Source organism: Lipophrys pholis, assembly GCF_963383615.2.
Source record: "Lipophrys pholis genome assembly, chromosome: 17".
NCBI lineage: Eukaryota > Metazoa > Chordata > Actinopteri > Blenniiformes > Blenniidae > Lipophrys > Lipophrys pholis.
This window is the reverse complement of record NC_137643.1, coordinates 6790976-6858927: the sequence shown is the minus strand read 5'-3', so window position 1 is coordinate 6858927 and position 67952 is coordinate 6790976. Positions and strand designations below refer to the sequence as shown.

Here is a 67952-nt window from a genome sequence, read left to right as displayed (position 1 = left end):
CTGCACAGCGATAACGCACCACTGCATTGGTCTCATATCTCTGTCGAAGTTTCCCAAATATGGAGGCGTTTCGGACCTTTGGCGGTGGACCACATGAGGCTGTGGGAAAAAAAGATTGGCGACAATTAAAGGGACTGCCCAAGATTATAAAACCTGATTTCTGGTTGATAAGAGGTCAGTTTCATTAAAGTTACCCACTTGTGCCTTTCTTGCATGTGTACGCCAGGTGGTAGTTGCAGGGTACGTCACTCCAGCGGCCCTCGTCATGCCACACCATCACCACGCAGTCCTCTCCTGACAGGAAGTAGCTGTCCGGCTGGCCTTTGTACCAGTTCTCATACAGCTGTGCACATGGAGAGAAAACGTACAGTCTGTATGGATATGTTTGGAATGTAATAGCCCAAGTTTGGTTAGTTTTTGAACCTTAGTCCTTGGATAAATCCGGCTTTTGGCATATTACTCCATCTGTAATTTGTGCTTCTAATCACACTCATGTATCTGTATTGGTAACAATCCTCACCAGTGGGTTTCCATCAGACCAGCGGAAATCATCTTCAATAGTCTTATCATTCAAACCGGTCCACTGGTACTCTTTGTAGTTGTCTGTTGAAGAGGAAGTTATATATGAAGCCCTTCGATGATTGAATGAAGTGAAGCTAGACGTAAGGATCCCTTCAGGATAGATGTACCATTGATAAAACTCTGTTCCTCTGGGGTCATGATGGACACCAGGTGAGCTCCCAGCATGCGGCAGTGCTGCTCCGCGACCTCCCAGCCCTGACGCTGGCCAAAGTGACGATAGCAGAAGCCATGGAACTTATCCCAGCCTGGTTCACATTGCTCCAGGTCTGAAAACATCATAAACGAGGAGAGAGAAGAACCAAACCATGAGCATGCAGATGTCACAGTAGATTTTTTTTTTTCCTGCTGCAACATATTTGCGATGTTTCATTCTGAAATTCTACATAAAAACCACTAATTTGAAATGTGGTTTTACAGTCTTTAAAGTAAAAGAAAAAGAGCTCACCAATCTCACACAAGTCACCTCCATATGTTGGCAGACAGAGACATTGAACTTGTCCTCCTCCATCGGTGCAAGTGCCTCCATTGAGGCAGGGATCCTTCACACAGGCATCTAAAAAAAAAACAGCAGAGGGCCCATTTCACTTTTAATGCAGCTAAAACATCCCTACAGACCGCTGAGAAAAACCTCAAGAAAAGAATGTTGCTGAAAATTAGTACACTGATTATATTAAAAATAATATATATTTAAAAAAAAAAAAAAAAAAGAATGTACGCAACAATCCATATGAGCCAGCAGATGGCAGCAGAGGAGACACTTCAGCGTCATAAGCAGGAGAAAAAAAACACTCCTGAGATCCTCTTCTCTTTTCGGTGCATCTCTGATTTGTTTCCTTCTTTTTCTTTTATAATAATCATCTTTTATGACTGTTTTGCGAAGTGGAGTTGTGATACAGTCATGCAATGACAGATTTGGTGGTGAATTGTAAAAAAAAAACTAAAAAACTTCTATAGATGGACAGTCCCATCACTGGAGGGCCTCCGTCCTGCATGGTTTATGTCCCTACCTCAACATACCCAATTCTACAGAGTGGCTTGTTATCTACCTTCCTGCAAAGATTTATTATGACACGGTCAAGTTTATTTCTCACATGCAGCTCTTATTTAACATCTTGACATTTAATCTTTAGTTATTTTCAGGATTTGGTTGCCTCTGGTCATTATCTGAAATCTGTCCTTCACATTATAACAGCTCAGTTTACTGGTAATTTACCGTAAATTGTCCTATTTAGAAGTTTATTTGCACGATTCCTTGTAAAGAGTAACAATGTTTGCGGCTTCTGGCTCCGTCTCACCCTCAGATAACAGCTCAGGTGCTCCTGATTGACAGAAATGAGCGTTTGGCATTTCACTTTTAATTTTCTAAATTTGTAAAATGACGGTAAAATGAAGGCATGCGAGTCCAAGCTGAAATTACACATTTTACAAGTGGACTTGTTTATTTGCTTCTTTTGGCACCTTGTAAACAAGACGTAGGTCTCGTCTGTCATTACACACACACACACACACACACACACACACACACACACACACACACACACACACACACACACACACACACACACACACACACACACACACACACACACTGAGCTGGAGTGAGCTTCAAGTAAAGACCAGTGTGTGTGTGTGTGTGTGTGTGTGTGTGTGTGTGTGTGTGTGTGTGTACTGTTCTGGACAAATAGAAAATCATATAAACTAAACGTCAAACCAGCATTTTTCTACAATCTTTGGCTGTGGGAAATTTTTATTCCTAAAAAACAAACTAAATTGTTTTGTAGTTGATAACTTGACATTGGCCATTCCAGTGATCAATGACTTGTGAGCTTCTAGTTGTGTTTTCCTTCCATCTGTTTTATAAGCGGTCGAGTCTATATTGTTCTGAGACGACACACTGTATGTTGTGGCTGCAATATTCACAGGAAGTTGCAGTTCTGCTGTGCAGCTAATGAATGGTTTCACATTATCATGAAATATGTTAAAAACAAACTGGGGGTCAAGGCGACAACATGACTTTTCACATTAAATCTTTGGAAGACATAATACAAATAAAGAAATAGATTCTACAGCTATTATTCACTAAGGAAAGTTGTTGTGTATTGATCTAATCAACTATATTATCTTTTTATGTGAGGAATTTTGGCATCCAACTGACATTTATTAATGTCATTACACACTACATGTGTTCAGTTCCCATGCATAATTTTACCCACGTGACCAAAAAGAAGTCTGGGTTTTATTTGGTCTTTTTTGTAAATACAAATTAAATTAACAAGTGTTGTCTAATTGAGCTCAATCTATAATTACATTTCTATTAATTGCAGTATTTTCATTTTTTCTTTTTTCTTCTTGACAGAAATGAGCTGCTATTTGACTGAACAACTAAGTTGAAGAAAATTATATTAGCTAAGTATATTCTAGTATTATTCTCAAATAAAAACTGAAGTCAAAAGTCAAAAGAACACATTCATCAAGTGATGGTGAGACAGAAAAACACTTGGATCATTTGACTTTATCAGTATTAGACCTAAAAACAATACAAATAGTGAACAATCATGAATAAACTACAGCAGACTGTGCATGAGTAAACATTAATGACATTTCAAAACATGTCGCTCAATGCTGCGTTAAATCAGCACTAAACACAGTTTGTGCTTGTAATGATAATAACTATGTGTGCTTCTCAGACCATATTAAAAAGCAGCAGAAGGCAAAAAACCTAAAAGGAGAGAAACGCTAACACTTAAATATAAAGCAATAGTGCGGCTGCATTGATAAGTGCTGGTACATTCAACACAATCGCTGTTACATTCATGAGAAAATAAAAGTCCCATATTAGGTTGTTTTTCTTCTACTTTCATGGAAAATACTTTGTGAGCTTTGACTGCTGAAACACTGCAGTGAGAATCGTTTGCGTGAGGAGATGGATTATTTTCAAATTAAATGTGATGATCAATAAACTCAGATAGGATTGTCACTCTGAGACGATCGCAGTACTAAAACGCTCGTTCAGACACACTAGTGTATTGCAGTACTTCACAGAAGTCAATCTTTGGAAGACAAGAAAAAAAACAAAAAAAAACAACAACATCATCATCATCATGCACAACAACACTGGACTGTTGACAAATGTCACATGGGAGGTGTCCAAGTGTGAGTATCTCGAGTGGGGGGGGTAGAGTGGGGAGCCACGAGGGGAGCAGTGAGGAGTGTTTGAAGGTGAAGCAGGAGGAGTCAGAAGGGTGAGGAGTGGACTTGTTGAGACAACAAGTGAAACAAACGGGGGAGTGGAAGTCGTTTAAAAAGCAGGAGGGGTGTTTCACAGGGAAGTAAATGGAGCAGAGGCAGGTTGGGGCAGAGGACAGACCAGGGGTTTTAGTGCATCACTGCGTCGAGTAGGAAGAGGGCGGTTAGGCTGAGGAGAGTGGCTTTAACATTACCTGAAGATTTCCCTGCACCGCCTACAGCCGCCCTTTCATTGGGCAAGATAAGTAGGGTGGGAGGCTGCGTGAGACTAATCTCAAAGTCCGCCAGACCGTGATCCACTGGCGATGTGACATGCGTCACCTTCTGCGTCGTGGTTGCCGGGCTCCAGGAGCGTCTGGACCAGTGCGTGGTGGTCCTGATGGGGCCGGCGGTGGTCGTCTTTGCTGACGCTGCAGTTGACTTCGTACTCAGGAAGGAGTCCGATGCTGAGGTGGAGGTTTTTCGGCTGTACTCGAGACCGTTCTGTGACTCCTGGGGTCCGGCGGTGGTGGTCAGGGGAGCCCAGTTTGACGTGTGAGAGTCCAGAGAAGAGACAGTGAAGTCTGTGAGGGCGAGGTCGATGTTAGAATCCTCCTCAAGTTGTGGAGTCACACTGGTTTCATTCTCAAGGTTCGGGTCAACGTCAATGTCTTCAAGGTTGGGAGCGACATTAACGCCGTCCTCCAGGGTGGGAGTGACATTAATATCTTCTTCGAGGGTTGGAGTTGCTGTAACTTTGTCTTCAAGATTTGGGTCAACATTGACGGCTTCGTCAGAAGTTTGAGTCACGTTAAGGTCATCTTCAAATGTAGCACTAATGTTACTGCCTTCATTGATAGCTGGAGTAATTGTAGCTTTGTCTTCTAGATGTAGGTCAACTTTAACCACTTCTTCAAAGGTTTGAGTAACATTAACATCAAGTGTTGGATTGATGTTCATATCCTCGTCAGTAGATGTAGTAACATTAACTTGTTCTTTAAGGATTTCTCCAGCATTTTCTTCTTCAAGAGTTGAGGAAACATTACCTTCTTCCTCAAAGACGATGGTTGGAACAACAGTTGCTTGTTCAGCGACATGGGTTGGGGCAACATTACCATCTTCTTCACGGACAAGGGTTGAGGTTTCATCAGACTTGTCTTCAAGGACTGAGGAAACGTTGATTTCCTCTCCAAGGACAAAGGTTGGAGTGACTCTTACTTCATTTTCCGACGACAAAGAATTGTTGGTTACATCTTCATGAGCCGGGGAACCTGTAATTCCCTCGTCAGCAGTTGGAAAAACTTTGACGACTTCTCCAAATGTATCAGCATCATGTCCACTCGCCTCTTCATAAATACTGGTTCCGGCATCCAAACCCATTTGGTATCCCGATGTTTGTTGTTGCACTGCGGTGGGATCAGTGGACGAGCGCTGAGAGGTGTCCAAGCTCTCTGGAGACTCGGTGGTCGACAAAGTCCCTCCAGAAGCAACGGGGTCCTCTGGGTTTTGCTCACTTTCCATGTGGTGTGCGTCTTCGGTTTCCAAGCTTGTGCTTCCCTCTTGTCTGGAAATGGAGGACTCCCACAGCTTTGTCGGAGCGGAGTGGATATCCAAACCCAGAGCGTCAGTCGACCCGGTTGGATGTGAAAGAGGCGTCCGGGGTTCAGCGCTGGTGGTTGAAGCCAGAGGAGGTGGAATAGTGGTGGAGCTGATGGCAGGAGCAGACGGGTCTGATGGGAAGAAGACGCCGACCACGTCCGCATCAAGGACTCTCTCTGGAAAATAACAAAGGATTTGGGGAGTTGTCAAAACATCTGTGAGAACATCTGTTCAGAAGCCGAAACACAAACAGACATACTTGACTTACCTTGAGAAGTGTCACCAGATCCGTCCATATTGTCCCACGGGGGGGTTTGTGCCTCCATCAGAACTGTGGTGGTTTGTGCCGGTTGTGTGAGGAGCACTCCTTCTTGTTTCGAGGCCTCAGTTGGAAGCGACGTCTGCACAAGATCTTCTTCTGCTGCCTCATCGGGTTTCACCTGCAGCACGGCCTCGGTCGTCAGAGAAGCAACGTCCCAAGGAGTCTCCTGTTGCGACCGTTTGTTGTCTGTCCCTGTGTAATTGACCCATGAGCCGTTGAAGGTTCTGTCTGGTGTTTCTTTAGACGACTCTAGCATCTCGATGCTCTCCTCTTGGTTTGTTTCTGCAACGGTCTGGTTCTCCACCTCAAGTTCGTATGACGTTCCTTCGAGCTCAGATTGGTGGAGGGTGAAGCTCCGGTTCTGGTGGGAGTCTGTCTCGTTGTGAACTTCAGGCAGTAACGAAGCGTTTTGGGTTGAACTGGATGTTTCGCTGCTGCTTGTGCCGTTCATTTGCGGTGAGTCGTAGCTTCTTTCTGTAGGAGACGGAGCTCCATCGAATGACCCAACAGGATCTTGTGCAGATGTGGTGTCGAGGGGAGAATAGGTTGTGTCTGTTGAAACCGTTGTGTGTGCATCGACCAGGCGCTCTTCGGTAAAAGGGCCGGCCCCGAAAAATGGCAGCGATTCAAGCACACTCTGGGCTTCTCGCTCCACCTGCTCTGCTTGTTGCAGATGAAGCTCTTGATCATTTTCCACCAGAATAACAATGTCTTGTCCCGCGTCTTCAGCTTCTGCGGTGAAGTGGTTCGTTGGCGAGTCGGTGGAAGAGTTTCCATTTTCTGTGGAGGAAATTAAGATGTGTGAGGTATGAGACTTTAATAGAAAAAAATAAAAAATGCATTGATCCATAATGCAAATATCATGTATTTACTTGGATTTCTTTTGTGAAGATAGATTCCTCAGACACAAGAAACTCACCTCTGAAACAATAAGCGTCATGGAGGCTTGTGGGCTCTGGGAAACCAGTCTGGTTGCTGAAGCGGTAGAGAGTTTTCACGCCTGCCTGCGGCCCGCCGCAGCGGTCCCTCGGGGTTATGATGGGGTAGCGGACGCTGCCGTCGGACAGCCAGCCGGGACTGCATCGGTCCAGGCCTTCACTCCATGCCCAGTACAACTGTGCAGTCGTGGCCAGCTCGGCCCCGGCGGCTCTGCAGTATGACTGTGCTTCGGCGAATGAAAAGTGCTGCGGGATGGAGTCGTGGAAAACCTCCCCTGTGAAGAAAACATTGTTTCAGTTCATTTTAGGTGCCAAAACCTCTGAGCAGCTATGCTCATTCAGATAGAGCAAATTTCTTTGTAGCAACAATATTTGGGGTTTTAGAAACTACAAATCATTATCTGAAGTGAGCTAACAAATAGGTTTACTTAAAATAGAATGAAGTACCCAAATATGTAACATGGCTGACTTTAAAAAAAAGATTTAATCGATGATATGGAGCTTTAAAGAAGCACTTCCACCTTAAAAATAAACTCCAAAGGGGAAATTGCTATTATCCCATTGTGCTTTGTACTTATTATTTTTTCAAATCTAAAGCTATGTCATAGTTGTGGTGTCAGTTAACCATTTAATATCCAAAAACATTATACCACTCTATAACACCCTATTGGGTTTTTTTCTCAACAAATGAGTTGAACTTAATAATTTAGAACAATTTCAGATTCAAAAGAGATTCATACCATCAATTTGTTCTACATAGCAGTAAACATCAAACAGGTCGTCTGGCTCCATCGTCCCGTAATTCCTCACTCCAGGCTGCCCATCCATGTCGCCATAGCAACCTTCACGGGGCACTTGGATTGGATACCTGCAGTGGTTATTAAAAAATAAAGAAAAAAACTGTCAACTCACCTGCACAAACATTTAAAGTAAGTGATACATTCATGTCAAGAGGTCGCGAGGAAAACCAACAACTTCTGTTTGTTTCCAAAGAAAACCGGCTGATCAGACTTCATCAGTTTCATCACACTTGAAGATGGAAATATTTAACTAACAAAAAACAGCCAGAGGACGTGTAAGACCCTTATGATAGGTACGACACAGAGAGGGCGAAGTACCTGACAGACTGGTCTGCCAGCCAACCGGCGTCACACTGCTCGTATCCGTCATAATAAGCTGCCAGCAGCTGGTCAGCGGCGGCAATTTGTGCCCCAATGGCCTCACAAGCTCTCTTAGCCTGAGGGAAGGTAAAGGAATAGCGGCCCAGAGCATCTCTGTAGTGGAAGACAACACCTAAACAAACAGAGAAAAAGCATTCACATACAATGAAATACTTATGATGATGTGCACGAACTCTTGGAATGAAGAATATTAAAAATACTGAACAAAAATATTAATATGTTAATGAGTGATTTAATGAGCTTTAAAATTGAAGGGATGAAATAAAAGTAACACCTGTACATCAGGTGATCATTGTCAGATTACTTTGCTAATTTCTCCTTGAGATCAGATAAGAGGTGCCTTAATAACTGAAAATGAATTGGCAATTTCACTTTTAATATCCGTTAAGTCCAGACCGTTTCAGTCTTTCTGCTGATAACCAGCAACAATCTTTTTGTCACTTTTTTACACTCTCATTATCATTTAGGCATTTTTCATCTCAACTAATTCAAGTTCAGTGAGGAAACAATTTAAAATACCCAGAACGTGTCAGAAGGTGACAAAGGTCCTGTTTTTAAGACCATAAAGGTTTTTATTTAGTCTTGTTTGTGCTGAAATGTTCATAAACTCAAAAGACAAGAACTTCACCCTTTGCAGTGTTTACATTTTGAACAGGCTGGGTAGAAGACGTCGACACAAGTATGATGACATCGTGTTGTTTTCTTTAATCAAACTACTTTTAATATTTTTAATTGAATTTCTTTTAAGAAACATTCTAAAACCCTATGTAGACCTGAGAAACTGCCATTTCTTTTTATTTTCAAGGTTGACGCTTTTTTTTCGAGTATGTGATTCCATCAATGTTTGCGTCACTGTAGAGATTTAGTAAATTAGAGATTTTATATAGGCTCTGCGGTCTTGCTTGGACGTAATCTCTGGCATCTCCACGAATCTAAACTGATCTAAACGTTGCCTTTAATTCGTCCCAGTCTCAGTCTAATGATAGTGATCCATGTCTTTCGTCTTTGTACCTTTGACCTTGAGTTGGACAAGGTCGCTGGCGTCCTCCAGGCCCTGCTGCACCTCGCAGCGATAATGAGCCGAGTCGCTGGACCGCAGATCTCCCAGCCACAGTGACAGGTCATCGGGGGACGACGTGTAGTTGAGCAATGCGGCGCGGTCTCTGTACGCCTCGTTGACCTTCACCCTCTGGCCCCGCGCCACCAAGATCTGGGTCTCCACCCCGCCAGACACCACCGTCCACTTCACCCGCGGAGTAATGGGGGCGGAGGAGGCGGAGGCGGACGTGGAGGACAGGGACACCGAGCATGGGAGGGAGATGGCGCTGCCCAGTGGGACAATGAGTGGACCTGAGTGGGGGATTTTCACCTGGAGCTGCTGAACCTCATCTGCAAACAGAAAACAGGTACAGGAGAGCAAAGGAGACTGTGACTCTGCTGAGAGGACCGACTCATGCCCTTCATTTTAATCATACTGTGTGACTATGCACTTATTTAAAGTATTTTTTTAACTTATTTATATAATGACAAAGACAAAGAAAAGCAAAATGTGGACATACCAGAAGTAGGTGGAATTTGTGTGGGAAAAGCCCAAGTGAGATGACAGGCGGCACAAAGAAGAAGTGTCTGTACATGTCTGTGGAGGCAACAACATAGAAACAGGAAAACACTTTTCAATACAGCAGGAGGCTAAGGCATACAAGAAAGTTGTGCGAATAATTGTGAAAAATATTGCACGTGTAACATTTTCTGAAATGTGCATGGTGCTATTGCTCTACAGTTCTAATTACATTAACATCGATGTGTTGTGGCCTTTTGCTTTGAAAATACCTTAAGGAAGTGCGGATGTGTTCATCACGTAAATAATAGGGGACTCTGTGACAACACAGTAGGTTAGTTGCACTGTACCAATAACATTTGTACAAGACATAGTATGTCCAATTCCAAACATTTCCCTGATGTGTGAAGTAATTCATGATGAGTGTTACTTGTATTTTTTTCCCTCAATATTGGAAAAGGATCCAGAATTGAAATAAACTTTTTTTTTTTACATTTAAAGTATAAACTGAAATAACTGTGATTTTGGTCATTTTAGTCGACCTTATAAATAAATGACATTTAATAGTATTAATTTATCTGAGCTTAAAAGGCAAAAAAATAACAAAATCCTCTAATATGTTTGAATTTTTTTCATGAATGCCAAAAAAATTTGTTAATTTGAGCTGTAAATCGAGTTGAACGTGTAGATGAATGGAGACATTAAAGTACGTTCAATGAACAAAGATGTAATAGGAGGTGAATAAATCAATATATAAAGCATTTTAAAATGGATGAAGATTGATCTAAGAATCCTGAGCTGAACTCTTGGAGGGAAGCATTAAAAATTTTCAATTTCACACACATTTAACATTGAATAGGCAGAGTGATTTCCAGCGGTGGTGGTCATGTATTGTGATTGCTCAGCGAGAACACGCTCCAGTGATTGCACAAAGCTGATTTATTGTAAAGTTAAAGGTCACTGCCTGCATACCCTCATGCTACTTTCAGAACCACATCCTCCAACCATGTCTCTGTCCTGCAAGTCGGTAGACAGTCCGAAGGTTATACTATTGGATACTTGTAGTAATTTGTATTTTTGCATTTAAATTACATAGTTTAAATGTGGAAAAATTTTAAATTGAAATTAAAATTTCATTGAGAATACTTTTCTTGGATGCAGTGACAAAACAATGAAAATAGGAAAGACATTGAAAAGCACATTGAACAGGGAAATGTAAATAAAAAGACAAAGAAAACAAACACAAACTGAAACACAAAATTAAAACGGAGCCATAAAGCACTTGGGAAACAGCAGGGATTCGTGTCTCAGTGGGAAAAATTTCAAATGTCATTAAAGAGGGGAAACATGTTCGCCGCAAAACCAGGAGATTTTATTTAAAAACTCCAGTCTAGATCTATGTGAGTCAGACTTTTACTATTCAGTGAAAGCTTAATGGTAGCAGTTCATCAAATCTCCTGGCGGTTCATCCAAGATATTCAAGTTGGTGAGAAAGTTATGACTCAAAAAGGAGACTTCATGCCTACACTTTTCAGAATATTTACTTTGCCTATCATTTTTGTTTTCAGTGTTTATCACTTGTAAATAACATCCATGTATGAGGAGAATCGGAGCTGAGCATGTGGATTGGGGTCATTACTTTTTGTGCTAAGGTCAAGTTAAATCAGCTTTTCTCTGTAGCTCTTTCAACAATAACTTAATAACACAATAGCCTGCATTAGGTTTATTATTTACTGCACAGTCGTTGCTTTCAGACAGTAATTGTTGTTGCTGCCACGTGTACCCAATAAACTTTACAAACCCAATAAATTTAATGCTAAATCACAGTAACCTGCTGATTCTTCCCAGACGGATTCTTGCCTTTCAACGTCATTTTGGAACAGAATCCTCGAGCTCAACACACAAGTCCCACAAGCCCGTAAAAAGAAACGCATCTCTGAGCTCGACCACGAAATACCAACTGCTCTGGTTTTCAAAGGGAAGCTAGAGGCACAGGCTACCGACCACAGGCCATTCATCACCTCCGGGAGCTAATGACACAGCGTCTCAGCCCAGCGGCATCCAGCCAGCACGCCGTCACCAGGCCTGGCCCTGTCATTAACCCAGCAGGCATGGCAGGACGTCCACAGCGACCTCACACAACCTCCAGAGGATGCCGTGATGAAGCCGCAAATGTTCATTCATTCAGGGCTCAGCCTTTTTCTTTTTTTCAGGCTCAATGCAGAGAAAAGTGCCTTTACAGCTCCAGCATGGGGTGTAGTTTTAATTACACTAATGCGTTTCTGCTCGTCTTTGTTTAAATCAATTTCTGCCCCTATTAGTGGCACATTTGAGCAATATTTACTGCACTTATAACATTAAACTCTGCAGTGTGCAACCTTATTTTGTAGTGAAATATTCAAAAGTACTGGAAGGTTTAAGGCATCTTTATAGTTGACTGGATCTACCCGAAACACTTATGCAATTATGATTCATAAGCAGTGCAGCCTAGGGTTTTAAACAGTGTTAAGTCTTAAGTCTATGACATTTACTACACAGTGTAAATCAGGAGTGCTTGAACGATAGTGAGGCTGAGTCTCCCTTTGAGTCTTCTTGAACCATCTGTATTATCGTATATTTAATGGCAATATAAGGTAATAAAACACAATAGTTTTTCTCGCGATATTCTTAATTTTAACTATCTGGTATTAGATCAAGCTTTTAACTGTCATAAGTGTTCACTTTGTGGTTTTGCACTGTGATGTTCTATCAATTTAATTTGTCTCCATTTCTATTGGAATAAATCTGGTGAAAAAATAAATAAATAAATCTGCATATTATAAAGTGTCATGGTGGGAAAAGGTTCCCCCCCCCGAATGCATTTGCTCCTCCAGAGGGAACAGCTTGCCCCGCACTTTAAAGCACGGTTCCAGACAGAAACAGCACGCGCTCCTCAGATCTTTTTCAAACTGCACTTCTAAAAGCTCTTTAACCTAAACACAGATTTTTTTGATTTTGTTGATTTCTGGTGAGTTCTTGAAACAGTTTCAATTTGTTTTTTTTACAAATTCTGCTGTACACTGCAGGACAGTCTTTTTGTTTTAGAGAATAGTTGGAACACTTAGTAAAGTATGTAACTGAAACAGGATGATATGTCTGATGAAACATTATCTTTGTGCTTTCGACACAAATACTGTGAGTCTTTGGGTGCTTGATTGTTGCTGATGCCAAAAACAGGAAAACACTCAAAAAACAAAGACTGAGAACACATTGATTTAATCTACAATGTAGGACAAAAGCAGAACTCCGTGTCTGTATAGTTTAGATTCAAGAGTGTAGTGGTGAACAAGCTACAATGAAGTACAAGACTCATTGATGTTCAACTACATATTAATTTTCCTCTGAGGTTTTAAAGTGTACATGACCTTTTCTTTATGGCCGGAGGATTTCTGTGTGGAGTTCCAATGTGCTTGCTCTTCTCCTACAGTCAGTGTAGGAGCACAGTGAGTCTAAAATTGCCTCATAAACTTTCCCATGACTGTAATGGCTCGACACCCTGTCCAGTGCCCTTGCCCATGGTCAGCCAGTATCTGCTGCAATGCCCTCCAACTTGAAGTTGGACAACATGGTATAAGATGGATGGAAAGACGTGTTGACTAGGCTGCAACCTGTGTGACAGGGGTTGCCCCTGCAAGTCGTTCCAACTTGCATTGTAGGCGTAACTATCAGATAAACCCTCTGCTGTAAACACCAGGATAGACCATAAATATAGATTTAATAAAACGATTAGTATGGGACATTCCCGAGAGGAATCCTTCTCCACTCCTTAAACTCTAGCAAATTACTTCTATTGCTTTTTGAGTGAATGTTATGTCACCAGAGAACCAAACAAAACATGGAATAAAATGTCATTTTAGGTGGAAGCAAAGACTTCCACTTGAGGAATACTTTAAAAACAATGGGTTATCATTCATATGTCAGAAATTACTCCATGATGATCCGGATTCCACTGTTTTAGATCCATATGTGCCTTATTGAAATATTACCAAACACCAAAACTCTGTTACAGGATTAAAAACGCAAGTCCTTTTTCCATTTGCATGCTCTCTGTCCATCTTGAACAACCTATGTGGAGGTTGTATACCACTAAGCATGGGCAGGATTAATGTACTCACTGTAAGTGGGTAGTTAAAACTATGGGATGCGATATACTATATGAATGCTTCGGCAAATGCATATCTTTTTTTTTTTTTTACAAATTGTATTATATTTTTGATTATTTGTACTTGTGTTTTTGTTGCTCCGTGTTTTGTAATTAAGATCCAACTAGAGTCAGGCAATGTAAATTAGCTCAGGCGATAAATGCTGTCATATGTGGCACTGATTGATGCTACATACTTGTCCCTGCATAAATAAACATTAAAAAAATTGCCCCCCTTGCACAGGGTGATGACATGCACTGAGCTTTGTTGACACGTAAAATCTAATTATGAGCCTCTGCAACCATGAGTCAACACATTTCACCAAATAAATAGAGGAGTTCCTGTCTTTAACACCGAAGCTTATAGGAAATATTACCATAAACTGGGCCTCTTGAGTGAAGCAGAAAAGCCCCATAAAGTTGCATCTGTTTATCGAATGCACCCTTCATAAGGGGTTTGCACAAACAGTTCACTAACTCGTGTCAATTTAAATGGCTTCCTTTGATGGCAGAATAACTGTTGTCTGTTTTCTGGCCAGCTGGGTGGGCTCCACAGAGTCGGTATCACTATTAGTATTCTTGAGAAGAAAACCTCTCACAAAAAGCGAGCAGTGGGCCAAGAGGACAGCTGCACACTGTGCTTTCATTTCATACCGACTCCCTCACAAAAGCCTTCAGGGAAAATTAAAGGACGGGGCACTGGCACACTTGCTTGGTTTTTCTCTTTCCTTTCTCTCGCTCTTTTCAGGGATGGAAAAGGAAGTTTTAGAGCACCAAGAATCACTCTGGGGCAGGCTTTTGTACAAAAGAGACTGCCACATTTAGGACCTGCACCCTGATTCAAATGGTGTAACTGTTGTGATAGTGAGCTTAAATATCAGTTTGTGCATTCAGAGCAATGACGGAGGAGAAAATTCTGGCCGTTTCTGTCCTCTTTAGATCACATTTTCTCACAGAGGCCTTTGGCCTCGCTGTCACCAGGCGCTCTGCAGCTCTGCTCATCTTAATGAGAGTTACAATGAAGACAAGTCAAGCTGAAATCAATGCCACACACTGCATTTACAGGTCCACAAACTGCAGCCAGTGCATTATCCACACAAGGGACTAATCCAGTCTCCTCCTGCAGACACGGGCGAGTGCAGAAAGCAGCCACAGAACGACATTTTGGATCTGATAGACAAGGAAATGGAAAAATCTGAGATAAAATGCCAAAGTAGATAGTGGTCAGAGTGCAGCAGGAGATGTTAGGATCTCTCTCGGTGCTGCGCTGACAACAAAAATACAGCCACACAATCTCGTGGGTGGCCTCTGCAGTGCTCTGCATCAAGGTCAATAGAAGCAAACCCCGTCTCCACCAACAAACCAGAAAATGACTCCCTGGTCCCAGTTTAGCCAGTTCAAACATGGCTGCTTGACTGATGGGCTCTGTGGTCTGAAGACTGCCGAGGTGGAAATGACTTCAGGAGAAAGAAATCCACAATGAGGCACAGTAAAAAGCTTTGAAAATCCCCAGTAATTGAGCTTTTATAGCAGACAAATAAATCCTGACTTGATATGTTTCCCATTATCTAGAAACATTTAAAATTTAAGGCTCATTGATATAAAAGAAAACAGCACACAACTCTAATTAGTGCAAAATTATGTGTGCAAACAAAAGTACAACACTGAAATTGAGGGTGTATAAATTCTTCATGAATCCTATTGCAACTGAGCACAGTGTTGATACTCCATCTTACCACCAATATCAATATCTCATTTTGTTTTCAGTGTCTTTGTTAAATTATTGTTTGTCATTTGATAAATACCTACTAAATCCAGGTTTGGCTTCTTGCCCTCACTGCTGTAGTATCTGAGTGGATCCCCAGTCGTATAAATAATTGATGGACTATGTTTGCCGTGTGCAGGAGTTTTGCAACTTATCTGCCTAAAATTGCATTACACTTTCAACCAAATTCTCCCATAAAAACTCAGCAAGATAACATGATCACAAGCCATTTCAGTCAAGCTGTAGTTTAAGTCAGGGCTGTGGTAATTCATTTTCCTGATGAACATTGAAAAGCAAAGATTACTGTGATAAGTCAAAGTATAAAATCAACTTAAGTTTGCTGAAACGTATCATAGATGTGTTTTTCTTTGTTTTGTTTGTTAATGTTGATTTAAATAACCGAATAGTGATTTGTTCTCCACAACGTAAACGCACAGCTTTGCTTTAGTAATTTGAACTTCAATTCCTGTTTAAAACTTTACAATTGAGTTGACATTTTTGCAAGAATAACTCGTATGTTCTGCTATCTTAAACAGGGAAATTGATCATGTCCATTGACTGAAGAGCATTAACTGCCCAGATCTGATCTCATCCAAGGATGATTTGAAATGTGTATACATCGATGTTGGTATCGACCTGCTTGACCACTGCGGTCAGAGGACAGACCACACAGACAACAACCTTGGACAGATTCAAAGTGGGTAAAGAGAACAGTAAAACTCTGACTGACCTCCACATAAATGCTTACATACAGTGCAGTGGAGAACGTCCGCTATTAATTCCACTCACATCAGAAACAAATAAACATAACGAGAGAAGATGAAGACAAACTAGATTGAATTTCACAACTGACTGAACTAATTTCAGTCTAGATATCAGTAGTTACTGGTTGGTTCAGGATTCAGAGCAGTGGGCTGGCCTCGTCTGAACTCACTCAGTCTCTTCACTGTGCTGCTCGGGCTGCCCGCCACACTCTCCCATCCACACATCTGAAATGAAGCTGCACAATGAAGACATCTCCAAATGTCTGTCTCTCACCAAGATGGCTACTTTGGAAAAGCCGCCCACCAGATGATTCCCCACCCACAGTGTCTGGGGAAACTGTGGAAGGACAATTCAAACAGGAGTCTGATCTCAGAGCTGACTCAACAAATCCACAGATGGAAACCATGACCAAACATGAGACACTTTTTCAACCCTACCCATTAGATTTTCTTATTTCGGGTGAACTTTTTAGTCTCAGATCACTTAATTTTCGCTGACTAACCGGTGAGGTAACTTAACTTTCAGTTATAGAATTATAGAGTTCAACCTTTATCCTCTTTAACATTGATAAAGACTTAAAATAATATACATGAGTCAAAAGAGATATCTATTATCTTAAGAAACACAACACACACAATCCACTGGTTATACCGGAATTATAATGTTTTAATGCAAATTTCCATAAACACACTGTGCTGCCCTGCTTTATATTTACAAGCCTTCCAACCAGGCTGGATTACAATGGCAGATTTAATTCATTATTCATTGTTATACATCTAAGAGCAACTCATCCTCCAGAGGAATCAGCCTCACTACCTGCTCATCACCAGCCAAGTTCAACATGATACCTGCCTCTCCATTTTCAACAGGCTGCCTCACACTTTCCACAGGTTCAAGTTAACGTCGGCACTGAGGGAATGACCCGAGATTAGGTCGGGGCTGGAGAAAGCTTTTTTGGCCATAACACGAGCTCTCAGGTTCTTCTGCTTGACAGGGTCATATCAGGGCAAAGAGCCTCTGGACCTTCACTGTCCATTACTGAGATCGACCTGAGACCTGAGGTGACCCGTAGAGAGTGAAGAGTCTCGGTATACATTTAACACTAAAAGCAGTTTCTTGTGTCTGCAGGCCACTGAGAGCATACGAGCATGAGACACGCCGGTCTCAAACAGCCTCAACCACATGGCTTCCCCCAAAAATGAGAGCCTTTGTCAATGTCAAATATGCTGAGATTTCTAACTGTCTCGGCTTCTAATGGTGAAGTCGAAACACAAATTGTTAAAGTTATTTCATCCATTTCCACATGCATCTTTTAAACCCTTTTAATTATTTATTAATTTCTTGACTATCACATTAACCAGTGTAATTCATTCATCCATAATGAGGCAGTTCATCACAGGACAAACACGGAGACGCAGACAATACATATTCACACTCAAAGCTATGTTTTTGGACTGTGAGAGGAAATCGGACCGGGAATGTTTTCTCTGTGAGGCAAGAACGCAAACCACTACAGGTTAATATAAATTTCTTTTACTTTGTCTTGTAGGAGTTCTCTCAGTTGGCCAAATACACTGTATCAACCATAAATCCCTTCAAATACAGGCACTGCTTGGTCAATATTCTCATTCTACATCAGTGGATCTCAGAAAAACAAGGGCGGAATACATATCTACAGTATGTATCTGACTATCTGTTGGTCAACATTGAGCACTTAAAGTCTTTATTAGGAGAAGTAGGCTACTATTTTGGGGGCTAAAGTAAATATTTTAATGGTGCAAATGGAGTGCAAATGTCAGCATAACATAATTTCATGTAATGCATAAAAAGAACATTTAGGCATTATGAAGTTTCCTTTTAGTTTTAGATCATTAATAATAACTAGTAGAGACAAAACATAGCTGCTAAGATCAAAAGATTATACATGTAGGCTATTTTTAATAGTTAGATGTGTTTTTTGTGGGGAGACTGCATTCCTTTCGATGTCAGCATGTCAGAAAAACATCAACTTTTCCAACGCAATTAAGTGGCAATGAGCCTAAAATAACTTTAAAATGAGTAGGACGCATTAACTGGGCATCACCGACACATCAGGGCGGATCAGATCCTACCGGCTTCTTGTCAGCAGCATGTCAGCGGTGCAGGATGGACGGGGGGGACTTCTTCACTGTGTTCTCCGTCAGCTCCTCTCCGTGCTGCAGTGCGTCTGTCCTTCCAGGCTGTGGATGCTGCTCAGCGCAGGTGAAGCTGCTGCTGCTGCTGCTGCTGCTGCTCGGAGGCTCGCAGAGGAAAGTAAAAGGAGGGAGTCCGGAGAGAGAGACGCCACATATGAAGTCCTGAACTGCCCACTTTTTCACCCAACACTCAGGATGGAGATGACGCATGCCTGTCAAGAAGAGCTGGGAGGGATGGTAACGAAAGTAAAGGATGTAATAGGCTGCAAAATGAAACCTGGACTAGTAAGTTCTTTTTTTTTTTTTTTTTTACCCTGCGGAGACAAATAGACCGTGCGTCATTTGGATGGAGCAGAGCGCGTCGAGTCAGCGCAGCAGCAGCAGCAGCAGCAGCAGTAACAGTAGCAGCCCGGAGAGCTGCTGATGCTGCTGCAGGTTCTGATGGTGCAGCAGTCACAGGAAAGGCACATAAGGAAGCTGCCCTCTTACTGGCAAATACATTATGACTTCTGTCTCACTTTGAATCATCCTGAAGTTTACACGCTCTAACTCTAATGCGCACTTTTCCTCACAGATCCACTGAGGGTCACGAAGCAGCTGCAGCTACTTTTACTCCTCAGACTCCTCGAGTGTGGAACAAGCACCCTGTTGGAATAACGGGGGCTATCACACTCTTGAAGTTATCATATTTTCAAAAGCTTACAGGCTGATTAAAGACACCCTGAACCTTTTTCTAGTGAAGCTGCTGTAAGTTTAGATCTTGTCTCCCTTTTTCAACATTACACGTCATTAATATTTTCTCTGTCTCCGTCCTTTTCTCTCTTTCTATCCCCTTCTTCTTTTTATTTTCACCTGTGGTTGCTCATTTGAAATTCTTGTTTATTACTCTGTAAAAGGCCTTGAGATAAATATGGCGCTGCAGTGTTGAGCTCTTATGAGGAATTACAAAGACCTTTTTATCAAATCAAATCTGTCAGGAAGTTGCAAAATTGCACTTTTTTTTTGTAATTAGTTTAAAAATATTACTAAATAGTATAAGCACCTTTATAAAGTCTTCCAACATTCTGCTGACATATTTAATAGATTACCAAGTCATACAACCCTATAATAACATGTGTATTTAAAAAAAAAAGGACAGTTAATACGATTTACTGAAAAGACTGTTTAGCACATATTAGCTTTGATTCTGTAATTTGTCATAGATGTATTATTGTTGTTCGGAAAAACTGTAAGTTACTAATTATAATTAAAGGGTTAAACTAAAAGTAGCATGTCACAAAGTGAACCATTAGGTGCAGCTCGTCCAGAAATAGCCCAAACAGGCTGATGACACGGGCTTCAAAGTAGCATAAAAATAGAAATGTAGTCTTCTAAAAAAAACAGTGATGGAACTGAAGAAACACAACGAGCTAAAAATGCTGATATCACTGCTGCTGTGCAGAAACAAAGGATATATTTGTGTTCCAGTTCTGGAATCCATCAAGCTTCTTTTGCATTTAGTCCACATTGGGTCACAGAGTGCAGTCTGAGAGGAAACATCAGGCCTCCTCTCAGTGAGGCGTGACTGGTTGGACGACCTCTAATGGGTGTGATCCTAATCTAGCTGCATCCTCATCAAACGCTCGAGCCACCACAACTGGTTTCCCTCCTTGTGGAGGATCTGCCTCTCGATTTTGAGTCTCTGGATGTTTAAGCTCCTCTTATGGAGAAAACTAATTTAAGCCACTTCTATCTGTGATCACGTTCATTGATTTGATTCATGACCATTAGTGAGGGTTGGGATGGTGATAGACGTGAGAGAAACAGAGATTTGCTTCACAGTTCAGCTGCCTCTTCATCTTAAAGGTGCCAAATAATCCACTTATCAATGAAACGAGCGTGAATTTGAACGGTGGAACCTCAAGCCGCTCTGAGACCAACTGAGAAATAGAATCTGTCCACCCAGTCTGGGGCCGACGTCCCCCCAGTCAGAAATGCCTTTAAAACTCTAATAGGAGGTGATGGAGGCCTCCCGATGCCAAGCCACCTCTTGATTCCTCTTGAGGAGTAATGACTATACTTTGAGGCTCCTGCAAATGGTTGACTTCCTCCGTCGTGAAGCGTGAGGTCCACAACCTTCATTTAGGAGAAAACAACAAGATTTCTGGTCAAAAGTGAACTTGAGAGCTCCAAATGGAGTCTTCCATTTTTGCATTCTTTACAATCTGTTGCAGGAACTGGGGCTGGTGCTTACTGTTGCTGTTTGGATGTGTGACAGTCAATAACGCAGTGGCCCGCTGTTTTCATGTACATCTCCTATGACCACCTGGGATTCCTGGCCCGCTGGACTGATGCTGCAAGTCTTACAACACAGTTTCCTGTAGTTTGTATCTCTTCTGTTGATATCAATAAAAATAAATTCAATGAGAATACACAGACTCCATACTTTATTCCAGGCCTAACATTTATTAAAATTGATAATATAGCTTTAATAAAGCTTCGTGTATTTTCAGGGATCCGGTTGGATATCTGCTGCATCCTCTCCTGTTTGACAGACCCACACAGGGTGGATGGGTCAAGGTGAGTGAGTGGCTGTGCCCTAGGCAGGCGGAGTGAATGGTGCTTTGTGGTGCTCATCCTGTGACTCGGTGCTGCACATCCGAGGAATTTCACACCCAAATACCAGCAGGGCTGTCTGGGAGGGAAATGTCAAAGCTCAGAGGGCAGATGGAGATCAGAGGTCTGCGCCCAGCAAACCTCCACTGCCAGAGTGAGTAGAGCCCAGCTCAGCTGATCACCAGGACCAGCCTCCACAAACCTGCAGGACATTTACATGAGGTGATGCAGGTTGAGGGCTGTGGAGATCCTGCAACAACCATCACAGGAACCATCGTTTCTTTTTGCTCTTACTGGACAGTTGAAGAGTGAATGGATGAGGCGTAATTTGTTCCCTCAGGTCATCCGGCTGATAAATTCTGGGCGACGAAACAAAATAAAAAACAAAGAACGTGAACTACAACCTGCGTACATGCAACGTTTTATTACTGTATACATTTTATATTATAAATTTCTTCCTTTTGATCTTCTGTACAAACTGTGGGTCCATTTTAGTGTTACTCTCAATAACAGCACTTGATAATCTGCATGCGACAGCAAAGTGTCCCCTTTTCAAATTGATGAAAATGATCAAGTCATCCCAGGAGAGCCAACAGAGGCGTGAACCGATGTGACACTGAAGGATTTAAACATCGTCTGTTGAAATGAAACAGCTGTTTAAATTGTAAAAGCGAACATCAATCAACTTTCTCTGCCATGGATGGAAGTTAGAATTTGTCAGATCTGGACCACCACACCATGCCTCTTTCCATCATTAGGAATAAATTACAATTCACTGCAGTCCTGGTGGTAGTCTGGCTCGAGTTGTTGGACCGGGCGCAGGGTGCAATTACCTATTTTACAACTGACATCATCAACATGTCTTTACCAAACTGGTTAATGATAACAGAAGCCTAATAAGGTTCTAGTCAACAGAGCCGGCTGTGTTTGACTCAGCTCTGAGGGCCTAATGCCAACTTCCTCTGTTAACTAAATGTCCTCATTGACATCCAGTCTCTAAAAAGTCCATAGAGTCCATAATAAAAGAGTACAAACATCATTTCAGAGTTTCTAACTGTACATAATTGCACCATATTGAGGTCCTATACGAAAGCCTACCAAGAGCTGACTAAATTAGACCTAACATAGTAAAACGTGCACGCAAGCCATGCCTCAGACCTGCATACGAGCTAATGTTTCATTTTCCAGCAGCCTTCAAAGCACCAGCCTATAATTAGACGCTACCATCACATTGTAGCTGCACTCAGATCATCAAGAGTCGAGAGCAGCGTTCCAGTTTAGCCCTAAAGTGTCCTCAGATGTTGAGAAGATGTTTGAACTCCCACAAATCTTTGAAATCATGTTTTATTGTTTGTTTGAGACGGGCAAAATTTACCATCGCTTCATCAGAGATTAGTTGCATTCATCTTAACATGAATTGGGACACTTTTGATGTGTTTGACTTGCTGGACCCCCCCCCCCCCCCCCCCCCCCCCCCCCCCCCCCCCCAGCCCCAGAGACGTACGGCCCACTCCACCAGGTGGGACTCATTACTTCGCGTGGCTCAGGGATCACGTGTGACTCAGCTAAAAACGGAGAGCGCAGCAAGCAGTTTATTTTTTATGCTTTTCTTAATCCTGCTTGAGTAACGTCAGTGGTTTCATTTAACTGTTGTTACCAGAATGGCTGTCAAATCACCACAGAGTGGTAATTACAAGAGGAGCTCTGCTAAAAGTCATTCTCCCCTGTGGATGTTAAGATCCCTGTAAATCGGTGTGTGAATGGAAATAATTCAGAGACGCGAAGCAACACAAAGACTCCACTTCACCACTGCTACTCTCCACCTTGCTGCAGTCCAAGACTGGAATCCGCACAACACCCATGCAATGACAGGAAAGACGACCAGCTTTTGAATCATTTTTCCCTCCCATAAAAGAAAAACCTCAGAGCCCTGTTTCCGCTGACTGGCTGATTTTAGTCCCTCTTGGACGCAGACGAGCAGAGGCAGAGGCAGAAGTGGATCAGGAGGGAAGAGTCTGGGAAAACCGCCGCACTCATCCAGGCAACAGCCAAACCATCGACTCACCATGCCTTCTGCATGATGTTACTGCACTGACCAGAAATGAGGGAATGGGGAGCCACCGTGAAACTTTGATGCAGCTATATTACCGGTGACACATGGTTGTCTTTGTGTGTCAGAGCCTGGTGGTGAGGCTTAGTTACTTTACCAGCTGGAGTTCTGGCAACCAGCTGACTCGGGTCTTTCACTGAATCAATGCGTGTGGTTGACCAGCGGTGGAAAAAAGATGACTTTGTGGACTTCATAGTCCGCTTCCCTCATATATAAGACTGATAAATACACAGCAGAGGATCAGCTTTGAATGACGTTTAAAGCTGTTAAGTGGAAAATTATTTGCTTGCAGTGAGTGAGAAAATCCTGGTTTGATTACTTGCTCTGGGATTTTCAGTGATGCGAGTTTGCATGTTCTCGGTGTGTGTGAGTGGATTTTGATGAGGTTTGTCTTTCTGTGTTTGCCTTGTGACAGGCTGAAACCTCTGGGGGTTCAGGTTGGGCAGCAGGCTGCGTGGCGGCAAAGTGGTGAGCACTCTTGCCTCACAGCAAGAATGTCTTGGGCTCGAATCTGGAGCCTTCCTGTGAGGAGTTTGTGTTTTATCCCACTGTCCTTAAAACATGCAAGTAGGGTAAATGGTGACTCTAAATTTCCTGTAGGTGTGACTGTAGTTACCCTCTGATGGACTGGCGACCTCTCCATGGTGGATTCTTTGTCCCGGCATTGTTCCTTTCTGGTTTTTGAGAAAAGAATCCCCATGACAACAAATAAGCAGATGGTGTCACCATTAATTATCATATCAAAACACATTTTTAGAAATGAATTTGATCATAAGTGTCAGGACTCACCCTGGTTCAGTTTGAGTTTCTTACCTGTCTATGTTTCAGACCACCGATCTCCATGTTCCTGTCCGTCTTCCCTCAGTGTGCCGTTACATGACTCCTCCCTAATATGCTTCACCTGTGTCCCGCCCCTCTCTATTGTGTATAAACTCACTATCCTTATGTTCCTGTTGCCAGACCGTCTCAGAGCTTTCACAGCCATCCAGCATTTTTGTGTTTTGACCTGATTAGTTCCTGTGACCTGCCTTTTGGGTAATGCTCCGTTTCTCTGAACGCTGCCTGTTTCAAACAAAACCTTTGGGCTTTACCATCTTGTGCAAGTCTGCATTTGGGTTCTGCCCAATGTTTTCTGTAAGAAATCACAAATTCTTACATTTATACTTATGGTTCAAGTTCAGTTTGGTCACATTTGGGCTCTGAATTACATTGTGGTCCCTCTTCATACTTAAAATCTCCACCCTTGTTACATAAAGATGTGACCGATATTTCAAAGTATTATTATCGAGCCAGTATGACAAGACTCCTGCTTTTTTTGTTGCTATGGATCACAACGGTCGTTACTGACAACGTCTGTGTGTTGAAGAAAGAAGAGAGAAAAGCATTAGGAAGTCTAGAATACAAGCAGAAATCACTGCTTGGTGTGAGACAAAAGACGTGGCGAGAGTTGGTCGAAGGGTGTAATGTGGTTCAAGCTGGATGTGAAGGGGACCTCATCCTGCAACACTCTGAGACGCCTCTGTTAAACTGATAGTTACTTTTTTCCTGCAGCCTTTGGCCCATTGCATGTGTTTCTTAGCTGCTTTCCTTCCTGTGTCAGTTTCTATTTTGGGGCATGAAACCATAAATGAGGTAATATTTGAAACCTGATCACAGGTGCGCCGCTCGGCGCGCGAGAAGTCAAATGAGGTGAGTTTGTGGAAACCGGTCGGTCTGCGCCGGCTCCGCTTGACTCATTTCTCTCCGCACAGTTCCAAAGACGCATTGGAAAGACAGACTCATTTGTCTTTCAGTTTTGGAGAGCTGCACGTCTGGGCTGCTGTAAAGTAATACAACTATTTTCAGCCTAATGCAGGATTTCAAAAGCCTGCAGCTGTTACCAGTAGAAAATGTGTCGGAACCAAGAATAACAGCCTGATCTGTGTCATGTAAGCTGCAAGTATGAAGTGTGCCTGCAGCATTAAATCTGTTTGGGTTGATATGGTGAAGAAAAATGCTGTAATTACACCGAGAGGAGACACAAAGCTGGGACCACACAATGGTGTAGAGGGGATAGTGCTCTTGCCTCACGATTGAGAATATCTTTGCTCAAGTCTGGATGGATGTTTGATTGCAGTCTGCATGTTCTTTCTTGGTTTCCACAGTCCAAAAAACGTGTGTCTCAAGCCAGTTGGTGACTGTGAATGAGTGTGTGTGGTTTTGCATCTGTCCTGGACTGATGATCTGTCCAGGGTGCGACACGCCCTCAGCTATTACGAGCTCGGATGGGCTCCAGCGCCCTGCAACCCCGGACTGGATGACTTGCAATCCAATTTAAATCCAATTTTATATGGTGCTAAATACAACAGTTATTTCAAAGCACTTTTACAGAGAAACAGCAGCCATTACCAGCAAGCACAGGCAACAGTGGTAAAGTAAAGAAATTCCTTTAAACAGGAGGAAATCTTTTCAGATCCAGACACAGAGGTGGAGACATTCTGCTGCTCTGGTGGAGGTTAAGAGTAGAAAAAGAGAGAAAAGGACCGGATAGACAAGAGTGCAACAACCAACAATTCCTCTCTCTGATGGAGGCTCAGACCACAAACCTCCAGCGCCAACTGAACGTTATGTAATAGTGAAACATCACAGAATGGAGAGAGGAGAGAAGCTTAAGTCTTAAGCCTAAATTTAAAAGTAGAGACTGCAGATTTTTCAAGCAGTTATTCGGACACCCTGATAATAAGGAAATACAATGAGCTACTTTACAGGTGAGAAATCCATGGACTAATTCCTCAGTGTCACTCTGAGCCAACATGTTACGCAGGTGAAAAAACGCGGCCCTGCAGACTTGTTTAATGTGGGAGTTGAAGGATCAGTCGAGGTCAAATGTGACTCAGCTTCCTCACACTAAAGGTCAGAGTAATGCCAGTCAGCGTTACTTATGTCTCCTAATTACGGCATTTCTTTTATTTTGGCACGAAGACTTTAGTGGGAAAAATAGCATCTTATGGAAGCAATAAAACAATGACAGTTCTTGACTTGTGTATTTATTTTACCAGCAGTGTTAAAATTAGACAGGTAGATTAATAACTGTTTGAATCTGCTGTATGGTTAGAATATTTATTTCAACATTAAAAAAAACATGATATTTAATCCACTTTATTTTTCTCTCCACTGAAATGAGTGAAAATCCACATTGATGTTAATTGACATAAATATCATGAAATGTTTGCCAAACGAAAATTGATCCCGGAAGCAAAGTAACAAAAGCTGTAGACATCATTTCACCTATTCATTCAATTATTATTTTTTTCATAATGTTGCAACGTTTTAAAGTCCACACGTCCTCCTGGTGGCGTCTTCACACAGTCCTTGCCTGACTTGACCTTCAGCTTGACTCCCACCAGAAGAAGGCATGTCCAGGGTCCCTGTGAAAACTGGACAGCTCCACCGGGAGCCCGAGTGTCTCTGACCCGTCGGGTCAGTACCAGTAAGACCTCTGGTGCCTTCGGTTCTCCGTGATGCCCAGTTTCTCCATGACCTCCTCCTCCAGGGTTTTCAGGGAGGGCACAAAGGTCTTTTCTAGAGTGTCTTCAGGGCTGGTGTCTTTTAGGCCGTCTGAGGACAAAGAAGATCAAAAAAATTTAAAAAGTAATGAATATTGTGCTAAATGCTGCTATTTTGTACGTTTTCAGTGAATTTATCATCAATTTGAATTCATAACAAAGTAAAACCGAACACAACAGAACCGTTTTGTAATTTGACAAAACTTCAAAAAAATGTGCTGCAAAGAAACGGGAAGTTACAAGCTAAACATAATCATCATGGGAGCCTGTGGTATAAATCTTCAGTCCAAATATCTTTTCTCCAATCGACACACAATGTACCACAATCCATCAAATTATTATAATAATAATAAACTGTAGAAGGTTTTTTTTTTCTTCGGTGTTTAGTGGTATATAATCAAATCTGGCACCTGAATTATTTTATAATTCAAGTGTGATTGATTGCAGTACCCCAGAATTAAGTACAGGGTAGCATTGAGAAACATTTTCCTTCACTTCTGTCTTCCAGGAAACAAAAAACACTTCTTCCAATGACAAATTCATGAAATAAAAAAAATAAAAAAAATCTTTTGTTTTACTTAAGTCTGCACAGGTTTGGAAAACAAAACAATCCGCTGGTTTAATGTGTCAACGGTGAGTTAACGTTGGATCAGACCGGCTCCTGAAACGGATCCTCCTCCAATCAAAACACACACACACTCCTTCACCTTTCCACTGCTGTGGCACGATGCCGTCTCGTCGCTCCACGACCGGTTTGGGGATGATTCGACCCGTCCGGAGCGACACCCGGACTCTCTCGCCCTCCTCTGTGAACTTCCACTCGACCTCCGTGGGCTTCCTGGAGGGAAACATTTACCTTTGTAAAACTATATTTATGTAAATTATTATTAAATAATGCTGACCTGCAGGTTCCTATCAGACTGCTGCACTGTGGAATTTACATTAGTCATTTTTCAAGCTTGAATTGATATGTTTTGTTCTCATGTTAACTTAAATAACATTAAATGTGTCTTCTTTTGTCTTTAATATCTGCTGTGACCACAAAGAACCACAGACTCTGCTGGAAGGTGATCAACTGTCACAATGTGAACCAGCGGATCTGAAACACCTCGGCTACGCCTCGAAACACGCTGCCTTACTGGAAACGTGTCACCACACATTCCACACTAACCAACACAACTGCAACAGATTATCACAGTTCCTACCAAGACTTTTAGTAAATGTGACTTGAATGTGAGAGGAGAGTGGAGAACTCAGACAAACCATGAATATGTAGATTTTCTTTTTAAAGATGGTTATGATCTACGGAATAGTCTCCCTTTGGGTGAAAAGGTACGTTAACACTCAGATGACAGAATTAATATAATTTTATGGTGGCGTATTTGACAAAAACATGCAATGAGTGAGTTTGTGAAGGTACTGAGAAGCTGAAGCTGCAGACCAGGATTGAATGTTCTTGCTGTAAACTGGTGTAAACCATCATGTATCAAAACTACTGCAGCAACATCAGCAACACAGAGGCTGACAAGTCACCAGTGTGGAAATATTTCCAAACAGAAAGCTCAACCAGCCCAATGTAAGAGCTTGATTCAACACAAAATATTGGATACGACTAATCTAAATAGAAGATTGCAGGCGTGACTGTGCAAACCTGCAGCAACAACCTCAACACAGAACTGTGTGTTGGTCGTCCCTACCTGTCTGAGGGGTCGACCAAAGACACTTGTTGGAGCAGGAGGGGAGCTTCAGAGGCGATGTACGTGCCACGGTAATCCCAAGTCTTTCCAATATACCTGTAATGCTGAAGCAGGATGAAAAATCTGAGATCTGTAGCTCAAGGATAAAAATAGGGATAGCAAACTATTAAATGTCATCATCTCAATACTCATCACACATATATGGCTCTATCTGTGAATTTATAAAATAAACACAAGTCCAAGGAACAAGTTTGATTACACTTACTCTTGAAGGCAAGAGAGACAAAATGTAAAGTGACAGTTTAGGTTTTAATAGTTCTAATCAACACTAATGATCTTACAGTGATACGAGAGCTCCCTCTAGTGGCAGAAAGAGGAAAATCATATTCTCAGAAAATGAAATAGATATGAAAGTATCCAATGTTATCAAAGCTGTACAAAACAAGAACCAGTAACGTTATATAAAATATGAATTGCATATTAAAAAAAACGTATTCTCTTTCCTATATTATGGCGGTAACATCAGCCTGCTGCATCCAAGCCATGAACTGAGCGCGTGCATACAGACTGTGAGATCAAGCAGGTTCAAACACTCCTCTCTCTTCATGAAGTTCTACAGACTCCATGAGGTTAAGATCAGGACACTTCTTGAACATACCATCTGAGATAGGGCCTGTATGAATAGGTGTAATGTACTCTGCTGCTGATTTAATCTGGAAACAATCAGACGTTATTGTGTAGGCGTTGCATGATGTGATCGCAGGATTTCTCTTGACATATTTGTTCAGCACTGCACATCTTCTTCACAGTAACAAAGTACTGTGAAGAAGTACTATGTACGATGTGAGACAATGAAAGATGACGACAGCAGCTCAAACTGTTTCTCATCTCAGAGAGCTTTCCTAAGCTCCTAAATGATTTACAAACAAAATGTACTATACTCTTGTAGGGTTATCTGAAAAAAGAAAAGATCTTTCTTACCGTGTTCAGTCCTTGCAGGATGACCCAGTTTCTGCGTCGGAACACCTGCACCACTTTTCCCTGCTTCCCTTTGTCCTTTCCTGCAAGAATCTCCACCTGAGAAACAGAAAAAGAATAAACTTATCGTCAACATACAATGTGATGATAACTAAAGCATGTGGAGAATGACATCCTATTGACTCTTTTTTTAAACTTAACTTGGCTGACTTTACAGAGCTAACAGACTTATTGAAGCCATGTCTTAGGATTGAGGTAAAAAAAAATGGAATCTTGTAAACTGGTCAACAGACTGTAATCAGTCTGGAAATGAACTGATGCGATGAAGATATGGCAATCTAATGTACAGAAACACTGGAGACGGGTTAAAAGCATTACACTGCAACAAATATGGGATTGTGTTCATTTACTGCTAGGAAGTCATGAGACGTTTTGGATTGGATTAGAGAGTCAAAACAATTGCAGAAATTACTCCTTTTGCACGAAAATTACCGTGTCTCCTCTGAACACAGCCCAGTCCTCAGCCTCCAGGGGCTCCACGAACACCTTCCTCCTCTTCTTCCCTGCAGGGTTCAGCCTCTTGGCAGCCGCGGTCCACGGTCTGTTGGTTCCGTATCGGTAGTCCTTGGGCACGACGACCCTGGCAGCCATCGCCAGGACCGCGGTGAGCCTCATGGTGCAGCAGGGACCCGGTGAGCCAAAGCCGGACAGATATCCCGGTGACCACCGCCTCACAGGCTAGGCTAACGTTAGCCTGCGAAACAGCCAGCGAAAACACAACTTTAGAGCAGGTTAAACACTCTACATCACATCATCACAGATTCTTAAATATCACACGAGACTGCTATCAATGTTAGAGTGAAGATATTCAAAAATAAAGAGAGACAGAAAAGGCTTTACCCTCTGCTGATGCCAATGTCACATGTAACACAGATCACAACATGAGCCAGCCGCAGAAAGCGCCCCCTGCAGGACCGGAGGACAACAAACACAGCCTCGTCCTGTAGGCAGCGCCGCTGTAGACTGACGCCCTCTACTGGCTGCACCTGACGTCGCAGCGCGACGCCATCTTGGATGGGGCACCCTGTGAGACGGTCTTTATGTACACACCAATAACACAAACTTGTCTTCCTATTTATGATTTTGTGTTATTGGTGTTATTTCTGAAATTAGATTTTCTTCTTCAGCTGTTTTTGCCTAAGAGATCGAATTTCCATCTGTTCCTAAAAATTTTGATTATTACAATTTTTTTTTTTCTGAGAAAGAATAATGCCAAAAGCGATCAATTAACGAATTAACAGTTCGACACATGCTAACCCACATGTCATGTTTTAAAATGGAGCTGTTTAGTTTCCAGTATAAACTTCTATGGTGAATATTAGGATTCAGAGAGATTTGTATTGGAAATTGCTTTATGGTCTGTCAAAGGAGTAGTTAGGATATTTACATTGATAACATCCATCTAAACAATTGGAAACCAACCAAAAGTCTTTGCATGATAAGTTAGTGTGTGCTTTATTGCTCCAAGTATATAAACTCACATTAGGATTTTGTTTCTCTCCATATATCAATTATACAGAATTTTTGCTATGAACAAAGAATAAACACGGGAACAAATTACCTGAAGGTTTTCAAAAATAAATAAGTACCCAAAATGATAAGAATGATCACAGAGACAAAAACAGACCATAAAGACACAGAAATCAACTCCACAGACACAATAATGGGAGGCTTTGATTAAAATAAAGCAACGTGACCACAAAAACGCATTACAAAGTGTAACAGATTAATTACTTAAATGTACAGATTTCTCTCAAACAGATGCAAAATTTAAAGTACAGAAGGGAAAACTGACAATGGGCAATAGAGTTAAAACTTTATCTTTTTTAAAGTTAAAAAAAATTCAAAAGGAACATGAAATAAATGACCAGAAAACCTGAAGCACCCATTGCAACATGTACATGATCTATGTATTCTTAACTGGGGGTTTTCCATACGCAAGCTGAAATTGTGACTTATTAACATATCATCCACAAAATATCACATGAGAAAGATTTAAACTGGTTCAAACTTTACAAAAAAGCCCTCGTTTCATTTTGAGAAATCTTCTGACATATATGTTGGATTGTCACAAGCCTTCCTGTGTCAGCACTTGATATATTTATTCCCTTCACACCCAGGCTGCATAAAGACCTGCAATCGAGCCTGAAAACACAAAAAATACATTTTGTGTCCTGATACGATACATATTTAGAAATCAACTTTTTTATTTTTTTTTTCATTTGAGTCTTTCACTTATACAGTAAAAGAAGAAATGAGTTTGGATTTAAAACAACTGAGTACACACCCAAACAGTCAAAACCCAACCTGAAGGCCAGCAGGGAATGTTGCATAACCACATAAACCAGCGCTGCCCTCACAGCCTCTGAAGCCAGCCGGTGCCACTGGGCTCTCCGGGGAGCAAATAGTTTGTGACAACTGCACACAGACACACAAAAAGCTCCCATTGTTGTTTCATAGGTTAGTATCAGAGAGGAAAATTAGGCGTGAGACGACTCATTTGGTTGGTCTGAAAAGGAACAGTAGTCTCTGTCATGCACGGAAGTTGAACGGAAGAGCAAACGCTGCAAATAATCCTACAAGTTGTTTGTGCACAGAAACCTGCACCTGTTTTTCATTGAAAAAAAAAGAAAAAGAAAGTACATTTTTTTTACATTTTCTACCAAATAAAATTTACCTGGAGCTGTAAAACACGCCCAACTTTTAAAACTATGATAAGTCCTATTAACTTTATATCTATTTATGTACCAAAGTTGTTTAAACACACCACCGGTAGTTCATATGGCAATGAGGAAAGTAAAGAACTACAATTAAGAACGGGTGACATTTATAGCAGCTTTTAGCCGTTAGAACCAAAGGAAATACAAGAAAAGGAAAAAAAACAACCAGTGTATTTACATTACATGAATAAGTGAAAGCGAGAGTCACTAGAGCTGGAAATGACAGTATTACTAGAGAAGCCATTCGTGCACAGGGAGAACATGCAGAGACTAAACAGAAACACTCAGGTTCAGAATCAAACTGTTTATTTATAACTATTAAAAGTGTATAATCCCTTCAAGTAATCAAGCATCAGATACAAACACGACAAACACGCTTTATTCGTAATCAACATGTTTATTAAATGAACTGGCAACTACAATAGTAAACTAAGCGGCAGATAAAGATGAACGGCAGCTAAACCAAAACAAACAAACACTTGAACTCCAAAATGAAACCCTTTGGAATCGACTCCGTAGCTGAATTGGCGCTTTGAGCTTTTAATATTTTGAAAATGAGCGGCTCGATGAAAGGGAAGGTGGCCGTCTTAAGACACGACACTGGAGAGAAATGTTCACTATGAAGAGCTGATCTTTCCCTTTTTGTTCGACTTGATAAACACAAGGCAAATAAATGTCAAATGACAAGAGGATGGACATCCAGGTAACATGACGAGAAGACTCCATCTCTAACGTCCAGTTTGCAATGATCCCCAATTGGAAAAAACAAACAAACAAAAACTAACAGCATAATCCGAAAATGTCTGAAGGTATGTTTGAACAAAGCACATCTTTAAAACGTCACAACAGTGTTTCACAGTCCAAATAATAAGACCACTTAGAAAAACAGACTCGTCTTCCAGTTAAAAGGGGAGGGGCAAAAACAAAAAGGCAGAAACTAAAGCTTTACAGATTCTTCACTCTGCAGTTTGTTTTTTTTTCTTTTCTTTTTTTAAGTCACACTTTGAGCAGATCAAGCAGCCATAAACACTTTCAACAATACATTTCAGAGCTGGAAAGGAAACTCAATGCAATTAATGATGTGTTCTTAACAATTACATCTCCTGTATATGCAACAGCAGCACTACTGTGAGCTAAATATGAAATTATAATGATGTTAAATTGAGCATTTTCAAAACTTTACTTGATTCCCCCCCCCAGAATAGTGGCGACAAATACCCCCACCCCCACCCCCACCATCACCATCACCCCCAACGTCAATCACGACTGCTCATTCCACTTTCTCAGTCGAGCTCGGACGCAACAACATTTAGGAATGTCTTTCTGCCTCCAGTGATGCACATCATGAGCTCAAACCTTAAAACGTTTCCTCCGTAACTGGGGCGATCAATATGTTCAGAAGCCGAGTAAGAAACCTAACGGGATCCTCGTGGAGTTAATCACATAGTTTGGTCACCTGCAATAAAGCAAACACACTCACACGGCAAAGCAAGGGCATCTGCTTCGCATAAAAACGTCATAAAGCACACCAGACAATGATTAATGGGGCAAAAAATTGAACAACAACAAAACAAAACAAAACAAAAAACCTCTGAAAGTGCAACTTCTCGTGTATCTAATGACTGAATAACTGATCAAAATGCAGCCGAGGAGCCAGGCGATACCAACAAATGTAAGACAGTTCACCTAGAAACTGGAGCGGAGGGTGAGGTTGAAGACTTCTTTCTTATCTACATTTTAAAACAATCACATGGGAATATTTGCCCAATAAATGTGGTTTTTTGTTGTTGTTGTTTTTCTAATCATTATCTAAATGTTCTCATTTCTGGTGTAATCAGTGTTCTACTTTCCGCTAAAATGAACAAAAAAAATAAAAATAAAAATATGTTTTGACACCAGTCATTCAGTCTTTTTAATTGTGTAATTGCACTTAGAAATAAAAAATATATACACACCAAAATCCCATTTATAAATGAGCCCCAACGCGCTCTGCTCAATTTTGTCTCATCTTTAATCGGGTTAGCAAACTTTGTGTTTCTGGGATATATGATACCCCAGAAGTGGCAAATGAAGATTTGTTTGTCTCTTTATACAAACACTTATGTTTAATTATTTTGTTTTTCATCCTTTAGCACTGATCAGCTGAACTCTGGCGTCCTGCAGGTAATTGTGTCGATGCTTGATTCCAGAGAGACGTCAGAAGGTTCTCGCTTCCCTCGGAGCTGATGTTAGGCGCTGTCATTCGCTGGCTGCAGGGAGAGCAGACGGGGATTAGTGTGCATAATTGGACTTGTGCGACTGCGTGCAAATGTCTCTCTGTCTTCTGATGTTCTGCTCTCCGTCGGCTGGACTTTAGTCTCCAGGAGGAAAACTAATGTGTCCTCAATCCCTGACATTTAGTCTGCAGAGCCTCCGTGCCACTAAACAGCAGTGTCCGAGTGGCCAGTGATTACAGACGTGACCCTGCCAGTGTGTGTGCGGGCAAAACAATCATCACGGAGTTACAGTTAAATCTGCATCTTGGCAGGGAAGCAACATGCATCCGCCTGAGCTGCAGGACATGACGGAGAGATTTACGGATCCTTTTTGATACAGGTGATACCTTCTTTCCTAAATCATGTATAAAAAGATATTACAACCGACCCTAATATTTCGAGTGATTTATTACAATTAAAGTCATTCAAGACCACTGAACATCTCGACTTGGTACAAGGGTAAGAGGTGAATGGCCAGAGGTTTATCAAAAGGAAAGGTTGCTCCTCAAAACTGAAAAATAATGTATTATTTCAGAATTTTACTAAATAAAATAGGCTTTTTTCAGCGAACAGGAAGCTGTTAAAAACGTAAAGCCGTTCTGCAGGAATGGAAGTTGACCAGGCCTTGAAAGTTGGTACTCTGAACTCTCACAGGTGTTCCAACTTTTCTGGATTACTTCCAACTCCCTCTTTCTGCATCAAAGCAGTGTTGGAACTTACAGAGGCACCAAACCCTCGTGGTGATGGAAACCTTTTGACCGGGAGTGTGAGTGTGTTGACTTAACTGGATTGGGTTTGAAACGATAATAATAAAACAAACAAGTCAAAAACAAAGCTATTTGTGCCGAGTCCCACCTTATCTGCTGTTAGCTGCCCCCCTGCCGGGGCGTTGTCCTGGGCCTCCGGTTTCGACTCGCTCAGTGCGGGTGCGCTTGCTTTGGGTGCGGCCACATCGTTGAGTTTCGCCTCGGCGTTGGACTTGTTTCCGTCGACTTTGGAGTCGCCTTCGGCCTCCGTGTCCTTTGTCCGCTTGGGAGAGCCCTGGGAGAGCGGCGGACACACAGTGAGCTTCACTCCGAGGTTTCCTTTATTAGAGCGACCGACTGACAGGTTAACCGACCTCTGTGGACTCCTCTGCTTTTCGTTTAGCCCCGCCCCTCTCGTTCTTCTCGTCGATGACCAGGGCTCCCTCGTCTTCGTCGCTGCTGCCCTCGGCGTCCACTTTCTCCGAGCCGCCTGTCTCCCCTGTTTCTTCTGAAGCGTTGTCCTTCTTCGATGACTGAAGGAACAGAAGCAGGTCATTTGTAGTTTATGTTTTAACAGGGTTAAAAGAAAAAAGTCTATAAATTCAGTGTCTCTTTTAAAGTTAGAGACTAAATGTTTGATGTGTGTGTGTGTGTGTGTGTGTGTGTGTGTGTGTGTGTGTGTGTGTGTGTGTGTGTGTGTGTGTTCCTTCATACCACCCTAAAGATCAACGTACCTCGTAGCCCTCGTGTGTGACGGTGGGATTATTCTCAATCTCCCAGAGTCCCTCAGCAAAGCCTTTCCTCTTGTTGGCTTTTCCAAACTTCTCCTTGCATTCATCGTAGGGGAACAAATCCTTGGCCCCCAGGAAAGCCCTGCAATGGACAAACATCACTCTAGTCTTTTGTAATCATGCACAATCTTCCCGTCTCTGTGTGGTTTCATCAAGTAATCAATGCTCTCGCTCTCATTGAGGGCGGAGACTCGGAGCCTGAACCCGTAACACTCACGTCTCGTGTGTCCCGAAGAAGAACACTTGGTACTTGTTTGAAGGAGACTTCACCGCTCCTTCAGGTAATTCATCAATCTGTGAACAAAAACAAGTATTATTAAAAATGGATGCCGATTATTCCAAACGTCAGTGAAAGTTAAAAGTGCAGTAATGTTCGTCTTTGCTGTTAATCACATGAGCTTAAAATGAAAGTGAAAATAATGATGAACAGCCTGTGGCAAGCTCTGCAAGCTCAAGATAACATTGCAATACTGCTTTTAATCATTAACTAATTCAGCAAAGGACATTTATTTAAATAAAACAAGAAAGCAGCCGCACGATTTTTACAATTGAGCAAATATAAGCAGACAACTTCTGGTAGGACTAACTAAGTTGAACAAGCAAACCAATGACTGAAAGAACTATTTAATGAAAAGGGACTAACTTGCTGCTGCTAATTGACGGTTGTCCACATGTACGGGTGTCTCGACAAGTTAGCAGCTGCTCTAAAATCCCCTCAGATTAAACTCCTAATGAGCCTGGTGGGAAAAGGGGTCAGTGCCTCCTCACAACACTGCCAATGTTTACGTGTGTTTTAAAAAGAGCAGAGTGAGACACTGCCTCACAGGGAGCAACATTATAATGACCAGGCCAGTCTGCCAGGACCCCGGGGTCAGTATAGGTGGGTCAGTATAGGCGGGGCAGAGCCGGCGGCCTGTTGACAGGAGTTCAGCCTGATAAGGCCGACAGAAAGGCGAGAAAAGACTCAGATAAACTCTGAGCCTAACATCGCTGTTTAGATGCCCCCGTAGTTTCATTCAAACAAACTCTAAAATGGAGTTTGTGCATCGTTAGAAAGGCTAAATTCCATCCTGTAAAAGTGTGAACGGCTGATAGACCACGAGCACAAGACTGACACCACAAACCACCGTTTCCTTTTTAACAGACCAGGCCACGTGCTGATTGGGGATCATGCGTCGTTTTGTTTCCACATTTTTTCTGATTCAACTGTCAGGGAGACTTTTTATTTTAAATTTTTTAAGTCCTTATTTTGTGTATAGTTGCAGAACATTACCAAATAAATGAAGCCATGTTTGGGAGGCATGAACTAAGTGAAGAAAAACAAAACAAAACAACAGGTGGACTTTGAATTAATCTTAAATAGTAATAGGGATACAACTTAAGCTTGTAAACCATCGCTGAAACAATTATAAGGAACCGATTCAGATTTATTCTGTTGCTTATGTCATCAAATTCAGTTTAGTTTATAAATGTCTCACAGTTGTAGAAATGTATGAGATAGTTAAAAAAAAAAAAAAAAAGTATAACAGTGACCAACATTTGCAACAAATAACATTCATCCATTAACTTCCCAGACTTGTGTGCATGTGTGTGTCTGCCAAATCAGACACCAAAATATGAATTTCATTTTCTGTCAGCGGCGTCTTGGAAAGAAGGATGAGAAAGTGAGATTCTCTTGGAGTTCCTTGTTCTTTTTGTTTGTTTTAAGTGGTGGTCGCTGGTCGACTGACGATTCCACCTCCAGGTTTTTACAAGACCTAAAACAATACACACAACAGTACCTTACACACCAAACTATCGGGCTTGGCTTTGGGCTGCGGCAGGAAAATATGTAAACTCCACACAATGAGGCTTGAGTGGTAGCCACCAAACCTAATTGTTTCCCACTTAAAAGTCATAAAAGTATTTCAGAATATGCAAATATTTCAAAAGATTGTCCCCCCCCCCCCTTCATTTTCCAGCCTGAAGTGTAGTCATGCTCTCAATGCAACAATAACTGACCTTTAACCCTTTAATGTAATGCTCCCAAAGGATGGATTGAGCTCCTTGCATGGCTGCATTGGTGTATGAATGTGAGTCCCATTGTGAAGTACTTTGGGGACTGTTAAACAATGGAAAAGCTCCATTTACCATTTAGAGGTATTTTCTCATATTTGGAGGAACACCAGAGTTAAATGCCAGAACAATCCAACTTAATGCAGCCTGGTGATGTCAGATGTGAGTGTAGTTTATTTATAGTTTGAACAAATGGACAAAGTAACACTTAACTTGTGAGTGAAAATACAAACAAAATGAGTTTATTAGTTGTCTATAAGTAAACATGGGCTATTCGTTTCTTTAAATGAGCTCTGTGAATATGTGTTGGGGAAAACTCGAGGTTCTCTGTTTTAGTGGATTATTAGGAAACACTGCGCACTGGGTTTATTAGCCTGGACCTCAACAAGTGTGGGCGGGAGGCATGTTTACAAAGTGTCACGGCAGTCAGCTCCACCAGCGGCTGCTAAGCTTTAAAGTTCAAACTAAATGAATTAAACTGAAAGAGCACGAAGCGGGGATAAAGCGTAGTTTTCCCTCCGTGCGTGTCGCTGGCGGTCTAACGGTCTGCCGCTCGGGCTTTAGCGCCGCGAGCGACATGGTGGCCGTTAATCTGCTCACGTTAACGGAGAGCTCAAAGTTAGCCTAACGGGGCCCGCGGGGAGCGGATCCGGAGCCAGCGGCGTGTTTTGATCCCCGGTAGGAGGAGGAAGAACCGACCGAGGCGGGCTCCGACTCGATGAATCACCCGAAAGAAATCTGACTTGGGTACACTGAGCGCGCTGCGGGCGCGCGCGCGTGTGTGTGTGTGTTGATGCTGGGCACCGTTGGAGCTAACGAGACCCGGCTAGGCTAACTCATGGAGGCTAACTCCCGTTAGGCCGCGCAGGTAAACAAGAGAACCGCACGCAATGAAACACAAAACCAAACCGAACGCTGGACTCCAGCTAATACACCACGGACGCTTACCCTCGCAGGCCAGTGTGGGTAGCCCTTCATTTTGGCGAACACCAGGTCCCCGGGTTTGTACTCCTTCTGCCTGTTGGACCGCGGCATGTTTCTGGCAGGAATGGCTGAGTTGCGGTTGAAACGACTGGCGGTAGTTTGAATGTGGTTCACCACCTGCAGCAGCAACAGTCAAGCCGAGCGGCGGTTTCTCATCCAAATCGACCAGGCGCGGAAAATCTGGAAGCCGAGACGCTGCAGATGCGACTTTATTCCGCCGATCCGGAGCAGCTTGTCCGTGGCGGGGCGGATGGACGCCGATTCGGAATCGATATCGTTACACGTCGTCCGGCTAAAAGCGGCGGATGGCTTGTTTATTTACGGTGTGCCCCGCAGCCCGCTGGCGGCTCGTCCCTCCGACTCTCCGGGTTTGAAATTGAAACCCGCTTCCTTCTGTGCAGACGCGCCCCCGGTGCCTGAAGCGGCGAAGAGCGCCCCCTCTGGCCGAAGCACCGCACTGAGGGAGACAAGACACCAGCACTCGTTTTAACGATGATATTCGAGCATTTCTGTCACAACAATCCATCGCATTTCTGGCGAATGAAGTTTTGGAAAATTTCATTTAATCCCATATGATAACTACCTAGTCTCGAAAACGGAGAATGGGGGACTACATGTAGCTCTCCTCCCTGCCAAAGGAATGCAAAAATCTTCTTATTTTTGCTGTATTTTCCTGTTATGGGTTGCAATAACAGACAATATTCCAATCATCACACCAATCACCTGCATGTCGCTTCCATCTTGCACTCACTCTCTTCTTCACCTCTTTTAGACCCCTTCTTTTTTCCCACCTTCACTGTTTTTGCCCGTCATCACATTTACACATTTATACACCGTGTTACGCTTCTTTGTTTAATTCCCCTTCTTTCTTATGCAAACTTCTCCGGGTTCCCCTCAGCCTGCTTCCTACTCTCGCTGCAGATCATTGTGTCCTCTGCAAACGTCAGAGTTCAGAGTAGAAAGAGTGGACACCTAGGTTTTACCCTTTGCTCATTAAAATGGCCATATTTAATGTGCAGAATTCCCCCACCCCTCTTTAAAAAGCTGTTTTGTTCAAATTGATCTGTGCTTAATGATTAAAAAAAATGACATTTTTGTTTTAACAGTTTGTTATTCAAGAAGTAATTTTGAAATTTAGAAAATGGTCACAATGTTAAAATGCAGAGTTGGTTTCTTTATAAGAGTTGCAAAACAGATTAAAGAGAAAATTTGGGGGAAAAAAAGAAAAGAAGAAGCTATGTTATGAAGATAAAATTGAGAAAACTTTGAGAATCAAGTTGACATAGTGGGAATAAATCTGATGTCAAATATCAACAAGTGGAAACATTGAGAAAGATTGATCATACAAAAAAAATAAGCCTCTCCAACCCGAGTTCATAAAAAATACTCAAGGCCTTATTGTGTAGCCACTTTGCAGTACTTATCACATATATACCGACCAACTTTCGATGAAATTAAAACAAACTTGAAGGTTTTAGCATTCTATTGCACACATTTAAATTATTTTTGTTAATCAACCAAATGTTGATTTTCAACTCTATTATCTCTGGAATTAGTTTCATCATTTTACTAATTGAATTATTTTAACTATTTAATGATATTAAATGGTAAAAATTATATATATTTCCCCATCTGACAACAGATTTTCTACAAAAATTTAAATATATGATTGTTATTTGATTGTTTATTTGTCCAAATGCAATGCATCAGAGCTTTCCACACAATATTTAAATCCTTCAACACCAGATTTCTTTGTGGAAAGGTGACAAGTTGCAATATGAGTGCAGTCTTTCTTCCCTCATAATCAGAGTTATCAGGTCAACTGTAAACGTCTTGCTGTAGGCTGTTTTCAATCAAATAATCCTACCTTTATTTTGTACACATTTCTACAAGCTTGATATCGTACGCCGATAGACAGTGATGCCAGTGATCAAGTAACCATGTGAAATACATTTGTAACAAGTCCTTTCCCCCCCACTGAATTGTTTCTGTGAATAAATGATTTGTTTTGCATTTTCAGATTATACAGGTATAACAGGTGTTTCACAGAATTATAAAATATATATATTGTGGTCAAGAGTTTCCTTCAAAACTCATTGATGTTTTGAAACTTTTGGGCGGCCTCATAGTCAGTGGTTGGAGTTCAGGTTCAGCTTTGTGTCTTCATTTCCTGTACTCACATTATTTCGCCTGAATAAAGACAGCCGGACAGATTACAAATAATGTAATTGTAAAATATGTAAATTAATTTATATGTTGTAGACATTGTTGAATTCAGAATAAAAACTAAGTTTAAAAAACGACCTTTTTTGTTGCCCTTGATTTCACATTAAACTATTATCTCTAGAAACTGTTGTAAAGGTTTTGACCAAATATCATGAAATTAGACCAGTGTTCCTTTAATATCTTCAATTGTTAATCCCAAGTTTGTTTGTCGTCTTCTAGTTTGTCCCACTGATACTGGTTCGTCGTTGTCTTAATTGGTTTTCCCTCTCTGTCCACCGGAGAGTGCTGATTTCCGGTGGTCTATTTGTGTTTCCCACTCTGTCCACTGGGGGCGCTGTTTGTCTGTTGTATATTTGTTTTTACCACTCTGTCCACTGGGGGCGCTGTTTCCCTGTTGTATAGCTGTTTTTACCACTGTTCACCGGGGGCGCTGTTTTTCTGTTGTTCTTTACATACACATGGTTTAGGGAAGAAGAAGAAGAACACGCTGCGCAGAAAGCTGCGCACTGGTTTTTGATGGAGGAGAGTGTTTTGATGGAGTCCAGGGACTGAAGCCAGGTCATTTTGTGAGAAAAACAAGACACTGTTCAGTCCATCGGTGTCATCAAACGAAGCACCCGCTTCCTCAGGTGACGATACTTCAGGTGCAGAGTGAGTTTAAGACAAATTAAACTCATCCGAGAGAGTAACCTCCAGTTATCCGACATCGGTTGCTACGGTGGCCTAGCTGCCGTTAGCTCCGAGAAGTTCTCGTTTAATCAGCTCGTCTTTGGTGGTGGAGTTTTTTTAATCTATCCTGGGTTTAGTTTATCGTCACCGTCACCGTACCTTTTAGCTGCGGTCGCTTCGTCGGTGTGTGGACGGCTTTTTACGAGCAGGAGCAGCGATTATCCATGTTGACGGGTCTCTGCAGACAGCTCACCTCCCGTAATACCTGCAAACATGTCTTTAGTCGCTTATGGCAGCAGTGATGACAGCGACTCGGAGGAATCATCAACCTCCCGCGCAGCAGAAAGCAAACTGAGATCAGGGCTCTTATCTGCGCACCCTGCGCCGAGATCAAACCCTTCAACAGGAAACAACAGAATGGGAATGTTTTCTACTCTGCCTAAGCCCAAAAAAAGAACAGAACCTGTGAAGATCACGGCGCCACTGATCCAGAGGCGGGATGTGAGTACGGATCTGTCCAGATGTGCTGCAGCCACTGTAGTAACAGGAGAGATTGGAATTTATAATCTGTAATCTTTTTGTTTACAGTCGGACTCTGATGACGATGAACCAGCTAGAAAGAAAGTACAAACTCAGGTAAGAAAACCTCTTACCCACAAGTAGGGTACTACTCAGAGTAGTTTGGGAACTACTTTCTCTCTCACCACTCATGCTTTTGAACGTATGTAATCGATTTTCAGACTGTAAAATAAAAATACACAGCAGGGACACTCATTGCTGCGAAAAGGAAACCTTTGAAACGTTCACCCAGGTGTATTTCTACTCTGTTGGTAAATCGGCTATGAAGGCAGGTGTGTGATAAACATTTTAGAAACATTTTGAGGAATTCTGCAGTACATGTATGGTATAAGTGTGCGTCTTGTTTTTACCTCTCTCTTGTGCGTTTTTTCACTATCTTTTCCACATGACGACTTGTCCACAGACATTCAAACAAAGGAATTACATCAACACTGTTGTGTCTTTATCCACCAGGGCTCAGGGTCAGGCCTGTCTTCGCTCCTCCCACAACCCAAACACCTGACAGTAAAGGAGAAGGACAGATGTCTGATTCCTCACACACTCACTAAACGGCCAGAATCTAAAGGACCCAAACCTGGAACTTCTGCTCATGGTCTGATCGGTTCTAGTCCGTCACCCTCTGCCATTAAAGCAGCAGCGAAGTCAGCAGCCCTGCAGGTGGCCAGACAAATAGCAACAGATGACCAGGATGAGGACGACATAACCCCACAAAACTACTTTTCCCTTGGTGAGAGCTCCCAACCTTTGCTACCAGCGGTCCCGAGCTTAGACCCTGAACCAGAACCAGGAGCCCCCGCTGAGCCCCTTCCCTTTGCTGCTGCTGATGATGAGCCAGGACAGTCAGACGCACCTCTCGACTTCGGGGGGAATAGCGAGGCGGCTGGAGCATGGCCTGGTCAATATCAGCAGTATGAACAACCCATCGCAGGCCCAGAGGATTGCCCTCAGGTAGTAAAGGCTTCAGCTTCACACTACACAGATGATTTGTTATTTCCTGCAATGATTATATTACATGAAGTATTCATGAATGTCATCGGCAAGTTTGTTTCAAAACGTATGTGTGCATGCTCTCAAATATCCTCCCGTTCGCTACATAATAGAATGTTGTCACTCACATAGAAAAACTAAATCCTAGTTAGTTTGTGTTTTCTCACAGATCAGCCTCTATAGCCCCGAGTAATCACCCTTTATGTCTTCCATGTACAGGGATACTATAATGAGCCATATTATGGAGACCCAGACCCTGAGCTGGCAGGAGCTGGGGAGCCTGGAAACTCTGCCTTGTTTGATGATGAAGCGGTGAGAATGGAGAGCGTCTGTCTCATTCAGCCCTTTAGTGTCCCAGCTCAACATTTGCAATTCATGTTTTCCTTTCGATCTTGCAGTTCATGCGGCTGCAGGGAAAGAGAAACAGGGGCAAAGAAGAAGTGAAGTTTCTGGAGATTAAAGGGGACGACCAGCTGAGCGGAAACCAGCAGTGGATGACCAAGAACATGACTGAGGAGAAGCAGACCCGCCAGTCCTTCAGCAAGGTGACCTGAGCAGCATTTCTGTGTGTGTAGAGGAGTTCTAAAGTTGGTTTTGTGGCACTTGAATAAAACTGCTGCATCTCTCCGTCTGTCATGTAGAAAAGAGGAGAACAACCTACGGGGCAACAGCGACGCAAGCATCAGATAACATATCTCATTCACCAGGTGAGTTCTGCCGAAGGTCACATGGTGCTTTCAGCCTGTGGTGACGACCCTGCTGAAGCCTGCAGACCGGCTTTTACTGTTTGGTTTAATTCACTCTGCAGATTTGCACAGCGACTTAGTACATTTATGGAGAAACTTGACTCAAGAACTCAAATACAGCATTATGAGCTGTAGTGTGATTGTAGTCTTATGAACGTTTGTTTCCCCTTCCAGGCGAAGGAGCGGGAGCTGGAGCTGAAGAACAGCTGGGCCGATAACAAGCTGACCCGCCGGCAGACCCAGGCCAAGTACGGCTTCTAAATGTCGCGCCTGTTGGACTCTGGTGACAGAAACAGAAACTGCGTCACACTTTAGAATAGAGCTTTCCAGATTCCCTCCATCAAGAGGGGAACAATGTGTTTAGGAACAAGTGTACAAACCTTGAAACAAAACTTTCTTCCTGCCCCTTATCCTTTGTGTTGGTAATATGCAGTTCTTCTGCTCACTTGTTTGATAAGATGTTCCTCTTAATGGCTGCAATCTCTTTTTCAAAACGGTAAATAAAGCCACAGCACCCACACAACAGTAGAGAAGCTGGAATGACTCTTGGGGGTGAATGTTTTCCTTTGAATGTGTATGCTTCCAGTTCATGTCTTCATGCACAAGCTGTGACGTTTATTATTCCTGTAGTTAAAACATGAACCTTCAAATTTTCAGTTCTCTGGGAATCAGTTATCAAAAAAAAAATATATATATATATATATTTGTAGTTGAGCAGTGACTGTAAATTGCCCATGACCCTCGGTAAGATAAAGCTGTACAGAGGATGACTGTGTGTGGCATTTAGAGATTTGTAATGTTTAATTTTTGAATTCCCAAAGAACTGAATAGTTTCCTGTTTCAGCTCCGCTCTAAATACTGAATCCAGCTCGCGATGACTTTCTAGTTCAGGGGAGGCCAACCAGTCAGAGACCAAGAGCAATAAAAATGACGGTGTTGCTACAAGGAGCAACATCAAACTCATGTAGGCTTCCAAACAAACTCCCTCTCTCGCACAGACACGAAATGACAAAGTGAAAACGCACACATAATATATGATACATCACCATATGGAATTACCAAATTTAGACAACCATCGGCAAGGTGTAGATTTTCAGCATTAACAGGAATATTTTCACCCCCTCAGCTCATAAAAAATGCCGTCTGCAAACTGCAAAACCGCTACAACAACGAAGACTGATCCCACAAACCACATATCACTATCAAATCAAGTGTTGTGTGATCGAGTGAAGGCTGCAGCGAATACCAGTCACGTCATTAGATATTTCTGTGGGATTTGTCTTCGCTATTTGTAATCTTTAGACGGTCCCTGCACTGTCACAGCCGGCTAAACAATGTTTCTGCAAAAAAAGACATCTACTTTTGACAAAAAATAAGCTTGTAGCATATTGCCTACCTCACACCGAAAGAGGTGTCATTTGTGCGTTGACGACGTTTTGTTAGACTTATTGATGCCAGAACTTTACCGAGCTGCTCCCAGCAGGTGTGTCTGTCTGATCCACCAATCAACTCCAGCTTCTTCACATGCCTGCTTTATGAAGCGTCTCTGCACCTGAGCCTTTGTGAGCTCCAACTAGCCCAACCGGCCAAAGAAAAGTGTAGTAATTGTGTAGCGCCGGCCGTGGAGTGTGTTTTTTGGAGGATTATGGACGTTACTTCCCGGGGCTCTATTTCTACAATTAGCGTAGTTATACCTAATACTTCTATATTTCAGTTAATTTAACATCCTCTGTTAATGCTCCTTTATTGCTCTCCCATCGTTATCTTGTTCAGGCAGGTTTTGTGTTAAACTGTGTGACAAAGTGAGACTGATGCGTTTGAGTACGACTTAAAAAAGCTGGAGGAGCTGCACTGTGAGGATTTCAGTTAATGGCTCAAAGAGCCACACATTAACAGGAAAAGAGACGTGGGTTGGCCACCCCTGTTCTAGTTGATCTCATTCTAGTTATTTGTGTACATCAGCTGGGTACAAAACCTTAGAAGATCCATGTTCATTCCCTGAAAGTGCTACTGTTCTCCAACCGTGTAATAGTTGACTTTTTCTGCTCCTCTCTGAAATGAGTCTTCAGATTTTCTCCCGGTGCATAGTTCAAGTCTTTCATTGACCTTTACCTCCACTGTGTGTTTGTTTTATTATCCATGAGGTCAATTCTTTGCATTTTCCAACAGTAGCAATGTCAACCCAGTTTTCATCCAAACACAAACAGATTTCTTTCACCTTTGATTTTGAAAGAGAGAAGAGTTGCAGTTGGTTATGTTAAACAGTCCAAACTGTCTGTTGGGCCATAATGTACCACAAACCAAGAAATCAATACAGATTAACCAGCAGAGCTCAGATACACTCCTCTAAAGTCAGTAGTAAGTGGTTGTACAGCCTGATAGATCCTTTCACGTACTGAGATTTCTAAACCCTTCACCACTCGTGTGACGAGTCCGACGACTGTATTGGGATTACATTCCAGTCAGCAGCCAACATATCAATGTTGCTGAGAACGTCCTCTATTTACATACTTTTGTGTGTTTGTGCTGATAAAACCGAATAAATTTTAGATTTTTCTGGCTCCAAGCACTTGAATTTGTTTTTTTTGTCAGTATTGAATTGCAATGGCTGCAGACGTAACATTCATTACATTCAGAGTGCTGGTACTTCACAAGCTTCCACAGTTGCTCCAGAAAAACATGATGTGACGTTAAACCTTGTGAAAGTGAACACACTGGATATTTCCTTGGGTTCAACATGTGGTTAGAAATTTATTCTTACATGTAATCCCGCACATGACATTTTCATGAGTCCAACCAGCAGCAGGACGCCACGTCGAGGAGCACAGCACAGTTTGGTAAAAGACTTAGTTAGTTTGTCCTGTGAACTGTTTCTCACACACACACACACCTGATGCTTTGTCCATGTGTCTCGTGGCTGAACTTCTTTCAGTCAGTTATTTTTTTTCTGGACTTTCACTTGCTGGTGCTGTTGTGTCTCGCGCCGTCTGTGCTGGAGCTGCAGATTCCTCATCCGCAGATTTTCCAGCTTCCTCTTTAGCAGCCTCAGCCTGCACCGGCGCACCAGAAACCACCTTCAAAACACCATCATCCTTTTCTTCTGCAGCAACATCGGCTGCAGAGACTTCAGAAATTGTCTCTGTGGCAGCAGAGACGTTGGCCACCGTCTCGGCGGCTGCAGAGACGTCAGGCACCGTCTCGGCGGTTGCAGAGACGTCGGCCACCACCTCGGCAGCTGCAGACACGTCAGGCACCGTCTCGGCGGCTACAGAGATATCGGCCACTGCCTCAGAGGTGGCGGCCACCGCCTCGGCGGCTGCCACCGCATCGGCAGCTGCAGAGGCGGTAGCCATTGCCTCCTGCGTCCTCTGAGCTTTCAGCTGCCGTTGGTGGTCGACTGACATGTTTTCATATGGCAGCACTGAAATAGGGAGACGAACTGTGTCCAGTCCATTAACCTGAGGAAAAAGGTAGCGGAATGAGCTTTGAGACCCTGTCACACAGTTATGCTCACCAACATATGAGATGTGTTGTCAAGTGATGGAGGGAATAATACAGGTAGAAACCTCCAGCTGACGCAGGACCCATGAAATGGCAAGTTGCTGCAAATGTCTGATCATAAATAGATCTAGCATGAAAAGTTTGGACATGTTTTCACTCAATCACTCTGGAGGACGTGCCCAGGTACTGATGATTTCTCATGAGTTTTATCTTTGGGTCTGATAGTTTTCATGACTTGTTTCGGGGAAATTTGTGGAAATCTGCATTGACTGACGGTGATATTAAAGTAATGAAATGCATTTGTATTTTCAGTGGGCTATTCTGATGTGCTACTTCTTTTATAGTTGTCTCATCAATATTATTTGGCGATGTCAATGAGAAATTTAAACCAAAACCACTGAATGGTTTTGACAGGTCTTGGCGACGTCGCTCCCATTAGAGAAATGTCTTACCGTGATTTCACACCAGTATTCACCAACATCTTTAGCCGACTCAAATGGAAAGTTCACTGCATGAGGTGATGCAATGACTCCCAGCTGCAAAAACAAGTGACAAAGAAAACTTGTATCAGTATAATAAATCCCAGTAAATAAATTAAAAGAGGAAAAAACTGACAGCCGTACCCTGCTGGCCAGCTGTCTGATGACGACTTCCTTGGTGATGTGGTAGTCTTCACACGGCATTCTCATGAAGCTCAGTTTGGATCTTTGAAGAAACTCCACTGTCTGAAAACACACCAGAAATCAGCTGTACTGTGATAGTGTTCACAAATTAATAGTTTACCAAATTGTGAAAAGGAAACTCTGTAGAAACCAAGTATGTTCAGATGATGAAAACTTACCAACTGTCCAGTGCGGGTTTGGCTTCTTTCCTCTGGACTCCCCTCTCGCTGAAGCTATGAGAGACACAGCGAGGACGAGTTACACACCACTGTCTCGTATGTGGACACCAAATGACAAGATTTACAAATGACTCACTCTTAACTCCTCAGCAAACATCTGTTTGTTCTCAGGTGACGCGTACACCGCCAGGCCTTCAGCCAGCAGTTTATTTCGACCGACAGCCTTCTTTACAAACACGGTGTCTCCTCGCCCACCGAGCTCTGCCACAACAAGCAGTGTTTTATTATGTGCAAAGAAGACTCACCATTGTAACTTTCAGGGAACAACCTGGGGGCAGAGAATGAACTCACTTGGGGCTGTCTGAGTCAGGATGAGCTCCAGCTTCTCCTGAGGCAAGTTTTTCCTGTCCTCCACCAGCCGGTAGATTCTGTGTCTCCGAGGGTTGAGCCTCGGTGGCCTGCCCACTTTGGACAAGGGCACCTGCCACCATCGCTCCACCACCACCGTGTTCTGTTGGGGAAAAAGCACTTAGTGAAGTTCTCAGTGATGTTTAAAAGGATATCAAGTTAAAACAGACCGGGTGCAACAGGAATGGGTGACACAGTTATTATAATTACAGCAATAAATGTAAAAAAGAAAGAAAAAAAAAGACAGAAGTAATAAACACTACTTTTGTAAAAGTTTTCTTTATTTCAGTTTGGTCGCTGTAGACTGTTAAAATCAAAAAAGAAATCCATGTGTGATTGCTCCGTTTAGATAATTGTAAAGCTTCTAAATCTAAAGTAACACGATTTTCAACAAATACTTCAACACAAAGTAAAACATTTCGTGAGTATGTTTAGATTACCTTTTGTTGGAATTATATTTGCTTCAAAGAAATTACCATTTTCACGTAGATTCAACGGAATCTATTTGTAAAAACACTTGTCATGATTGACACAAAATTAGCCCTTTAAAAAAGGTATGTATTTAGGAAGATGCAACTAAAAGTGCATTAGAGAGAGAGAGAGAGAGAGAGAGAGAGAGAGAGAGAGAGAGAGAGAGAGAGAGAGAGAGAGAGAGAGAGAGAGAGAGAGAGAGAGAGAGAGAAAACTCCGTGTGTGATGCCTCTTACCTGAGCAGCAGTCCCCCTGAAGCCCCTCACGGCCCGCAGGCTGAGCACCTCTTGAAGGACACGGCGGCCGGAGGAGCTCCACATCTTCCCCCGGCTTCACGAACACCTTCAGCGGCCTGACCCACACAAATAATCACCGCAAAAAGTCCCAGCAGAGTCACTGCAGCTTTTGATCGGCTGCTCTGACACAAATTTCTTCTTCAAACTCCTCTCAATTAACGTACAGCAGACATGTTTCTGCTGCAGCGTGTTGACGTCACACGTCGTCCACACCACGTGATGACTAGACGAAAGACCCCACACAATTCCATAGTAGTCTATTAAAGGCCTGACGGAAAATTCATCCTTAGACCAAAAAGAACCCGAACCCACTGTTAATTTTTAGGTCGTGTTTTATTTTTTCCCATCCAGTTGGTTTAATTTGTCAATTTTCAAGTAAAAATACATTTGCTTTCATCCTTGTCCAAGGGAGAAAACAACGACATTTCAACTCAATACCAATGAATTGAGCTAAAGTGGTCACTATATGTGGTCTTGGGCATAATTGTAGATAGTGAAGTTATTTACTATCAGTTTCAAAAACCAAAAGTTAAAACCAATTCCATGCAAAATTATCTAATGGTAGTGTGTCAACTATGCACAAATTGTATTCATATTTGTGTTTGGTAGATTATTTCTATATTGTAACAATGCTTCTTGATGATAAATCTACTATTGTAAAAACATTTATTTCCCTCTTTGATGTGGTGTCATTTTTGTTTTTAAGAAAAATCCATTTGTAGGATGTGCAGCAGGGTGAACTCTGCAGGTTGCGTGCATGAGAATATTGCCTAATCTTCTCCACCAATGACAAACAGCCTTTGAAAGGGAGACACACAAGCTTTCCTACAGTTTACAATTTATTGCCAGGAAGCATTGTTCCAACAAAAAAATAACCTTAAAAAAAAACCTTTATTAATTAACTTCAAACACCTTCAGTAACAGTTTCAACAAGTCCACGTGTGTATAGTTCTTTTACTGTTCACATTAAGAATACAATGTTGATAATATTTATTTGGATTTTTTGAATTTTCAAAGATACATACAATCCGTGTTTTTTAGTAATAATTTTTAATTAATTTTTTTCATTTAAAAATATTAGGTAATATGTTCTTAGCTCACAAATCCCAATCCGGTTGAGTGAAGTTCTCCAATTTTCCAAAATACATTATTTAACCTTCAGTCAATCAAATCACATTGATTAGATTCCCCATCTGAGAAAATGACAGACAGCAGGATTATGATTTTACAGCAGATCAGTTTTAATGAAGCAGGACTTTCGGGAATAGGTCAAGCATCTCCAACAATTGGTGCATGAAAATGATTTGTGGCTCCATAGAAAGAGCGCCGGTGGGGAATTATGCTGCTTCTTGTGTTGACACCAATGCAGCAGGTCACCAGCATGAAGCACCCAAAACAGATCAATGCGATAGTGATTGCAACCCACTGCAGGGTAGAGACAATGAAGGCAAACTGGTAGGCTGTTTTGTGGCAGTACCGATCTGTTCCAGGTGAGTAGTTTGGTGGATAGACAGTGTAAATCCAGTGCGTGCCTACAGGGTGCACACAGACAGGACAGAGAGGAGAACATTTCAGTTCAGGCTGGAAGTGAAGCGATACAGCAAACTGTTATAAATCCTACAATACATGTTTCATAATCTGCTATAATTTGAATTAAAGTGCCAAATGTGAATCTTTACTGTTGCAACTAACATTATTAGTGTTTAATGCCTAATGATGCACTTTTCAGAACAGCAATATAGTATTAATACACTGTAACTACACAGTGAAGCAATTTTGTAAGCCTACACAATAGTAAAACAAGTATTATTAGTTATGGAATTATGAGTAAGCAACATTTTAAAGTGACTGTTTCATATGAGCATTGTCATTTTTAGAATATCCCCAGTTTAAGTCTGGGCTCTGGGGGTATTTCTGTGCGGACTTTGCCTGACCTCTGTGTGTATGTGGTGGTTTTCTCTGTGTACACAGGTTTCGATTCATCAATACATGCATTTGTACTTAATCAGTGACTTTAAATAGCCCAGAGGTGTGACTGTGAGTATGAGGTTGTCTGTCTTCCTGTGCTGGTCTGGTGACCAGTCCAGGGCCGTTCTGGAAATACACTCTCCATCTGTGTCTGATTTTGAGCTAAGCATGTTTTTAGAGTCAGTTTGCTCCCACCTGCGATGAACCAGCAAAAGATGAAAATGTACAGAAGAGCTCCACAGCTCCGTGCCAGGATGCCGCTGATGCCGTTACCACAGGCGGGTATGATGTACGACAGAGTCAGCACAATGATACTGCTTGCACCCAGCACTATTAGGTAGATAGGGATGTTGGGTTGCACTGGACAGTGACCCATATACTGGACTCCTGTAGTTCAGAAAACAACATAATAGACAGTTATTCATAAAACACACTGAGTGCAATATTCTGGAAAAACTAAGAAACAATTATGTTCTGATCTTACCAAATCCAATGGCTGCTATCATGACCATCCAATATATAAAGTTCACCACAACTGCAGAAAATAGTGAGAAAATCAAGAACTGGTTCAACACTGAAACAAACAAGACAAACTTAATAAATAACGTGACAAGTGAAAACTAATTTCACCGATTGATGCAATCTGCACAGCATTTTGAGGGTGGTTTTCTTGTGACGAGTTCATATCTGCAGTGGAGACAGTCTCAGTTAAACAGATGTATAATCAAAAATTGGAGCTGCAGAGTGCTCTACGGTACCTGTCTGTTTGTGAATTGCGATACTTTTTAAAGCCTTTTTCTTCTGCCAGCAACGGTTGAATGAGCAGGAAACCATGCAAGTCCCAGCTGGTCACCTGTTACTGAAGTGACAGTGTTGTTAACATCGTCTGCAGTTTGGGCAGGATGTTAACACATATCACTTTAAGCATTTCACCAACAGTGTTGCAACAGTTTCTGTGTATAACCAAGAGGAAATAGTGATAAAATCAGTTGCTGCTGATACAAACAACTCATCGAACGCACACTTCAAACTGCTTGCATGGTGTTCTTTTTTTTCCTGTTGACTATTTTTCAGAAATGAACATTTTCCAATAAAGAAAATAGTCTATGCATTGTAATGAGAGGAGCATGTTATATGCATGTATTTCTATAAGTTATCAGTTTGTAGATGAGATACAGTGCAGAGGTGGTTAGAACCCTTGACTCATTGTGGGGATGCATTACCCTTTTTCAGAAACAATGCATAAGTCAGTTTTAAAATTGTCATCACTCTGCTTACATCATCAAATGAAGAAAGCGTGTGTTAATAGTTTATTCATCATGCAGTGTAAGATTTAATGTAGTTGTAATGTAACCATGACAACTGTGTTGTTGTGTATACATGTGCAAAGTATGTAAAAGTAGAGCTCCTGTCGCTGCGTATATACAGCTCCAACAATAAACCAATGGAAGCAGTTTGTTTCTGAAACATTAGCTAATTAAAATCTGGTTTGGGATTTGTTTTGATAAAAATAAATTTAAAAAAAGAAGACATTCCAAGACTTTCCACAAGTTTGTCACCACACAAAACTCTACATGTTGCCACCTCTGATTTATTGTTCCCAGAAACTCTTCTGAAAGACAATAGTAGGTTTCATGCCAGGTATAATCCAGCTCATTTAATATCAGTGAAGATGGACCAGAATTTGTCTCAAATGTTAGCTGTAGAACGTTTTCTCATCTTCTTTGTCAGAGAAGAAGTTAAATATTTCAGGTTTGTCTTGCCGAGCAGTGGATAAAAAGTCTGGATGTTTTTTTCAACCACTCTGAGCTGAAAGTCAATGATCATTTGAATAAGAGGAGCAGCAGGAAAGTCCATGCATATGATTCCAAAGCGCAGGTTCTGGTTGGCTTTGGCACTCAGGTAGTCGTACAGTTGTGGATTGATGCGCTGGGCCACGGCTCTCGGGTAAGCAAACAAACCGGCCCCACTGCTGTAGGTGAGAAAGATCTGCTCCTTGTTCCCTGCAGGCGCCACCTCCAGATGATTGTACACACTTTGCCATTTGTCCTCCACGTGCAGGAGCGTAGGAACCTGCAGGGGACAGCACAGGATTAATTTTCTCAATGCATTTTAAAAGTTAGTGTCATGAATACTGAATGATGCTTACAGGCTATTATTGTAAGAATGTTATGTATAAGAGTTTTTATGTGGAGTTTGCATGTTCTCTCTGTATGTGTGTGGGTTTTCTCTGAGTTCCCCATTTAATCACAGTCCAAAAACATGTTTTTTAAGTTAATAGACTACATTCATAGAACATTAGTGATCTAAAACCTTCTGTTTGATGTGTGATTGAAATGTGAGAGGATGAAAATTGTGTCTATCTATCATCCTCAGTACAGATGAAAGGATATAAGAAGAGTAACTGTTCATACCTTCCAATCATCAGCTATGTCCAGGGAATCGTAACGCATGCCCAGGTCTGGCCCGTCGAAGTTTTGCAGGACGATGAGTTTCCCTCTGGCCTCGCCCATGGTGGGCATGAGTCTGCTGTGCCACAGCAGGTCCCAGTGGGCGTAGCGATGGATGTAGTCTACCACGGCGCCGTAGATGTTGTACGTCTCGCTGAACTCTTCCCTCAAGCGCATCAGCACCGTCTCACTTGGGTACTCACGCAGGAATTCAGACACACCTTCCAGGACATGACCAAAGTGCCCCCGCTGGTAGGACACCCCGTGGTGGAGGGTGAGGTTCCCATTGACGTGACGGACGCGGATGTCCAGGAAGCGGACGCCTGCACGGAGCTGGGAGGAAAGGGTCCAGGTCTGACACTCGGCGTAGACGCCACCGTACAGGGCGATGGTGTTGTGGGTCCCGGGCATGGTGACCTCCGACAGCGGCTGGTCATCAGGGATGCCGGCCATCCAGGCTGGGTTGAGGAACTCTGGGTTTGGTGTGTCATCATAATTCGGTGTCTGAATCGCACCATAACTCAAAGTAAGGCCACTGTCAAACACACAGAGAAGAGATATAGTCATTGAACTCACTGGCAGGCCGAGGCTTCTTTCGTGGATTTGCTTTACTTTTCATAGAAGTTCTTGGACAAAGACAAAAGTCTCAAAATCTACCAGGAAAAAGGAAGAAACAAATTGCTCAGAATAAAAATAATTCCAGAGGCCTGACCAAATAAAGAGCAAAGCTATAAGTTACATTGTCTATAAAAAGCATTCATGATCAATATGATTTGGAATTTTACAAGATTATAAAAAGAAAAAAATCTAAACAGAGATGCGACACATCAATAGTTAGTTGGAACAACACGCATATACAACTGTATCGAACTCTGATAAAATCTAAACTTGGCATTTACACTGACAGTGTTGGTGTACAGTCCAGAGCATATGTCTCATCAATATGTGACGCAGTGTTTGCACACTCACCCCAGCAGGACCATCAGCTGAGTTAACAACTGGTCCGTTTTCACTGGACCACGGCAGATGTTGCTCTTCATGTCTAATGTTCCTGTTCTGAGGAGAACAAAATAAAAGTATGAGTATGATTTTGATGAAAAGGTAAGCGAAACGTGTTTACTATGATGTAAAATATAATGGACATTTAGATAGTTGGAGTAGAGTTATGAACAAACTGGCAACACTCATTTTAAGATCCATCTAAAAAAACCAAAAAAAAACATCTAAGCGTGATGAACATTTTCAGTTCTCAAAATTTAGATCTTTTCTTCAATTTTGTGATTATGAGGAACATAGATATAGCATTATTCAGTCTCTTGTAGTGATGTCACTGTTGAATTAAAACCATAGTTTGAATCAACATAAAAACAAGAGGGAAGAAGCAGAAGGTTTTAGCTGTAATGTGCCTTCACATCATGACAAACATACAGCGTGTTTCTCTCATGAATGTGTGTCAGTCAATATATTTGAATAAAAAAACAAAACAGAAACAATTCGATTCCTGAGCTCACCAGTCAGGGTCCATTCGATGGCTGGCTTAAACCTTTCTAATCCCAAAACTGAACCAAACCATCTACCCCTGCTGTGTCAGAGCTGTTTGCTCAGCCTCCTACCTGAAACCAGAGGGGCTCTGTCCTCAGTCCGGTGGGGCTGCCTGCCTGTGACACACAGAGGAGCAGAGGTAACAGACAACGTGCCACCGAGTGTGCTGACCTGGGATGCAATTGTGGGAAATACCACAGAGGAGCAGCTGAGCTCCATACGCTGCAGGGGTGGGAGTATGGGGCTGTGTGTATGTGAGGGTGGGAGGGGCAGGGGGGGGGGGGGGGTGGTATGTGGGTATTATTCATCTGGATGCAGTTACAGCAACTGAGGACAAACTCCCCATCAATTTTTTTTTTTAAACAACTAAAAAAAACATAAATCACAAGGAAAACGGCAGAAATTAAAATATTAAAAACTACTGATTTGTGTCACAAACTGGATTAAAATCAATAGAAGTTAATAAATACAAATCCAATGAGAGTAAATGAACTGTAGGATATTTTCCAATTTCTGGTATTTGCTCTTAGTTTTTTATTGACAGAGGGGTCAATCTCTGGATGTGATGTACGAAAGTTACACTAAAAAAAATGCAAGTAAGGATTTTCTTTTCCTTTTGTTAACCGAAAGGTTCTTGGTTTGTTGCTATATGTTCCTGTTTTAATTATTATTTATGTTATATAAGAATTATCATACCCACAAAGAAATACAAAACTTAAGAATAAATTTAGGAGTATCTGCACAAACAATGTTAAGCGTCTTTACAAGTTATTTTTTAATTGACTTCTTGGTTAAGCATAATATTAGGAGGGTTTTCTTTTGGCTCAAGATAGTAGTAAAGTCGTAAAGATGGATAGAACAATATGTGACAAGAGGGTTCATGTCACAACATTCTGAAAAATAGGAAGAAAAGTAATATGTTCAATTCTGGACAAACTAGAGATTGAATGAAGATAACACAGTGACGTTGCACTTTCAGATCACAGTGAGAGGACTCCCGGTTCAAGTCTAGTGGGGCCTTCTGTGTTGGGTTTGCATGTTCTCCTTCTGCATGCGTTGGTCTGGTCTGGATACTCCAGCTTCATCCCACAGTCCAAAAACATACCGTCCATCTCAGCCAGTGCGGATGTATTAAAATAAAATCTAGAATAGTCACGTAAACAACGTGAGTGTAATGTGACTACCTGATGAGTGAAGATGACAGGAATGTTTGTCATGTGGTTGGTAAAGATGTTTTTCTATCTCTGATTTAATATATTATCCAGTAAAACTGATTTGTGTGTGTCTGTGATGATTTCTCTGACAGCCTGTCAGGTCAGCAGCACACGGTACTTTACATGAGCATCTGACAGATTCATTCAGTTCAGTACAGAGCGTCTGAGAGAGAGAGAGAGTGTGAGTGTGTGTGTGTGTGTGTGTGTGTGTGGGGGGGGGGGGGGTGGAAAAACCTGCAGATGTTCTCTAATTTAGTCTTCTATCACTATGGGGGAAGCTAAACATTACACAACATTCTTGTCCTTGACCTGTTGAATAATATTTGGTTAGCTGTTTCAGCTGAAGGTCTACCCAAAGTGTGTTTACTAGAAATTTCCGCAGTTCTTATTCACAATTCCAGGACAGGGGAGTTGAGGCAAAATCCAAAAAGAGCCAGTACTGTCCACCAGACTATTTTATTTATGTTTTTGTTTCAAAAACTGCCCTGCATAACAGATCCATCTTTTTAAACCACTTCATCCAATTCAGGGTCACTGTGCGCTGAATCTGATCGACCTTACTATTGGGAGTCAACACATAAAATATGCCTGGAAAATATCTGTTAAATATGAGACACTATTCCATTTTTTTGTGTCACTACATTTGGGGTAAGCAATTTGAGATAAAGCATTCTGAGCTGATTTATATGATCCTGAAGAAACACAATGATATCTATCAAATTCAGCTTCCCATCAAAGTCGCAATACCTGTTACAACTGCTACTTGCAGTTGTGTAAAAAAAACTGGATTAAACAAAGCAGATAGGGCAAGTTTATTTCCCTCACATGTCTCATAATTTAAGAAAAACATCCATCTTTATATTTTTCTGTGTGTGAACGATGCAATACACTTTGATTTTCTGGTAATCTGAAAAGAATTGTTTAACTAAATCATTTGACAAAAGTCCTTGGCTGGAATATCAAATTTCAGCCTCATAAAATGATGGATTGTTTCATACTTTATACAGAATACACGCACACAGCCTGATGAGTGATACCCAAGTGCTAAAGATGAAACTGTAAAACTGGATTTGTTCTCTTGGTAAAACGTTTCACATTGTTAGACACTCAGGTGGCAAACTGGTTAGGAAGGCGTGTGAATCTGCTCTTAAAATATCATTGAATGTGATGTCCAGTGCTTGTGGTGCGGCCTCTGGTTGGAGCCTCGGCATGCAGAACCTCTGGAAGAAGTCCCCTCGTCCAATCAGCGAGGAGCAGGCTTGGCTCACTTCCTGGTTTTTACTGCCTTATTTGGCGATTGGGGGCGGTGCTTGTGTGACTTTGGATGGAAAATGGTGGAGAGGACATTCTGACGCCTGCAGTAGACTGAAGGATACCAACAGCTTTTTATCTCTGGTGAGTAAACATTTTACGCCCTTGTGCTTTATTATCTCCGCTCTGAAGGGTGTTTAAACTGGGGATGGAAGCTTCGGCAGCTCGGTAGTGAACTAACAGCAACACAAGAGGCTGAATCATGTTCGGCTGGTTGGGGATCAGGAAATGAGGGACGGCGAAAAACAAACGCAACACATCTCGAGTTCAGGCTGAAGATGATAAAATAAAATAAAAAGCTTCTTTATGCTGTTTCAGCGCCTACAGATGAAACCAAGATGTATTCATTTCTCTGCTTGCATACCTCTTTAGTCCTTCTACAAATGCAGACACACCTACTGTTGTTTCTCAGTATTTTTTCCAGAGTGGCAACATTGAGAAGGATGATTAATGCCTCAACTATGACAGATATGCACGACTGTTTCATTTTGGTCTTAGATGTTACTATTGGATTGCTGCAAATGTTTCCTGCAGTACAGAGTTTTTGTGCTTTTTTTAGATTACAGAAGACAAGACAAAAATGTTTAAACATTTTACGTAAAACATATTTTCTGTTTAATCATTCATGAGTAGGATTTTGTCCCTAGTTTTATCACATTGCTTCAACAAAACAAGCCTGTATTTATTAAACTTAAACCATGTTTAAAGTTATTACTTTGTTTTTTGTTTACTTAAAATCTCTTTTCAATCTTCTAAGTGATTGCTACGTGCAGTTATAACTTGAAATGCTTTTTATAAAAAACATCTTGTTTTACTGTAGGGATGAATATTTATTGGAGTTTTTGACTGTAAACATGACCTTTCTTCCAGTTGTCTTTCAATTTTTGTGTCAAATAGATAATCAATATCCGAGAACATGAAAACAACAAACATTGGTGTTGACAATACTAATAGTAAAGTCCTGGTTGTAGTCTGCAGCTGATGTGTGCCCTGAGTGCTAACTTGTTGTACCCTCAGAATGTAAAATGACACTCATGGGGCGTATATCCTGAGCTTTTAGCCCTCAGTTTGATTTTCAGGGTTAAGGTCGATGAACAGACATTTTGGACTATCTGTGAAAATGTTGAAACTCCTATTTAATGTATTTTAAAAAATTGTTTTATTACTAAAATACTGGTATAATTTTAGTTATATAGTGCGTCATGTTGATTTGTTTCTTTTTATCCCTGCAGCCCCCTGACTCACATCGTGTCGCTGTAACGTGGCAGAAGTAATGGCTGATGCAGAGAAGATCAAGAAAACTGCAGCCAAAGTGTTGTGCTGCGTGGAGAAGGTTTCCTCCTTCGCTTCCTCCATCGACCCTATTTTTGGCGTAGTTTCTTCCCTGGTTGGGGTTGCCCGCAAGGGCCTGTTGGATGAAGAGGGCCACGCTCTGGACAAGGACTTCCAGGAAATCCACACTAAACTGGAGAGCATCTCCCAAAAGAACCGACACTGCTTGAGGAAGATCCGCATTGACGAAGTGAACGAAACCTATGGCAAGTATGAGGAGTACATCAAGCACCAGTATGCTGCCTTCAACACCATGGTGGCCCAGGTGAAGAAAGATCCAGACCAGGCCCAGCGCTACATGGACAACTTCGAGAATATTTACGAGAAAGACAAGAGCGACCTGAGCCTGGATGTCTACTACCGCGGTGTGATGGGGACAAAACCGCTGTTTGGAAGAACCCTGCTGAAGGTGTATCTGGACAACTGTGACGGCGATCGCGAAATCATGGAGCACCGCTGTTCACACATCGCTCACCTGTTCCACATGGGCCTCATCGCCCTCATGGCCTACACAGCTGTTACAGAGGATGATGAAGATGAGGTGCGGGAGAAGTGGGCCGGCAGGGTGCGCAACATCCAAGAAAAGATGCAGGAGATAATGAGTCAGTGCAAACAACCGGACAAATCACCGTCAACATGAACCTCTGCAGGGAGAGAGGGGATATCTTCTGGGTTTGATGGCAATGGTGCAGGGTGACATCTCGGCTCAACTGTGGATGAAAAGACAAATTATGCTTTAATGTAAAGATTTATTAGACCAAAGCCATGTACTTATTTGTGTACTTTAGCTGCATTTGATGTTTGCATTGTTATTGTCCTGTGTGCATTATTATCCAAAATGACCACTACTGGCTGCTCTGTGTCAAGAAATGCTGTTGTAGTTTTTTATAATGTCTACATTAAAATACATAAATTTATTATTTGTGTCAATATGACAAATCCAAATTATCTATGCATAGAGTGCTCTCAGGTGTGTTATGTTGCTGTACTTCTTTTTTTCCACTCTTAAAACCTATGGGTTGACTGCATGAATGGTCTCAAAATACAATAAAAACATCAGATTATGTATATTTTTTTCGTTTTTGAACACAATATATTGGTGATAGAAAGGAAGCAAATTAATTGAAATGGGATTGAAGTTTCTTGCTTTTTTTTTTTAACTCAAAAGATATGTTTCTAATGTTCTATTTTTTTTTTTAATGAAAGGAATGCTTGTTTATGAATCCTATACTTCTTTAGATTGGGACAAATGATGACAAGGTTACAAAAGATGTGAAATGTTACACATTAACTATTCATAGAAATAACTAAGTTAAGGTTTAGAGATAATACGCAACACAATTCTATAAGATAGAATCATAGAATTAAACCGACAGATAAAGGCAATAGCTTTACTTTTGGGTAACTTGATGTGACTAAGGAGGGAGGGTCAGTAAGTGTGTGTGTGTGTGTGTGTGTGTGTGTGTGTCTCTCTCATATATGTTGAATTCAGACAAAAATCAAACACTATAAACTTCTAATTTGTCATTTTACAGGTTGTGAACTTGAACGCTGCTTCTCGTCGCCTCGCGACGTTAATGAGCTAAAAAGCTACGAGCTTAAGCTAAATATTGAGGCCTTGGAAAATGTACTGGAAAACTACACGTTTTAAGTAAATATGTAAAGACTCTTCACATATTTACATCAAGCTGAGAAAGTATTTTGAGTTCTCCGAGTCGCACCGAGTCCCCCTCACCACCAGAGTCCGCTGTCGTCCAACCGGAGCGGTGAAACACGACTCCTCCATCTGCAGCACTTCCCCGAGTGAAGGCCTGCGACTCCTCCGAGCAGCGAACCCGGGCTCCCAGCAGCTAAACCCGGGGTAGCCTCACACTCACTGCCGCCTCTTCTATCCCCGTCCAGCCCTTCACAGAGCTCCAGAACTCCGGCTCTGGTCTGTCCGAGGAGCTGTCACGTCGCTTACGGTGAGTTGAAGCTGCTCAGCGGAGCGGAAACAGGGGAAACCATCGGCGGCAGGGTGTAGCATCCCGGCTACAGCCGCCGGATGACTGTGAAAAGTTTATTATGTTCGATATGAAGGAGTGAAGTTAACAACTAAACAACGAATGTTGTGCGGGGTTAATCTTTCAGTACTAACTATAATAAGAGTTCAGAGACAGAAGCAGTCTGGTTTCCGGGGCGTGGCCTTCCTATGAACTCAACTAGGCAATTTATAAAGTTTGTCTGTCAAATGCATATTGTGTATATTCCACTGAGTGGATGGAATTCTTGCTTCACAAGGGATAGGAGCTGCAAATAGCAATAACATTATTATTATTATTATTATTATTGCATGAAATAAGGGCATGGTTGATGCTGTGTTTTGTTGCACATCCACAATAATACAGCGTCACAGTGCAGTTTCACACTCAGTTTCACACAGTTGAAAATGTCCTTGACATTCTGTTATAGCAAAATTAAAACATGTCCTCAATTTCAGGCCTGTCAAACTCATTTTGATTGTCGGCTAACATACAGCCCACCTTGATCTTAAGTGATCAATACAATGGTACTGTAATAACTCTGAAATATAACATTTTGGCCCGGTCCAGCTCTACTCCATGATTCCCTTAATAACTTGAACTTTTTAATGAAAAGTACATTTCAACATCGTCTTTTTTTTTTATCTATGCCAACTGATGCAGAATACAGTGACATGTCCGAAAACCATTTGCTATAATTTTGGCCTTTAATATACAGCATATATATACTTGCAGCTTATGGAAACAGACTATTCTGGGTCTCTTAATGTGACTGACTGGTGAAAGGAACTGCTTTAAATTCTCCCTCTGGATAAACGGACCCACACTATGCATGTCGATGCTGCAGGCTGTGTGCTGTGACTGATTTTCCTTTAAGGGAAATCATAAATGACTGCTTTACTGATGTTGGTGCATCGCCTATTAGGTTGAAGGGAGGTTCCAACATATGCAGTTGAATCAAAGATCTCATAAACACTAATAATTATCTACAGACTATAACACCTGTTATGAATCCCTCATTTTTCTTGAAATTTGTTTTTCTGTAACGTCTGAGACCTTTTAAAGAATTGCTTGTCAAATCATTATATAGCCTGATTGTTTGAGGTCACTTGTTTCCTCCATTTTATAACCAAACAATACCTGAGTAGTTCGAGATAATTTCCTTGTAATCCATTCTCATTGTTTCAGGTGAAGTTATGATGGTGTCTAAAGGAATGGAGGATATGTTTTGTTAATGTTTAGCGTCGGTGGGTACGTGGTGGAATCCAGCCGTTCAACACTCACTGTGATCTTTTGTTTCAGGCATGCCTCTCCACCGCATTTGGCCGCCGCACGGAATATTTTCTCCGGTCTGAGACAAAGGCAGCGTCATGGGCAACGAGGACAGCCTTGAAGATGTGTTTGTTGCTGTCATTCGTCCAAAGAGTCAAGTCAGCTTGAGTTCCAAAGAATACAGGGCCAAAGCCTATGAGGTACATAGAAGGAATTACACACTCTACCCTCAAGCTGTATTCACAAAATGCTGCATATTTACTGAGAAGGGTGTGATCTATTAAAACTAAGATACTTAACACACTTGTTTCAAAGGTAATAAAGTGCAAAGCCTGAGTTACCATGAGAGATGTGAGTTCAGGGAAAGGGGTAAAATAAGTGCTCCGTCTGTATGGGTCCTCCACCATTAAAATAGTTGGTAAATAAAGTGAATTAAACCTGGTCTTACTGGTTAAAGTGCTTTATTTTAGTCGAGAATTCTATTTACATTTTTTTTTCTTCTCATCAAGATCCTGTTGAAAGAAGTGCCTCTGGAGGGGAAGGAGAAGAAGAGGAAGAAAATCCTTCCGGCGACATCCATCAAAGCAGGAGGAGATAAATCCAAATCCATATTGGATTATGTAGATGAAACGATCAGACCGATCTCAAATAACCAAAGCTTCATAGGTGAGACATTTCTGTACAGGTTGCACACTGTTGATCTCCAGGCAATCAAAATGCACTGAGTCATGTATGGTTGGCAGGGAAGCGTGTGGTGCACATGAAGAAATTTCCACTTGAAGGCAACAATGAAGGGAAAGAGGCCTCGCTGTTTGTTGTGCCGGTCAGTGTTAAAGGTGAGCAGAAACTGTCATCCACAGAGTTGATAAAACACATTTGAAGGTGTACAAACAGTAAATTCATCTGTTCTTCCGCACAGACAACAGCAAGCCTGTTCACACCCCAGGGATGCCCAGTTTTTACTGCTTCCAGGACATCATGCGGGTCTGCAGTGAGACCAGCACTCACTTCTGCCCCATTACCTCCAAGATGCTCCTGGCTTTAGATAAGTACGGATCTATTTTCTCTTACCAAAAGACACAGAGATTAGGTTTTTGGTGAAACAATCTCCAGCTCAGTCCGTTTCCCCCTCCACAGGTGGTTAGCAGAGCAGCACACGGTGCCCCATGCCATCCCCGCCCTGTTCAGGCCGGCACCCATGGAGCGGGTGAAGACCAACGTCAGCAACCCGGCGTACAGCAGCGAGGGCAAGCTGAGCGACGAGGGGCTGCACATGGGCTACACTGCTCTGGAGATCAAGAGCAAGATGATGTCCCTGGAGAAGGCCGACATGTGCATCCTGAACCCGCTGTACGGTTCCGATCTGCAGTATACCAACCGGGTAAGAAACACCAGACTGTCTACACCAATCAATATCTGTTTAACCAGAGAAGACTCGAGAGACTAAGCGATGGATGGATGTGTCTGATAAGTGATATCTTGGTAGCCAAACTGAAATAACCATCCCCGTTTGTTTTGTTTTGTCTGTAGGTGGACAAAGTGATCATCAACCCATACTTTGGGCTTGGAGCTCCAGACTACTCCAAGATCCAGATCCCCAAAAGAGAGAAATGGCAACACGGCCCCAACTGTGTGGCAGAAGATAAGTGAGTGTTTTCCACTGTCATCTGGGACGCAAGCGGCTTCGAATTCGAGTTTGCTGAATCCCACTTGCTTTGTTTTGACCATCTTGAAAACAGTCATTACAAACGTCTGTGTCTGCAGGGAGCGTCAGTGGGTGGACGACTTCCCCCTCCACCGCAGTGCCTGTGAAGGAGACACGGAGCTGCTCTCTAAGCTCCTGGACAGCGGCTTCTCCGTCAAGCAGCTGGACAGCGATCACTGGGCTCCCATACACTATGCCTGCTGGTGAGTCCCACACTGATCACATGGGAAAACAGAATTCATCCAAGCTTTTTTTTTTTTTTTTTTTTTAAATATGCTCCTGGATTCAGTTGATCTTGTTTACTCAAATGTGTTTCCATCCAGGCACGGCAAAGTGGAGGCGACCAAGCTGCTGCTTGAGAAAGGTAACTGTAATCCGAACCTGCTGAATGGCCAGCTCAGCTCGCCGCTGCACTTTGCAGCCAGAGGAGGCCACGTAGACATCGTGCAACTCCTGCTGCAGCACCCTGAGATCGACAGGGTATGAAACACAACATATATGGAAATGTAGTTTCTCATTTCTGCGGCTGATTTATTAGAAATAAACACATGATGCAATTTCAACACAATCGGAATGAAGTGTTGCTGCACCTTCGTACAAACATTTCAGTTTGGATTTTGTGTTTACGCCATAGTTCACACACTTTAAGACTATATTGTTTAGTTTTTTTCCCAGTAAGATGTACACAGTCACAAAACTATTGATATTTACTACAGTGTACTGTGAATGTCGCTTTTCTAAGAACTAATTTTCCTTTGTGAATTTAGTCTATGAGGTTGTATGTCATGATTCACATCATGTATTCCATGCTGCAATTAAAGTTCATCTGTAAATTCTTGTATTTTTCTTCCACAATGACAGCACATAGAGGACCAGCAGAAGAGATCTCCGTTGCAAGTGTGTGAGGAGAACAAACAGAACGAGTGGGAGGAGGCGATGAAACTTCTGCAGCAGGCCAGCAGCAAACCAGTGAGTCACACCCTCCCTTGAGACGAATGTGTCTGTTATAGTTATGCCTGCTGGCCACTAGATGGTGCAGTTCCCACATATAGAATGTCTGGTATCGGGCTGATTTTTAAAAGTAGAGGATTAAGGCTCTGTTATGGGAAATGGATGGATTAAGCCATGTTTCACTTTCTTTTGTATGTCCGCCAGTATGAGAAGGTGCGTATCTACCGGATGGATGGGTCTTATCGCTCCGTGGAGCTGAAACACGGCAACAACACGACTGTGCAGCAGATCATGGAGGGCATGCGTCTTTCTCAGGATACCCAGCAGTACTTCACCATCTGGATCTGCTCAGAGAATCTCCGTGAGTCTGCATGTTAAACTTCAGTGACAGACATTGTTGAGTGCATATTTTCATCCAATGACTCTGACATTTAACGCCAAACTTTCCAGAGATACTCAAATAGCCTTTCTTGGGTAAGACGTGTGATTTTTTTTTTTTTGTGTGTGTCAGATCTGCAGCTGAAGCCGTACCACAAGCCCCTGCAGCACCTGCGGATCTGGACGGAAATTGTGACGGACCTGACGGTGCTGGATCCTCAGAGAGAGTCACCTCAGCTGTTCCTCCGCAGGGATGTCCGGCTGCCTCTTGAGATTGAGAAAAAGGTATCTCACAATCATAACAACCTTCAGAAATAAACTGTGTGACCGACTTCGAATGGAAATGTCGGATGCCGATTGATACTGAGCACTTGTTGTAACTCAGCTACTCACCGTTTCCTCCCAGGTGGAGGATCCACTCGCCATCCTCATCCTCTTCGATGAAGCCCGCCACTGCCTCCTGAAGGGCTTCTTTCCTGCTCCAGACAGCAAGCTGATCACACTGGCCAGCCTCCTCCTGCAAATCATCTACGGCAACTATGAGAGCAAGAAGCACAAGCAAGGGTTCCTCAAGTAAATATCTCTTTTATAATCAGACCTGTTACAGGTCACAGGTCAAACCCAGAGAGACTGCGGAGAAACAGCACCGTCACATTTGATTCAATAAAATGACCCATTCTTTATACATTTTTGCTTTGTCAGGGTTGTCCCTAAAGAAGCTTTAACACTTTGTTTTATGTTAACAGTGAGGAAAACCTAAAGTCAATTGTGCCAATATCCAAGGTGAAGAGCAAAGCGTACCACTGGACCAACAGGATTCTCCATGAATACAAAGTACACACGTTTTTTTTTTAACTAGTTTTGTATTCCCTTACTTAAACCTTGTTGGTTCCTGGGGGAGTTCAGGTTTGTCCGTTCTTTCCTCTGTAAAAGGCCTTGAGCACCAGCGAGGGAGTGAGCAAAGAGATGCACCACCTGCAGCGCCTCTTCCTGCAGAACTGCTGGGACATCCCCACCTACGGAGCAGCGTTCTTCACGGGGCAGGTTTACACCAAGGCCAGCGCCAGCAACCACAAGGTCATCCGAGTGTACGTGGGGGTCAACACCAAGGGGCTGCACCTCATGAACATGGAGACCAAGGTGTGTTAAATACTTTGATATTCCTACTCTGAACGTGAACTGAATGATGCTGTTCTGTTAAACCAGTTAACACAGAACAGCCGTGGCTTCATTTTTTTGAGACGACAGATACAGTTGGACGGCACCAGGTGTAAATAATACATAGTTCCATGTATCTGTTTGATGAATGCTTGTTATACTTTATTTGATGTTTTCTCTTGCAGGTCCTTCTCATTAGTTTAGAGTATGGCACATTCATGTGGCAGCTTGGACATGCTGATCAGTACTTCCAGATACACAGCGGCGACAACAAGATGAACTTCATTGTGCACACAAAACAGGTAAGTGTGCAACTGTATTACACGTCTCATGTAGAACTTTACTTTCCTGCTTTAGTAAATAACATTGTAATATTGACAGATCCTTTTATTTCCTGTTATTTGGTTACAGGCTGGCCTTATTGTGAAGCTTCTAATGAAACTGAGTGGACAGATGACTCCAAATGATAAGGGCATAACGGACAAGTATGCTTATGGCTGAAAACTGTTGGAGAAATGAACCACAGCTGCCAAAGATCCTGCTGCAGGTTGTTTTTCATACTGACCATCACACGACTGCAATAACTCTGGACGGAGAGTGGGCCTCCCGTCACGGGCATCGTTTTATATAACAAACAGGTTTTACATTGTGTATTTTGATGAGTCTTATGTTTTGGTTGTTTGTAAATACATTTATTATTTAATGTTTGTTTTAATAAACGGATTGAATAGACAATGATGTGTTTATTTCTTTTTAAATGAAGGAACCTTTAAGTAACTGTCACAATGAATGAAAATATACATTATATAACATTGCATTGTAAGTGTAGTACAGACTAATTGTAACAATGAAAACAATATTAAGAATGACGATGTGGCAGACCAGTTAATTTTACATGTATAATACATCTTTACTTTCTTGACATTGTACCAAATATTTAAAAACAGTGGTTTGTAATAAAAACTAGAATACGATTGTACATATGAAATGTGCAATTAAAATAGGCCACAATAATAATAATTAAAAAAGGACGTAATCAGTGGCCTTCTTACTGAATTGTAAAAATTATTATATTTTTAATTTCAATAGAAAACTTATGAT

At 42.0% G+C, this 67952-nt stretch overlaps 9 protein-coding genes across 12 annotated transcripts in view; 3 read left to right on the top strand and 6 right to left on the bottom strand.

Annotated features, from left to right (window-relative positions):
- The window catches only part of LOC308123035 (brevican core protein-like), a 19501-nt gene extending 1056 nt beyond the window's left edge, over positions 1 to 18445 (bottom strand). The window contains exons 1-13 of the mRNA XM_080485277.1: positions 18227 to 18445; positions 9407 to 9483; positions 8859 to 9236; positions 7785 to 7959; positions 7407 to 7534; positions 6648 to 6941; positions 5675 to 6508; positions 4023 to 5582; positions 1028 to 1135; positions 690 to 848; positions 521 to 603; positions 199 to 343; positions 1 to 99 (exon numbers count right to left, since the gene is read on the bottom strand). The exon at positions 1 to 99 is cut by the window's left edge and continues 84 nt beyond it. Of these exons, the coding sequence (XP_080341403.1) occupies positions 1 to 99; positions 199 to 343; positions 521 to 603; positions 690 to 848; positions 1028 to 1135; positions 4023 to 5582; positions 5675 to 6508; positions 6648 to 6941; positions 7407 to 7534; positions 7785 to 7959; positions 8859 to 9236; positions 9407 to 9483; positions 18227 to 18246 (4060 nt within the window). The 5' untranslated portion in view covers positions 18247 to 18445. The remainder of the gene's footprint in view (positions 100 to 198; positions 344 to 520; positions 604 to 689; positions 849 to 1027; positions 1136 to 4022; positions 5583 to 5674; positions 6509 to 6647; positions 6942 to 7406; positions 7535 to 7784; positions 7960 to 8858; positions 9237 to 9406; positions 9484 to 18226) is intronic.
- A 6857-nt stretch (positions 18446 to 25302) lies between these two features.
- mrpl24 (mitochondrial ribosomal protein L24) lies at positions 25303 to 30190 on the bottom strand. Its single transcript, XM_080484203.1, has 6 exons — positions 30115 to 30190; positions 29707 to 29968; positions 29218 to 29313; positions 28237 to 28340; positions 27247 to 27377; positions 25303 to 26591 (listed from the first exon to the last, which is right to left on the bottom strand). Exons 2-6 carry the CDS (start codon positions 29887 to 29889, stop codon positions 26455 to 26457), a joined length of 651 nt encoding a protein of 216 aa, XP_080340329.1. The 5' UTR covers positions 29890 to 29968; positions 30115 to 30190; the 3' UTR covers positions 25303 to 26454.
- A 2095-nt stretch (positions 30191 to 32285) lies between these two features.
- On the bottom strand, positions 32286 to 39282 carry LOC308122778 (hepatoma-derived growth factor-like). The gene is made up of 6 exons (XM_080484847.1): positions 38790 to 39282; positions 36004 to 36080; positions 35730 to 35868; positions 35370 to 35528; positions 35105 to 35290; positions 32286 to 34243 (listed from the first exon to the last, which is right to left on the bottom strand). Exons 1-6 carry the CDS (start codon positions 38874 to 38876, stop codon positions 34223 to 34225), a joined length of 669 nt encoding a protein of 222 aa, XP_080340973.1. The 5' UTR covers positions 38877 to 39282; the 3' UTR covers positions 32286 to 34222.
- A 2223-nt stretch (positions 39283 to 41505) lies between these two features.
- prcc (proline rich mitotic checkpoint control factor) lies at positions 41506 to 46596 on the top strand. The gene is made up of 7 exons (XM_080484843.1): positions 41506 to 42221; positions 42309 to 42356; positions 42753 to 43247; positions 43506 to 43598; positions 43685 to 43831; positions 43928 to 43993; positions 44207 to 46596. The coding sequence occupies exons 1-7, from the start codon at positions 41994 to 41996 to the stop codon at positions 44291 to 44293; spliced, it is 1164 nt and encodes a 387-aa protein (XP_080340969.1). The 5' UTR covers positions 41506 to 41993; the 3' UTR covers positions 44294 to 46596.
- Positions 46524 to 49774, bottom strand: mrpl9 (mitochondrial ribosomal protein L9). 3 transcript variants are annotated; one of them, XM_080484845.1, is made up of 8 exons: positions 49490 to 49774; positions 48726 to 48885; positions 48511 to 48635; positions 48375 to 48428; positions 48157 to 48258; positions 47986 to 48069; positions 47287 to 47490; positions 46524 to 47229 (listed from the first exon to the last, which is right to left on the bottom strand). In XM_080484845.1, the coding sequence occupies exons 1-8, from the start codon at positions 49571 to 49573 to the stop codon at positions 46969 to 46971; spliced, it is 1074 nt and encodes a 357-aa protein (XP_080340971.1). In that variant the 5' UTR covers positions 49574 to 49774; the 3' UTR covers positions 46524 to 46968. The 3 variants fall into 3 exon arrangements, with proteins under 3 accessions (XP_080340971.1, XP_080340970.1, XP_080340972.1); XM_080484846.1 differs by having other exon boundaries at positions 46845 to 47199; positions 47260 to 47490; positions 49490 to 49758; XM_080484844.1 differs by having other exon boundaries at positions 46524 to 47490; positions 49490 to 49767.
- A 602-nt stretch (positions 49775 to 50376) lies between these two features.
- LOC308122771 (transmembrane protein 272-like) lies at positions 50377 to 53125 on the bottom strand. Its single transcript, XM_080484831.1, has 5 exons — positions 52276 to 53125; positions 52148 to 52204; positions 52002 to 52052; positions 51713 to 51904; positions 50377 to 51081 (listed from the first exon to the last, which is right to left on the bottom strand). The coding sequence occupies exons 1-5, from the start codon at positions 52349 to 52351 to the stop codon at positions 50819 to 50821; spliced, it is 639 nt and encodes a 212-aa protein (XP_080340957.1). The 5' UTR covers positions 52352 to 53125; the 3' UTR covers positions 50377 to 50818.
- Positions 52276 to 55727, bottom strand: LOC308122770 (1-phosphatidylinositol phosphodiesterase-like). 2 transcript variants are annotated; one of them, XM_080484829.1, is made up of 4 exons: positions 55581 to 55727; positions 54937 to 55023; positions 53932 to 54502; positions 52276 to 53590 (listed from the first exon to the last, which is right to left on the bottom strand). In XM_080484829.1, the coding sequence occupies exons 2-4, from the start codon at positions 55005 to 55007 to the stop codon at positions 53207 to 53209; spliced, it is 1026 nt and encodes a 341-aa protein (XP_080340955.1). In that variant the 5' UTR covers positions 55008 to 55023; positions 55581 to 55727; the 3' UTR covers positions 52276 to 53206. The 2 variants fall into 2 exon arrangements, with proteins under 2 accessions (XP_080340955.1, XP_080340956.1); XM_080484830.1 differs by having other exon boundaries at positions 52573 to 53590; positions 55479 to 55674.
- Positions 55728 to 58015: 2288 nt separating this feature from the next.
- On the top strand, positions 58016 to 60432 carry rpz2 (rapunzel 2). The gene is made up of 2 exons (XM_080484828.1): positions 58016 to 58118; positions 59267 to 60432. The coding sequence occupies exon 2, from the start codon at positions 59308 to 59310 to the stop codon at positions 60004 to 60006; it is 699 nt and encodes a 232-aa protein (XP_080340954.1). The 5' UTR covers positions 58016 to 58118; positions 59267 to 59307; the 3' UTR covers positions 60007 to 60432.
- Positions 60433 to 61126: 694 nt separating this feature from the next.
- Positions 61127 to 67585, top strand: krit1 (KRIT1 ankyrin repeat containing). Its single transcript, XM_080484827.1, has 17 exons — positions 61127 to 61330; positions 62690 to 62859; positions 63169 to 63325; positions 63403 to 63495; positions 63579 to 63708; positions 63797 to 64040; positions 64190 to 64305; positions 64424 to 64567; positions 64688 to 64844; positions 65226 to 65333; positions 65520 to 65676; positions 65827 to 65978; positions 66100 to 66266; positions 66440 to 66527; positions 66627 to 66833; positions 67037 to 67153; positions 67263 to 67585. The coding sequence occupies exons 2-17, from the start codon at positions 62758 to 62760 to the stop codon at positions 67350 to 67352; spliced, it is 2229 nt and encodes a 742-aa protein (XP_080340953.1). The 5' UTR covers positions 61127 to 61330; positions 62690 to 62757; the 3' UTR covers positions 67353 to 67585.
- Positions 67586 to 67952: the final 367 nt, after the last annotated feature.

Coding starts and splice junctions, on each gene's coding strand:
- mrpl24 (XM_080484203.1), bottom strand. CDS start 29,889: ATGAGGCTCACCGCGGTCCTGGCGATGGCTGCCAGGGTCGTCGTGCCC. Junction 28,341..29,217: donor TCCTGCAAGGACTGAACACG/GTAAGAAAGATC, acceptor ATCCTGCTTCAG/CATTACAGGTATATTGGAAA. Junction 27,378..28,236: donor TTGGTCGACCCCTCAGACAG/GTAGGGACGACC, acceptor GTTTCCCTCCAG/GAAGCCCACGGAGGTCGAGT.
- LOC308122778 (XM_080484847.1), bottom strand. CDS start 38,876: ATGCCGCGGTCCAACAGGCAGAAGGAGTACAAACCCGGGGACCTGGTG. Junction 35,291..35,369: donor AAGCAGAGGAGTCCACAGAG/GTCGGTTAACCT, acceptor CCGCTCTCCCAG/GGCTCTCCCAAGCGGACAAA. Junction 34,244..35,104: donor GGCAGCTAACAGCAGATAAG/GTGGGACTCGGC, acceptor CTCTCCCTGCAG/CCAGCGAATGACAGCGCCTA.
- prcc (XM_080484843.1), top strand. CDS start 41,994: ATGTCTTTAGTCGCTTATGGCAGCAGTGATGACAGCGACTCGGAGGAA. Junction 42,222..42,308: donor CACTGATCCAGAGGCGGGAT/GTGAGTACGGAT, acceptor TTTTGTTTACAG/TCGGACTCTGATGACGATGA. Junction 43,248..43,505: donor GCCCAGAGGATTGCCCTCAG/GTAGTAAAGGCT, acceptor TTCCATGTACAG/GGATACTATAATGAGCCATA.
- mrpl9 (XM_080484844.1), bottom strand. CDS start 49,573: ATGTGGAGCTCCTCCGGCCGCCGTGTCCTTCAAGAGGTGCTCAGCCTG. Junction 48,636..48,725: donor CCTGACTCAGACAGCCCCAA/GTGAGTTCATTC, acceptor TTGTTGTGGCAG/AGCTCGGTGGGCGAGGAGAC. Junction 48,429..48,510: donor TGTTTGCTGAGGAGTTAAGA/GTGAGTCATTTG, acceptor TGTCTCTCATAG/CTTCAGCGAGAGGGGAGTCC.
- LOC308122771 (XM_080484831.1), bottom strand. CDS start 52,351: ATGGTTTCCTGCTCATTCAACCGTTGCTGGCAGAAGAAAAAGGCTTTA. Junction 52,205..52,275: donor CGCAATTCACAAACAGACAG/GTACCGTAGAGC, acceptor TCTCCACTGCAG/ATATGAACTCGTCACAAGAA. Junction 51,082..51,712: donor CTTTTGCTGGTTCATCGCAG/GTGGGAGCAAAC, acceptor TGCACCCTGTAG/GCACGCACTGGATTTACACT.
- LOC308122770 (XM_080484829.1), bottom strand. CDS start 55,007: ATGAAGAGCAACATCTGCCGTGGTCCAGTGAAAACGGACCAGTTGTTA. Junction 54,503..54,936: donor CAGCTGATGGTCCTGCTGGG/GTGAGTGTGCAA, acceptor TGTGTTTGACAG/TGGCCTTACTTTGAGTTATG. Junction 53,591..53,931: donor ACATAGCTGATGATTGGAAG/GTATGAACAGTT, acceptor TGTCCCCTGCAG/GTTCCTACGCTCCTGCACGT.
- rpz2 (XM_080484828.1), top strand. CDS start 59,308: ATGGCTGATGCAGAGAAGATCAAGAAAACTGCAGCCAAAGTGTTGTGC.
- krit1 (XM_080484827.1), top strand. CDS start 62,758: ATGGGCAACGAGGACAGCCTTGAAGATGTGTTTGTTGCTGTCATTCGT. Junction 64,306..64,423: donor AACTGTGTGGCAGAAGATAA/GTGAGTGTTTTC, acceptor CTGTGTCTGCAG/GGAGCGTCAGTGGGTGGACG. Junction 66,267..66,439: donor CACAAGCAAGGGTTCCTCAA/GTAAATATCTCT, acceptor TTATGTTAACAG/TGAGGAAAACCTAAAGTCAA.